General features: G+C 43.8%; 1 protein-coding gene across 1 annotated transcript; it reads left to right on the top strand.

Moving 5' to 3' along the window:
• Window positions 1-32,151: 32,151 nt before the first annotated feature.
• On the top strand, window positions 32,152-71,716 carry LOC119651866 (dopamine receptor 2). The gene is given in 3 exon segments (XM_038055674.1): window positions 32,152-33,683; window positions 47,707-47,788; window positions 70,873-71,716. Coding segments are annotated over 3 exon segments (1,854 nt in total). The 5' UTR covers window positions 32,152-32,472; the 3' UTR covers window positions 71,434-71,716.
• Window positions 71,717-72,089: the final 373 nt, after the last annotated feature.

The raw sequence follows: 72,089 nt of genomic DNA, 5'->3' as shown, positions 1-72,089 counted from the left end.
TCTATCCATGAATTAGTCATTTCGAAAAGCAATGGACTGAAACACCTAAATTTTTTGTACGATGCTATGAAAGACAGAGGTGTCAAAATATTTCCCATATTCTGCTGGGTTGATTGGCGGATTTGAATTTCTTCAACAGATCTTAACTGAAATACAAGCGGATCTACAAGGTCACTATTATCTGATTTCCAAGTTCTTTGCTGGTGTTTCCGCTTCGGAGGTACAGTTCTGACTTCTGGTTCGTTATGGATATTCGATCTTCTTTTTGGAATGTAGCTTTATATGCCATTATTTTGTATGCTGTAAATTTCGGAAATTATATTTATATTTTTAATTTCATATCATTATTCTAGCGAAATTTTGTATTTTTAATCAATATATTTTTCTAGCTAAACTGAAATCCACGTATTTTTTTCGAATTTTAAAAAGCATAGCTGTGCAGTGAGCCAGTTTTATGATACCCCTTCCGAATGTGTCTGGCGACCTGTATAGCACTCGAAAAAAACGTATTTTGATGGTGGCCTAATACTCATCGATATTCTCAGGCAGGTTATTCAGTACATCTGCCGTTCGATCATCAAGATAGCTTTGTGTGTTAGTCAGTTGAAACCGAACTGACCTTATGGTAGGCTCTGTTCTGGAACAATGTGCGGTTTAAATTGCAGAAATTCACGAACCTTCTACCACACACCATCCTTCAGAAAGGCTGTCCTGAACTGCGTTTTGTTGCTCCTAGAAATCACCCTTCGTTACTACATTAGAAGTTTTCGTTAGTGCGTAGCAATTTACAATGGTGATGCCCCTTAACCTGGACCGGAATCTTGCAGTTAAAAGTTAGTCAGGTCAAAAGAACGCAACTTGCGGTTGCCGTCAGAAACGACCCGACACCAGATTTGCTTCTGCTTCCACTTGGCTTTCCCGAGTACAAAAGTACACTGTCGCAAGCAAGAGAGAGTAGCACTCTCCAGAATTCCACTACCTTACTACACTTAGGCCCAAAATGTCTAGTTTATATCGTTGAAATTCCCGGTCAAGTTGCAAAAAACCAGCATTCTGAGAACTCTCATTACCGTTGTCGAGGAGCGTGGGCACATTGCAGAAACCAATCATAGTTCATTTTCGGTAGCCAAAGGTCGCTGCCGTGAAGCGAGTCCCTATCCGAGGCATTGTTAACGTTTCGGTAGCATTAAAGTTTCTTACAAGTGGAGATGATGAGTTCGCAGATGCTTCAGTCCCAAGAAGTATGGGTTGCGATTAGGGACACCGTGAGCTATAATCAGTAGGATCTTCGAACGTTAAAGTGCTTACGAAAAAATAAGTAGTAGGGACCAACTGTCAAGGTGTAAGAGGACAGAGCTCTAACCCGTCTCGCAGTGTAGTGTCTAAAGATAGTTCCGTCGAGCACAGGAGATGAGATAAAGCAGTCAAAGTCCTAAAAAGTGATTTTCGATGCTTGTCATCTTTTAAAAAATCAGATGGACGAACAGACGAACTCCACAAACCAGACAAATACCTGCGAAATCTCTAAATGCTCATTTAGTTTGAACCAGTAAGTTTTCCTCAGCATAGAAACCGTAGAAGTCCTTCCCTGTCAATTTTTGGCCTGTCAGCTCGACTTCCAAGGAATTTAGAACGTTCTTTTTGCTTGCGATGAAATCCGAGAATTCATACCTTGTATGCTAGTTTGTTTCCTACAGGTATTATTATCCTTTTCCATAGTCGACTGCTATTCCCAGTAAGCCGTACTGGATACTTTAGATGTATCCACTCCATCTATTTTCGTAGCTGAAATGCAATCCGCTCACCTTACTTGAATTTCCAATTATTGCTTGGAAAGAGCTTGAATGCGTGGAATTCCAACATCGTCGTCACTTGAGATCAAAGGCACATAGACAGATTCTTCTTTTTCCGGAAAGTATGGCTTATGAGCCGCCTAGGTTAGTAAAATAGAAAGAAGTCTTTTAGAGACGTTTCTCCATGTGCAATTCCAAAACCATTTTACAGCCTTTCCTCTCAGGGGCAGAGGATGTGAACATGCAACATATCTTAACAAAACCACATGACTGTCTGGAAATTGGCACTCTTATGAAGACTATTTGGGCAATCGTAAGTGTTGTGAATGTCCAAAACATCATACTCAAGTCCAAGTCATAAGGTAGTATGCTTCCAACGCGGATTTCACCGTTGACGGAACAATATACATGCCATTTTCGAAAATGATATTATGGAAAAGATTTGATTTATTACTCATAACCCCAACGGACCCATGTTCATAACAACCCCTTTTTATTCTCACCAGAAACTGTTTCGCTATTTCCTGTATGGTTATCAACGTATTGAAGGAATAAATCCCTAAGCTTCCTTTTTCAATATCAATTTTTAATGATTTATTGACGGTACGATATCCGAGGTGATTGAGTGTCAGCCCCCCGATCAACTTCCCCGGGTTCGAATCCCGGTTCATTGTGGATGTATGTTCGTCCTTGTGCTAGTTTAGCTTTATCACTTGCACAACATTACATGTGATGATAATATGATTGAAGCATATCCTTATTGAAAAATCAAATAAAACAAGAAGAAAATGTAAATCAATAATATGAAAAGGAAATTGTGGGCACCCTACTCTCCTGGATTTCACAAGGATGCAAAGATAATGAGCGATTTGCCGTTGTTAATTTGGATAATTGGCTGAATTGGAATTTCTAGGATCAGCAGAGATTTTTTTTTTCTCATTTCAAAAAAAATATTTTCTTCCAGTTTCGTCCTGACCTAGACGTGATGAGCCGATTATTATTCCGCACATGCTACTTCCTTCAATATGCTTCATGTTTTCAAAGCATATCAGTCTCTTAGTTTGCACTATAAAACGGAAGGCGACCACCTGAAATACCTCGGAACCGATGAAAGAATTCGTTGTTCGGATTTATTGATTGGAGAAATAGAGGTGAGGGGTCCAGGAGGTTACAATGGACATCGGACTATAGCTCCATAGAAGAAGGAAGACCTCCAGCTACAATCAAGGCAAATGACCTTTGTACCTACCGAACTTTACTCGTTGTCTGTCTGTTGTCTCTCTGTGAGTTGACTTGATCCCTTGGATCCAGCATTCCTTCGATAGGTTTTCCATATTTTCTGATATATATTGATATTGATGATGATATTAATATATTTGTTCATGTTTTCTTTGCTAACATATCTTTTTTTTTCTGTTAACATATTTTCGGAACTTCCTCAAGGATGCAGACATTTTGATTGATATATCTTTCACTTAACTTGTTTGTTCTGTGCGTTCACTGACAGCTGAAAGATGTATTTTAATAACTTTCCAAAGTAAAGCATAATTCGAACCGTAATGAATGGACATTTGGATACTTTCCCAGCAGGACTAGAAGATACATGTATCTAATCATAGGTCCTATACCTCAATCAAGAGCACTAATCAAGACAAATTCGGTCTCAAGTTCAAATGGTGAAGGAAACATTGCAATCATTGATGCAGAGATCCAGAGTAAACAAAAGCTGGTTCAAGGATACAAAACCTAAAATATTCAGATAAACAGGAATTATGATTCTACCGATTGGGAAACGTATAATCTGCAAATTCATCAGTTCTCACCCTTGGAAAATAATTTTAAATCTTTTCACCATAAATTTTCCAGCATCCTAGGCAACCTTTCAGACTTCTCCCTAATTAAAACTTTTTGATCCTTTCTTCCATTCAGCCTACAATGAAATTCACACTACTCTAATTTGCATATTAATCAGTGATTAAATAATATATGATCCTGGACGCCCATCGACCCATTTTCACCTTCCCGTGATAATTTTTGTTTGAATTACATTTTAAAAGGGACACCCTATTTGCAATGCAGTTCGGAACATGGGCGCTGAAAAAGTAAGAGACCAGGAAGGGGCTGAAAATGTCTTCAGCTATGAGACAAAATTTCACCGAAAGAGTCCTTTTGTATTGTCAGATCATTAATTATCAATCCACAAAGTGCTGATTCAACCTGTGCCGAACAAATCGGCCAGGCCAGCAGCTTTATAACAGCTAACTAAAGGATGATTACCTCTGAGGTGACAGCTCAGTCCTAGCGCCTTACGGCCAGGTGCGAGGATAATGAATAATTAAATGATGACTTAATGAGATAGGGTTGAATCACTTTGTCACTCCCGGTCCCACTGAATTCGTTTAGGTAGGTAAGTGCCGCAAAATCCAATCTCTAACGTCACACTCTGACACACGCAACACAGGTGGAGATGATGACATCCAAATCTTCAGCGTAGAGATTGCCAGGAAAAGTTACGTGGGTGGTAGATTTATGGAAGAGATTTCGCTTTGTTCCGCATTATTTACTTGAGAAGCTCGAGGTGAAGTAGGCTTTTGGGAATTTAAGGAATGGAGATATATTGCTTTTCAAGTGCTCGTTTTCTGATAAATTTTTGAATATTAACCGTGAGTGAAACGGCTGATTTTAATAATGTGAGTTGGCTGCTACGGTGCGGAGTTGTTACGTATGTAGATTCTATATTTAAATCCTTACTGAGAATTTTTAGAAAAGGCTCAGGTACTTCTTCTCATGCTTCCTGGAAAGTTAAATTAGTTCCTTCTTTGGTAGCATTCTGTGCTAAGCCATTTTCGAATACACCATTTATTGGTCATAATGGCAAAGTTGGTTTCAGTAGTGAAAATGTCTCGCTTTCTCATGTGAAACCCCGAGAACACTATATTCGATCTGATTTATCCTTCCTTCAAACAGATATTCACCTCTGTGAGCCACAGAAAAGTCGGAACTGCTGGTTCGATAACGGAACGGAAGAATGCTGCAAACTGGGAAATGCATTCTCAAAGAACTCGGCGCGCGCAGTGGTCAATCACGAAGCCTGGAAGAACTCACAAGTTTGGAGCAACAGCAACAGGAGTCGACGGAAATAAAAACGAATTGGTTAAATATGAAGGCAACCAATTACACCAAGCGTTTCATCAAATAATACTCAAGGTGTGGAACAGCGAATCAATGCCTGGCGATTGGCAACGAGGTATTATCTGACCAATACATAAAAAGGGGCATGCCACGCAGTGCAGCACGTTGCTGAGTACCATCTATAAGATATTCTCCGCTATCTTTCTAAGTCGGATAGAGCCATACGCCCCGAACTTTATGGGCCCATACTATACAATCTACCTTCATCCAGATCAAACAGGTGGCGCGACATCTAGGGCTGCACATCAATGAAGGCAAGACGAAGTAAATGGTGGCAATGTCAGCGCTAAAGAACAAAGAACGAGCAACATCGAAATGCACTGGTCAAACGAAAACAAGAAAGATGGGAGGCTACAATTTTGAGACCTTTGATAATTTCTCCTATCTATGGTCGAAAATCACAATCGATAACAGCTCTGATGATGAAATCTGCGCACAGCTATTAGCTATTAGTAAAGCCTATTTCAGTTTAAAAAAAAACTGTTTTGCTCGAAACGTCTCACTGTAGGGTCCAAGGACTCACTGTTCAAGACATTGATCTTGCCAATCCTCATGTACTCCTCGGAGACCTGGGTCCTTAGCAAGAAAAATTGTTAACTTTTAGCCGCATTCCAGAGAAGAATTATCCCTAAAATTGTTGGCCCCCTACATGATATTGAACGTTTCTATAGCTTACATAACGATTAAATTTATGAGTAATACCATGACCTTGTTGTAAATGAAATGCGGCTGAACAGGATGCGGTGGGCGGGTTATTTAATCCGTATGGATGAGGATGATCCAGCCTGGAAAGTCTATAAAGGCAATATCTAGGTAGAAAAAGAGACAAGGCAGACTCAGTCTGAGATGGAGCAATGGTGTAGGTCAGGATGCTAGACAGCTTTTAGGGATATCGAATTAGTGGACCTCGACGCACAACCGGGATGTCTGGGTTACCTTACTACGGCAGGCTTACACCGGATATCGGTTACTGCGCCGTTGATTATGATTATGGAAGTTTAGTGTGAAAAATCCATTGGGGATAGCCATTTTATCAAGTGCAGGACCTATTTCAGTGTCAATTGCGTCTTTCACTGGATTATCCCACTAATTTTGGAGCCTGACATAAATTGGAAATTCTTGTCCGAATACATACCGTTGCTAGGAGTCTTCAAATGATATGTAAAGAGCGAACGAAATTGCGATGGCCAAAAAACCATCCTGAATAGTCGGAGACGACCAATAGGGGAGAGTTAACCCAAAAACCTAAAACCAAAAACCAGTCATTTTCACAAAATTCTCCTGTCCTTGTCGAGGCATGGGTCCGCAACATATCCTGGAAACATGGGGATTCGCGTGAACCTAACTAAATGAGCACACGCAAATTAAACTTCAAAATAAAAAAAAAAACAAGTCGGGAAACCGGAAGGTGGACGCTTCAGGTATAAAAGTTTTGTTGTTTCCCTATGTGAGGAGCGTAAACAAGTTCTCCATTGGCTGATACCATTGACTCGAGATGTTTAAATTGCTTAGTTCTCTCAGCGGCAGTGACCTGCCCAGAACTGAGCGATTTAAATATATCGGGTCAATGCTATCAGCCAACCAAGACGATTTTCCAAAAGACGCACTCTTTCTTTGAAGAAGCCACTTAACTCTGCGAGACTCATTGATAGAATTACGACTTGGTTCGGTTCTTCAGCTGCTCCTCCAATGAGCCGGTCCCTGGTTCCGCTAGTCTTTGCAACGAAATTGCATCTTCACTCGCCCCAACCAGACCAAGCGTTAGGTTTGCATTCCCAAATATATGTACCGGTCAAGTTTAAATATAAGGCCGATGTTCCCTTTTTACCGGTCATGCAACATTCAACATTGTTATTATATTCAAATTGACGGTTTATATATAAATATATAAATGAATTTTAGAATTTTTAAAGAGTGTCACCCGTGGGATTTGAACTGCGACCTTTCGTACGACAGCCTTGTGCTCTAATCACTCAACTACCGTCTTCTAGAGGCGCGGATTAATTCTGTGATTTGAACCACAGCCCGCCATGACAAGCAACAATGATACCAGTCTCTACTGAGTGCATGGCCCAGCATTCTTATTAGTAGATGCAAGACTTTATGTTTCACTGAATTGAGGAGTAAGGCATCCAAGTTAAGCCTCCGCATTTAATGCTTGAAAGTTGTTGTCCCCTTGGACGTAACCAACAACTCCCATGAAACTCCCACTAGAGCTCCAACCGCAAATAGCCGGGCTAAAAGCACATACCCCAGTAATTCTCCTGAGACATATGAACTCAGAGGGTTACCCCGGTTCTCATAGTACCAGTATACCCTTGGTGAAGCCACTTCAAATGAGTCACTTGGAGCATTCAGCTACTGCATCACGACCAACAAGTCAAAGTGAGTATAATGTTTCCCGGTGCCACCACGTTTTGGTTTGGTTCGTGGTTTCTGTTCAACCCACATGGTTACTGCTCCATCTTCCTCTTATAGGCGTTGTTGACCAGGGGAGTACTGAAGGGAAAAGGTTGAAGAGGGTTTAAGGGAGTAATACATACTGTGTCATTTTTTGACATTTAGTATCAGTTTATTTACCAACCACCAACAGATCAGAGCATCTAGTGGAGACAAAAGCGAGGCAAAAGATTTAAGGAGAGAGAAGAAAGGCCTTTTACAATGGGAGGTTAGAGCTTTCGGGATTCCAGAGGAAGGAGAGAAAGAACCTGATTAGTAACCATAACAGAAAATTTGGTAGGAAAGGTTTCATAGTTCCGAGAGACGCGATGGAGGAGAAAAAGGTGAGCAGAGAGAGTTTGGAACCCTAAGAAAAAAAGTACATAGTGTGTACCTCCTGCCAAGAATTAAAGGATTCACTACCAAAACTGGTAAAGTTGAAGCAGTAGATCGATGTTTCACAAAATCACGCTGCTCTTTCCTTATAAATTGACCAATTTGCATAGTCAAGGGGGAGAGGCGGATAGATTACGACCCTAAGTTTTCTAGAGGGTCCCTTATCCAGCTTTTCCTTCTTCCTGTTCTTCGTTGTCCTCTTTCGCCAATATAACAAATGCATTTCTTTTGTTCGCTTCTTTCTGAATTTCTTCATTATCTCCGTCTCCCTTGTGTTGTTGGCATTCTTGGTCTTACCAATGTTATTTTCTTTGATGATGATCTTTGTTGTAGTCGTGGTTTCTCTGTTAATAGGGCAAGAAAGATATCATATGGTTTAGCAAATTTGTATCTATGGAATATCCATTTTACTGTCTCGGCTGATACTATTTTACATGCCAAAGTCTAGTTCTTTCATTTGCTTCACTCGTCCTCTTCAAGGTCTTTACGGTCCTCTTTTACAACACGGTACGATACAGTATTCCATCTGATGAGCCGCACTATTGAGAATAATCTGTCTTATCATTTGCGAGGCTCAGTAAGACTCTGTCCATGGTACATAGGAGACCATCCTACTGGTGAAATCACGGAGCCGGTAGCTGAGACGCACTTTCCCGCCAGCGAGGAGGACTGTGAGTCAGAGCCTTGCTAGGAACCTATCCATCCGCCCTAACCATACGAGACTATCATACTAGGTAATTACCTAGGATAAAATCGGCTGAGCTATAAACAGCTTCTCCGAGCCCATATGAGATAATGCTAGCCATGCAACAGAAGCAGCAAGAAAGGGTTGTTCTGTTGCTTCACCCGAACAGTATCACTTTGCAATACGTACCACATTCTTGGAGTCGAGTATGAGTGGTTTTCATACCGAAAGAGGGCACGTGCGACCATGAGTCTTTGAAGGACCTTTTACTATTCAGTCTCACCACTTTTGTGTTGAAGATCCTAGAATGCATCCTTGACATACACTTTGGAACGATTATGGAGAGAACGCCTTTCTCTATCGGTGTCGAGGCCTACTTCAAAGGCAAATTCACAGAAATCGTTCTTCACGAGATAATTTACACGGTTGAGCGGTAACTGCACTTCAAACAGTATACTCTGGCTGCTTTCCTGGATATACAGGGAGAATTCAACAACGTTAGTACCAACAACATCAAAGAAGCCGTGACAACTATTGGATTGGGGGGATATGTTACGCATTGGATAATATCCATGTTAAGAACCAGAACAATCCAGTTGGATCTGGGAGGTAGCCACTCGACCTGAGCTGCGAGCAGAGGCATGCCTCAAGGGAACTCCATCTCCCTTCTGCTGTGGTTGATAGTGATGGACGAAATTTTACGGATATTGGACGAGAACGGGGTGAAGGTGGTGGCATATTGCGACGATTTGGGGATATTGGGATCAGAAATATTAGCCTCCATTATGAATTACAACATGGAAGGAACATGGGGAATGTGTGCATGTGGGTCACGACATGCGGACTCAGCATAAAATGAACCAAAACGGAACTAATGCTATTCGTCACCAAGCCAAGGGTATCAGAATTCCACCTCCCGCGGTTGAATGTAAAGTATCCTGGATCCGAAGCTAAATTGTAGATTGAGCATAAAATTGAGGGTTATGAATTTTGCAAAGAAATGGTGTTTCGGGCGGAGGATGGTTCTCTGCATGTGCACAGGTGTTACACGTCCGATAGTAGTGTACGGCTCTATTGTATGGTGGCAAGCCCTAAGCAGAAAATACTGTAGAACGAAGCTTAATAAGATTCGAAGAACTGCGTCTGCAGGTGCAACTGCGACTCTGCAGTCCTGCCCCGCAGATGATCTTAGTGTACTTCCACACCTTGTACCCCTAGAGCTATATATTAAGTTGCATTTAGTGTTGTCAGATTACGTGAGTTCGGATGTTAGATAGTGAAGACCTACGGACATAGTAACATCCTAGACGAAGTACCTCACCTACTCTGCAGTCCTGCCCCGCAGATGATCTTAGTGTACTTCCACACCTTGTACCCCTAGAGCTATATATTAAGTTGCATTTAGTGTTGTCAGATTACGTGAGTTCGGATGTTAGATAGTGAAGACCTACGGACATAGTAACATCCTAGACGAAGTACCTCACCTACTCTGCAGTCCTGCCCCGCAGATGATCTTAGTGTACTTCCACACCTTGTACCCCTAGAGCTATATATTAAGTTGCATTTAGTGTTGTCAGATTATGTGAGTTCGGATGTTAGATAGTGAAGACCTACGGACATAGTAACATCCTAGACGAAGTACCTCAGGAACTCTGGGTATTTCCCATGGACTACACCACACTCAAACTGCACTTCACAACATTGTTGTGGACCTTCCAAGCAAGGAAGAGTGGAAGACCGGCGACGTGTCACTATTCTTCAACATCAATTTCTCCCATCCATCCACGCATACTCAACTTCATTTTCAAATTTCGGGTTACATGTATTATTCTATGAAGTACGTGCCTCATTCTCATTCCAACTTGCAGTAAAAGATTTTCCTTCTCCTTCGTTCGTTAGAATATCCCAAGAGTTCGCCACTTTTGTGTTCCTTTTATTACTCTCTATATATTACCCTCTAGAAATGTCAAAAAATAAGGCCCATCGTGACTATTTTAGTTATTGCCAGCCTGGAAACTCGTCACCCCCATCTGTCCGTGAAATGACCGTGAAAATCTTCAATCAATTATGGACTGACAGAAATACGTCTAACAGCACTCCAGCTACCTCCCCCATTGTGCATTAAATGTCAGACCTGAGACCAGTTTTGAATAATCCAAATCGGGACCTTTCATGTGATACCCTCAGATGACTGTATATCCGTGAAAAAAAATTTACACCATTCTTTTGCATTTATGGAGACCACCCTGTAATTCCACGTAGAACGATGTAACATTGCAAGCGTTGGTGTTCACAGTTCCTATCTTTCCACCAAACTTAGTGTCAATCGATACAACCATTTCTGAGAAAAGTGCATGTGACAAACAAACATATGCACCAACAGATAGGTGGACAACCAGGCAGACCCGGAACCACCGTAGAAGACAAGAGGAGGAGTAACATTATAGTACAGGGGCTTGGAATCCCAGTACGTCTTCTGGGAGGGAGCCAACTGTCTTGCGGTCTTCAATATCCCTCGACTCGATGGTGGACAACTTGGCAACCGTGGTATCTAATGCTACAACAGAGAGAAAGAAGTGTTCAGGCATAGTGAGTTAAAAAAGATCACCGGACTATAAAACTGGTAACAACACTCACCCCGATTGTTTAAAAGGGGCGACAACAAGAGGTGCTCCAGGATCAGGAAAAGGACCCATTCCGAAGAAGCTCGTCAACTCTCAGATTTTCGCCAATGCCGTCGACTCTCAGATTTTCGCCAATGCCAATGCGAACTATACTATACAGGTCAAAGGTGAAGGAGCTTATAAAAGGAGCATTACATCGGGACTGAGAGTGCATAACCCTGATCCAGAGGAATTACCCTTTACTCAGGAAAAAATAGTTGAGCTGTCCGAATTTACCCAGGACAAGCACAACGTACACCAAGCCATGAAGAATATGGTGACGGCCATCTGATTCCTCTATACCAGATTGCAGAATAAGGAAAGAAATCCCAGGCCACTCAAGTGATGCGTAACTAAAATGCTCTCGAATAACGTCCAAGGAAGTGGGTATGGGAAAAGTAAGGGACCACCTAGGGAACAACTCTCTTAGCAAAAGAAAGAAATAGGAGCAATCCTGAAAACGCAATTAAAAGTTCAGAGATACCTCACACATGAGCAAAGTACGGAGGTCGGCTAGGGTAGGGAAACGCAAGAGGAATAAAAGCGCTGAATGGATCAAGGTTACTAATAAAAAGCCGAAAAGGAAAGCAAAAGCGCTATGCGGAGATACCCAACAAGGTCAAAGTTGAACTCAAGTTACAAGACCTTATGGAGCCAGCTATTATCAGCTTGAGAAAATCCTACGGTAGCGCAAAAGTCTGCCATTTGAGAGAACAGATTTCATATAACTGGTGTTGTAAGTGCCTGATGTTTGGGCACCACGCAAGGGCATGCGCCAGCGCCATTATTCGATCCGATCAATGCAGAAGATTTGCGGGAAAGGCCATATTACCAGGGAGTGCAATAGGGATGCCTATTGTGTGAAGGAAAGAAAGGCCCGGATAGCCCACACATTGCCGGTATTTGCCCGGGAATCAAGAAAGCGGTGACTACCATGAGAAAATGAGGTTAGTTCAAATAAATCAATCATTGCAGAATTGCTCAAGATTTGCTTGAGCAGACCATGTTCGAATCGGAGATGGAAATTTCCATTATAACTGAGCCCTATAGAAATCGTTGTATGGCTTATAGATTTGACCGATGGAGCGGCGATATGCGCATGCGGTTGACAAGCCATACAATGTACTATCAATCAGGTAAACAGGTAGTCTATGGGCTTACACCTGCTACGCCCCACCAAACCTCTGTCTGAATTCGCGTCCAAGCCTAGGAAATTTACATCCCCCTCCCCAGAATGAATGGTGGAATAATGAATTGTTCAACCTTCGCTCAGTCTGTTACCGAGCCAGACCAAAAGTTCAGAGGGCAGTAGGCAGGATTAATCTCAGGCGAAAAGAGCATGACTGAAAGAAATTTCAAGCTGGCCATTCAGCGGAGCATGGGGGAATGCTGTAACGGATGAACGTCGGTCTGTGGAGTCGGTGCGTCGTACGATCTCCCAAGTGTTGCCAGTGTATTCCAAGTGGAACTACTAGCAATACTGGAAGCCTGGCGATGGTCAGGGCATGCTCCGAACCCCAATCGAAACATAGTCATTCTGACTATGCGCGGCAACATCCTCCAGTCTGGTTGGACAATGCTGGAACATGCTGAACGGGCGTCTGGGCGGGACCTTCCACTGAGTTACTGGTTATAGGAACATAGGAGGGAATGAGCGGACTGTTGGCCTGGCCAGGTGGGTACCTGTCCATAATAGTCCCTCGGGGATACAATCTGTATCTTGCGGGTGACTGTCAAGGGTAGAACCTATTCGCACTACTTAACATCCGCGGACCTCAGATGGCAAAAGCTTACCACCTGTGCCAAGTGAGGAAGAACTTGATCTACCTATAACAAAAATCGATCGAACTTGTGTCAGACGCTCGTAAATGGATACAGGATTATAATGATCTGCATGGGGTACTGGCCATGCTGCCAGACTCGGCCTTACCTTAAAATTCGTATCGCTGAATCGGCAGAGAAGGGAGGAAACCCTTCGTTTGCGAATGCCTATCTCAAGCTAGAGCCACGGGCACTAGGTAAACCATTCTTTGAGGACCTTAAAGTGATCTCTAGCTGTAGGATAGGAGAGCTGCTTTCCTTCCTGCATACTTCCGACTGGTTTTGAAGATCTGAACCAACTGAACTCCGCTTCCTTGCTCTTATAATAGCAGTGATTGTCTTAGGAGTTTGTAGCATCAAAACGGCTTACCACATCGCTTCTCGGAGCGGCCGCTGATACCTCTACCTAGCTATCCTTTTCCGTTTGAATATATTTTACGACACTGATAACTTTTCATATTCTTGGTCAGAACTTGATACTACCTTCTAGACATCTTGCCTTAAAGTAGGTTGATGGATAACAAATTCAAAGAATATCTCTTAAGTGAAATTAGGTAAACAACCAATCCTACTGCTGCATCTAAACCAGGAAGTAATTTAATCGTGGCTGAGAATATTCAACGAAGAAAATTAGTTGCCCCCCCTCCTCACGTTTCGCCCCCATGGTGCACTTCACCTGCTATATTGCGTGCAGGACCTAAAACTTCCAAGCCAGGAGCATGTTCAACCAACCATGTTATGATCGATACAAACTTATTCTTCATTTTTGACGGCGATATGCTTCCGAAATTCAACTTCTACAACAACTTTTACAGAAACAAACAATCTTTCAGTTCGAACAAGACCTTTCCCAACCTGGAGAGCAACTACAAAACTTTTTGAAATAAGGAGAACTAGCCAAAGAACTTTTCAACTCCGTCGACCAGAGAATGGAGATTTTTGTCGGGAAATAAACTAAAATGGTTTGCTTGTGAAATAAACAAGTATAAATTATCGGAACAAATGTAGATTCACAACCGGCACACCTGGTAGGTGTAGAATTGGTTCGAAACTTTCCAGATGAGGTAACGTGGCTTCCGGAAATGTTTTAGGTTAAACCAACAGTGAAAGTTAGCCATTTGCAGCTACTGTTTGTAGTCTGTTTGGATAAGGCAACAATAAGGTAAACATATTTAAATTGGATTTATCTTTCAAATGAAACATTCCACTTCGAGATAAGGAGGCAATCTATTTACCCATTCTATTATATTTTCTGGGAAAACAAATTACTTAAGTGCGCGACTAACCGCCGTTCTAGTCCAGTAAATCCTTCATAAACCATCAAATAAACCAACTTCCCACTTTAAGATCCTTTCGCTACATAATGGCCATGAAAGGCGTCAGTTGTTAATTATAACTCAGGCGCAGGTAAATTTACTTTATCCTAGTCACTGTCATCCTGAAAACATTGTCCCTGGGAATACATAGCACTAAGTCCTGCACCTTCTCGCTAAGGAATACCGTCGATTTGAAGGCCGAAGCTAACGCTTTCTGCGGAAATCCCCTAAGCGGATAAGGACATGGACAGCACAGAAATAGACAAGAGGTAAACTCACAAAAGGACAGACCCGTCTTTAAAGGGGTTAATTACTATTCCCATCGATTCAATGGGGGAGTTTTAACGGAGAAAAACTGTGAACACAACACAGTACAACACCGACGACATTAGCACAACAATGGCCAGTGCATAAATGGGAGAAAAAGGACCCAGGGCAGTGGTTGTAGGAATGATGATATAGAATCGGTGAATGAACGTTAATGGGAGCTGTTTTATTTTCTTGTCCTTGTAACTGAAAAGTACTGAGCGAAACTATTATACGGCTTCTGTCTTTAGGGGCTTACTAGCTCCATTTCACAGCCCCTAAAGACTTGGAGTGAATTAATATTTTCAATCCTTAGCTTCCCCTGTTGGATTCTGGGAATTTTTCTTTCACCTCAATGATATGAGATATGAATCACAAAATGAAAAGGATTTAAGAAAAACTTAAAAGGCAACCCACAATCAAATCGCTGCCAGCATTACGAACAGCGATTTCACATATCTTTCCACAAAATCACTGGCACTACCGGCAAACAGGACTACGGGAAGGAACCCTTGTGCCTGACTGAAGGTGAATTCATTCAGAAGAGTTTCAACTCCTTTCTGATGGTCGCTTATAGAGCATCCTATCTGTTCGGAGCAACCTTTTGATGAAACATTTTTTCTACCCCATCGTTTCCGTGAACAAAGCGGACAACGCTCTTGTCAGACCTCCGTATTACCTTCGCAATTCGCCAATGCTTGCTCTATTAAAACCCGAACCTGATGATTGATCATGGCCTTATTCAGTCTATTTTTATGGCCTATGCAGCCAATACTACCAGCCAGTTGTGGGGATTGTAGTCCTCGGCGTGGATACAGCTTGTCCGAACTTCAGGCAACAGAAAAGGATGTAAGGCAGAAAAAAAGATTCATTCTTTGTGAAGTTCAATGATATGAGAAATACGAGATAAGTTGGGATGCACAAGGAATGCTGCCGGTACAAGGGTAGATATGCTTTCTAACAAAAGGTTATTTGAGCTAGTTTTAAGGATATTCCGGCGTTTCCTCGCGTTTCCTCTGGTTTTCATGAGAAATGTATTTGAGAAGCTGGAATGAGAGAAACGATGAATCGTATTCAAATGCGGCTCGAAATGTTTTCCGTTCGATGTTTTTCCCATTCCGGTATGTTGGACCTTTTCTAGCATGGACCTGCCGAACTCAGTTTTGATTGATTAGGTGGCAATATTAGAGGAATTTATTGTGATAACAAATCGGTTCTGCTTCAGGCAGACGCAATTGCCTGGAATATGAATTTTTATGCCCCTTTCACGATTGTCTGTTTGACGTCTTCTTATTTCTTATGATAAATTCTATCATATGCCAAGATGGATGGCTGCCTCGATAAAAATAAGTTACTTTATGACAGATGCTCATCGGCTATTTATCTCGGAAATCATTATGCAAACCATACCACAAAATATGTTTCCACTGTACGATATGCCAAGGGACTTTGTTTATTCAAGAAATGTTTCAATTTTCTGCTGCTGAAATGCGAACTGATGGTGCCGACTCTTATTCCGAAAAGGAAGAGGCAAATCAATATGGTCACCATAATCGGAAGACCTCAAAATGTGTCAGAAATGAAGTAAATTTTCAATTACAGGACAGAAGTTACCAGACAAAAATAGAGGCTTCAAGAGTTCGAGGGTAGAATATAGATTTGGGAAAGGAAATTCTGGTTTCATCAAGCTGCCATTTTTGACAGTCGCTGGAAATGTGCTACAGTTCCTCCCTTCCAACCTTGCCTAAGCAACGATCCATTCGTTGTTTATCTGGGGACACCCTTGCATTGCGTCGTCAACTAAAAAGCTGGACAAAACAGCAGTGATATTCATGGGTCGAATGACATCAATCTCAGCTGCCAGGAGTGAAAAGCCTTCAGCTTCCTTCTTCAGAGTCCGATAACAAACCCATGTTTTTATTGGAATTCCCTGCTCGGTCTTTCCAATTTTATAGTCATTTCGCCATTGCCTGAGACTCGACAACGGAGTATGTAATTATCATCAGCGTAGTAGAGGTATTTGATGAAAGGGTTCTTGATTCGTTAAAACCTTCTGTCTGTTTCCGCTGACAGATTGCGGTTTGTAGTCAAGAACGCACAAACGTAGGGACTTGGTCGCCAAAGAACTGCAGGAAATGATGACCGATAGTGACAAGCACCTACACAAGCAGACCGTGACTAGGGTAGTGTAGGTAAACCTGCAGCACTCGAAAGACACTTCGGCTAAACTACTGGTCGTCCTTCCGGAGTAGAGATTGACGTCGCATTAACAAAGGAGCTGGAGCTATTGGATCAAAGGCGGCTGAATCGCCAAAGGCTCCCAAGCGGATATTAAAATTTATCTATCCTCGCCAGTAAGAGCCTGCCTACCTTCTTGTATCTGTCCCGAACTTCCAACCAGCTAACCGCCGTGAAACTGGAGTAGGCAAGAACGCAAAACTTGTATATTGCGTCGGGTTAGCTGGCTCACGTCCGTTTAGCTCTACCAGGAGAATTACAATATCCGACTTTTGTCATTGCAGCTTAAAAAGCCAACCTAATGATAGGCTGGGATGCAGTACGAAACACACGTTTTAAAGCAGTTCGGTAGTCCATACATGGACTACCTGGAAAGGTATAAGTCCGCCAGTAGGACTACCAGGAAGCTTTCCTTGCTGTATTACTGTCAAAACATCGAAAGCGGTAGCGATTCACCTATCCTTTTTTGAAAATGGGAAGAAACTTGAACGGAGTCGTCAGGAGTGAGGAGGAAATCAGGTCGAAACCTTCGAGGTTATGCAGTCCCAGTCGTTTGGTATTATTGAATCAATAAAATCAGCTGAGCTATAAAGAACTTCGCCACATGTAAACTTCCCGGCCCAAATGGCATAATGCCAATCATGCGTTACAAACAAAAACAAAAAAAAAATAGTTTTTAGATTGCTTGTAGATATTTATCTGAGCTTTATTTCGTTCCGGTGGTTTACATACCGCGCAATTATTAATTCACTAAGGCCTTTCGACAAATGGGTTTTACCTATTTCGTATTGAAGACCCTCCTCACCTCGTTTTGGGCATCTGCTGATGGACGACCATGGGAAAGTTACTTTTTTCGAAATCTTAGCACATCTATCTCAAAAGCAAATTCGATGAAATGACTCTTTATACTGTTAATAACATGCTTCCTTTTTGGACAAGGAGACAGCATTCTATAAATTGCATACCAAACTCAGCAAGGAGGCTCTAACTAGAATAGAACTGGTGGAATGTCTACCTGAAGCCATCTTATCTGGGAGGAAGTAACTTGAGCAGACTTCTATATAGAGCGACGCCCCAATACTATAGTTGATAGTGGCAGATGAAATTGTTTGACTCCTGGACAGGAGCAGAGTGAAAGGAGTGGTAATATTGATGTCAAGAATGTCGTTATTTACCACAAAGGCAAGAGTGCCCAAATTCCATCTTCCGCATCGAAATGTTTTAATCCTAACTCAAATTGGACCTAAACAAGCCCTCCTCAAGGAAATGGGGCCTCCGGATGAGGTAACCGGCGCTCAGCGGGAAATGCAGTAGCACCAAGCTTAATACAAGTAGGACTCAAAGAACCACATGTGCAAATGCCACTGGGGCTCTGCAGTCCTGGCCGGCAGATGCCCTCAATGTACTCCTACAACTCCTTTGCCTTCCATATCAAATACCCTGCATAGTGCAACGCTCTCAAACTCCGCAAGCCTGAATATTAAACAGGGGAACCATAGTATCATAGTAACATTCTAGACCAAGTACCACGGTCTTCTCGAGAAAATCGGTGAAATGTTCCAAGGTTATGACAAAGTATATTCCGGTGTGGAAGTATTTTTATATATCTAATAGAATTTTACAGTAATCCAGGATACACCAGTGTATTCCAAGCAGGGGTACTGCAGGCTTCTCGATGTCCAGGGTATTTTTCAAGCCCCAACCGTAACATAGTTATTTTGACCACAGCTGCGTCGTCATTAAGGATTTGCGCTAAGTGGCGACGTTTTCTGACAGTCTGGGTGGCACGCTCTATATCATAATTTTCCTTTGGGTTCCCGGTCATAGCAACATAAAAAAGAAGGAGCAAGTTGAAATCTGACCTTTATATCCGTTAGAGCTCCCTACGGCGCTTGAAGGACTTGAAATGATCAGTCGCGCTAATGACTGCGAGGAAGACGTCTATACCATGTGTGACCTGACCAATTGATAGCTGGAGGAACTTAACATGTTTCTCATGAAGTACTCGTAACTCTCTGGTGATAAGTTTCCTCCGACCAAATCCACCATATGGACCTGGGAATAGGTTGGTAGTAATCATGATGCTTAAATAAACGCCCTGGTATGGGCTTCGTCGGATGCCAGCAACAAACGATTTAACTCTATAGCAGCTGGAGACATACAAGACGAGCAAGCTCTAATTCAGACATCTCACACCCTTTTCGCTTTTCCACTCACGGCTGCTCCTCAGCCGACAGCTCCGTCTACTGCCCAGACCGCTGGTCCACCTGCGGTCTAGCCTACAACTCAGTATATGACTTGCAGTTTCGACCAGGACGGGGACAACTGGTTCACCTCTGCCCTGGAAACAGCGTGACCGAAATGATTACAAGGTGGCGTTTGCTCCCTTGGAGTGGAGCATGGACCAAACCGCGAAAGTATGTTGGTTGCCAACTGGTCCGATTGGCCATCAATTGGATGGCGAACTTAGGAATCCCTGCGATCTGCTATGCCTTTCCAGAAACTGTGGTTACATAGAGCAAGGTCAAGCTTGCTACCCTAGTTATAAGCAACTTATAAGTATGCCTTCACCCTCCCACGTTCGACATCATCCTTGCCAAGGCCGCACTTGCCGCGGATGCTTTGTCGCAAACATACTGTACGTGTTGCCTATAATTGAGCTTACCGTCTATCATCACTCCCAAGTATTTGATGGCCGGCTTAGAAGTGATGATATAATCCCCGATTTGAATACGGGTATAATTTCTTTTACGGGGCTTGGTAATGTGAACCACTTTCATTTTTCCTACACAAGTGCCAGACCAAAACTTTCTAGCCAAACCTGAGTGTAATTCTGCATCTTCGAGTTGCTTTGCGACCATAACCAGGGCTATGTTGTCGGCATAACCCATCACTAGCGAACCACCACTCAGGAAGATTAAACACATCGTTGTACATGATGTTTCACAGCAACGGGCCTAGTACGGAGCCCTGTGGGACACCCACAGAGACAACGTACTCCTGGTGTCTATCATTGCTGTAATACCAGAGCCTGAATTCTTGTAAATAGCTGTTAACAATAGCACGGAGATGAGTGGAAATATCAATCTTTGAATGACATTTTCGTATTAGGTTCCAATTGGCCCAATTGAATTTATCACGCACTATCCTTTCCATGAATTGCTTTTTCGGCCAAGTCAGTAACCAATTTGATCGTGTCAATGGTTGATCTGACTCTCGATAACCGGTACCGGTCTATTGTATAATCAATCCGTGTTCGTGGTTATTCTGGCAAAAGTAATTGTACATAACCTGCTCCAGCATTTTCCCCAGTGTCCAGAAGGGATATAGGTCTGTAGGAGGATGGTTCATCTGGCGGTTTTCCAACCTTATGCATCAGTATCAATCCTATTCAGTACCTTGTCCAGGCCGGGGCTTTTCCGTCAACTATTGTACCGAAAATCTCCATTAGTTCCTCTCTGGTGACTACTGACATTGTCGTCACATTCAGAGATCGCTGGAAGTTGTGGGTGCCCCTCTATTGCTGGGGGAACAACCCCTAAATGATTTTCAACAAGAGAATAGAGCACGTGATCTGCATAGTTGAACGACCTCTGAACCGAACCATCACGACAATATAGACGCTACTCCCGGGGTTTACATTCACCTCTGAGGAAAGCTCTTGAAACCATTCCCTCTTGCTCCGCTAAATGGTGAGATTGAGGTCTTTGGGGGCTTCTTTAGTCATGCTCTTTCCGCCTCTGATCGATTTCGTCTACTGCCCTCTAAACCATTCATTTGGCTCGTTGGCCAATTCTTCATTCTACCAGCAGCTCAGTCTTTTACCGGGAAATTTGCATCTCCTTGGCATAGGCGCGTGACATGCTTTGGCGATGCATTGTGTCAGATGGAAAGCTCTTTCTCTAGAGGCGCCTACTTTGCTAGGTTAGTCTAACCACACCATTATGAAGGTCTGTTGATCCAAAGCTTTCGCGGACCAGGTTGACATCTTTCTCGGTGTCGGGCATGATTGTTTCCTGGCCCGTGGCTACCCCCCCTCCCATAGTTCAAGAAGGAATCTCTGGTGTTCGCTGGGGATGTAGTCCTCTCTGACGCACCAGGTCAGACCTACTACTGAGGCAGATCCTCCCTTCCTAAACGTGTTCACATTTGCACAAAAGAATCTAATAGACTGCGCCCCTTGCATGTGTTTTTTCATTATCCCACTCAAGTGCGCAAGCATTGAAGTCGACAATCATCTTGCGTCGAGAACAAAGAGAGAATTCAGACAGTGTCAGGCATGGTGGGGCGTAGCACGTGTAAAGTACCACAGTTCCAATATGGAAAAAGAAAGTGAATCCAGCAGAATATTCAAATTACCGTCCGATCCGGTTACTTTCCCATACCATGAAGATTTTTGAACGGATTCTTCACAACTGCATTCGCGAAATCGTTGAAATAACCGTGGATTAAGCCGGATTTGTCAAAAACTGCGGAACTACTGACCCAATACATGCTGCGCGGTTGCTCATGGAGAAACACCGTGAGAACCATCGCCCTCTTTACATTGCATTCCAGGATTTAGAGCAAGCGCTTGACCGTGTGCCACACGAACTCATCTGGTATGCTTTACGACAACACTTCGTGCCAGAAGAACTCGTGCGCTGGGTTCAATAGCCCTACCACGATCCGAAAAGTAAAGTTCGATGTATGGCGGGTATATCAAAACTGCTTCGTGTCTCTGTTGGTGCTCATCAAGGAAGCGCCCTCTCACCACTGCTCTTTGTTCTCATGCAACACGGTATCAGATTGAATCTAAAGAAAACTGAATTTTTAACGAGCTATCTCCATGAAACATGCACAATCACTGCAACCGGCAGTGATTTCGCCTAAAACTGGGCGATTTAAATCCTCGGGTCAACGCTATCAGCCAATGGAAAACTGGGTTATGAAATTGTATCACGCATTGACGCAACCTGGATGAAGTGGCGTTCCACAACTGGTGTTCTTTGTGATCGACATATCAACGAACGTCTCAAATCGAAAGTTTACCGCAATGTCGTCCATCCTGTCGCCCTCTATGGTTCTGAGTGTTGGCCGACTATAAAAGACAATGAACGGCGTCTTGCGGTAATGGAGACGAAAATGTTGCGTTGAACTAGTGAATGAGTCCGAAATGAGGATATCTGCGATCGTTATGGGGTTGCACCGATCGTGAAAAGTTTGCCAGAGAGGAGTCTTCGATGGTATGGTCACGTAATTCGTGCTAATGAAAATTCAGCTGCCAAGATTGGTCTGAACATCGAAGTCGGTAAACGACTAAAAGGCAGGCCGGAACAACGGCGGTTTGATGCGCTGGGTGGGGATTTAAAAGCCTCGAGATTGCATCCAGGTCAGACATTTGATGGGACAAAATGGCGAATCCGATCACGATGAGCCGACCCTGCTTATGAACAGAACAAAGGCTAAAGGAAAAAAAGAAGAAGTTCTTGATGTTGCCTTATCCAGAGGACGTGGGGGGTTGAATGGACTATATCACATCGTTTTGCCCTCTTAGCGGGTCATGGGCCTTAACCAAATAGCTTTAAATTTGGATAGAGAAGCAAGTACAGATGGATCGAAAATAAACATCAACAAAGCCAATGTCCTCAGTCGGTCGGACAACTACACTCTCTCTATCTGCATTAATGGACAGACCATAGAAGATCAATTTGTAGTTTCTGCATACGGTGGCTCCGAACAGGCTAAATCGGCTTTCGCTGCCTTGTCTAAAATCTGGAAATGCAGTTATCTCAACGCAATGATTAAGTTGAGACTATTCTCTGCTAATGTTTTTTCTGTGTTCTATATAAGAATAGCACATGGAAGGTGACGACCACTATCACTTGAAAGTTCCAAGTTTTAGCCAACCCGTCTCTGCATTGTATCATCGGAGTATCCTGGCCTGACACTACCTCAAACAAAGAACGGAGTTGGTAGTGGATAGGTCACACATTAAGGAGGGGCGACAACTGCATTGCGGGTAATGTCAAAAAGTAAAGTCCACTCTCCCAGGATGACTGACGAGCGGTTTGCCTCAAGGACACTTGGCACAGAACAGCAGAGGAGGAGTGCGAGCGTCTCGGGAAGTGGTGGGGGGACTGTAGGTGGGGTTGACGCGTTATATTCCACTAAGGGGTGAATGGCAACCATATAATTATCAAAGATTTTGATCTGTTCTGGCACAGCGTTACCGCTGATGTAGCGAGTTTGATATACACATTTCACAATTTGGTATGCTATAAATTTGTTAGCAGTACTAGGGTTTGCCCTGAATTGTCTGAATTGCTGCAAAGCTACTAATATTTGTGCCCCTAGGATGAAGTTGCTGGGATTCTCTAATAAATTTTACAATATACTTATATTATATATGATGTACAATACTTGGGTGGGTCACCATCATGATTTTGTATTTGTTCCGATGAGTAGTCTCTGACAGTTTGTCCAGCCTCACTTTTGGCCTAAATCTTTTGACCTGTCCTTCACCTCTTTCGTCAAATCAAAGCCAGCTTCAAACAGTAATAATTCAATACCCAAATTAGCGTACCTAGAGACCAGCCACACATTCAATTATATTTCATAGTGGTATCCCGGGGTGTAAAGAGGAATAACGGGGGGGGGGGGGGATGATACCAGTTAGATGAAAATCTGTCCGTTCCAGGAACCAAGGATCAAAAATCAAATTGAATAATTTCGGGAAATTCTGAATTCATTCAGTAGCTTGGCTCTCACTGAACTGAAAAGTCCAGAAATTATGTACATAAAAGTATTTGAAAGGTCCTGGAGGGTACAGGCTCTCTGATTAATATCATCCCATAGGTTGAATTGATTATTCTATCCATGGCAAATAAATTGAAAATAATCCTGTATGTAACTTAGAACTACTGAACAATTCTGGAAAATACTATGGATATATTCATGTATTCCTTTTTTTTAATTCCCAACCCAACCCCAGAAATGGTCCCTCAATCTATCATATTATATACACCATGTCCCCCGCGAGGCTACATTGTATGTGCCTCTTCCAGGATATTCCAAATCACTATCCAATAACTTCCGATTCCGAAACGATTGAGCGATCTCTGGTCAAATTGTTCTGCTTTGGTAATGTACCCTGTCATCCCCATTCCTAAATAGAATTGCCATTCGGACCCGGAATGTTATTTATGTTTCTATTTATAGTTGATGTGGGGAATGCAGGAAAGGGATTATGTTTTCACTTATGGCTTGCGATATATAATAATAGCCGACATTTGTGTAATTCAACATGAAAACATGCTTTAGTGGGGCCGAATATTGTGATTCTGTGTATAGTGAATTTATGGAAAGTGCCGGAGGCTTGTAGTGATCTGTGTAATTGCCTGGACAGTCCTGACCTAACCGAGAACACTATTCGGCAAATATGAGCCATGTGTGTGCATTTTTATGTGCATTTATGGGGTACATCGCTTTTTGCATGATTTCAAACCGTGACTACTAAAAGATGCAGGTCGACAATATACCCCCATTCAGCAGGATAATAGTAATCCAGGCACGAAGGAAACTGCTAGTAGTCACGTTACCAGATTTTTAGATAGTTGTTCACGTAGCTCATAATTTTTATTTTCTTCCATACCGTGGAGTGCCTTCATATGCAACCATTCTCGTGCTCAACTTTGTATTGTTCTTGTGATTCAGCGATAAATGATTCAATACGTTTTGAAACTCTACGGTGTCATGTTTTTGCTTATCACCAAGTTCCACATTATGGAAAAGAACATGAAAGCTGTTAGATGAATAAGGTCGCAGTAATTAACTAATGTTCTCAGCTTGATGGCATGTAGCTGGTCCTGCCTTCTTTTCCCCAACGAACGAGGACAATAGTGAGAGCTTTCCATATAAATAGCAATGAACCATTTTAACATTTTTAAAATTGGTGTAAAGAGAGCCTTCTTAAAGTTGGTTATCTTTCTGTCTCCTCGAATACGGCTACGTAGGTTTCCAGAATTCTATCACAAGCAACTTTATGGTACTACCCTCCTTTCTTGTCGGGGGGCAAAAGGAGGCTTACCAGTTCCTTCTTTGTAGCGATTTCTTCTAAACCCTTTTCGTTGATTACCGCAAATAGTCTGACTCTAACTGTATATGATTGCCATTCACTATTTGGTGGGGTGTAGCGCATCCACCACGCCACACCAGCGTACACGGTCCACTCAAATGCGCTTCAACTATCTCCAGGATTTTCCGAGACGCTGGCGCTGCTCCTACACTGTTCTGTGCCAAGTCTTGCTTGGGGAACCCACTCATGGAAGAATGGATTCCAATGCAATGGCCGCCCTCCTCAATGTGCCACCTTTCCATTGCCATTTCCGCCTTCTGATCAACTCTTCCACGGTAAACTGGCCTACGTGCGGATCATGTTCTTTGTTCGAAATATTGTTGATTGATTCAATGAAATGCATTTGAGCTCTCCTCAGTACTTCCTGAGAAGCTTGCACTCTTCCTTAATGGTTCTACTTTACTTGCTTCTCGGCAGTCCCTCTCGAATGTCTCCCTTTCATAAAGTGTGAGCTATCCACTGCGGTTTCATTCTTGTCAAAACGTCTGTTGTTAGGCCGGGGTATCTCGATAACAGGGCAGGTAAATGTAAATATTCACTTGAAACTATCTGGTAACAGTGGCTATTTCTTTCAATGTACAGATCCCATATAATGAACGACGGGAATATTTGTGCAGAACTACCTCGACTTTGTGTTGATATTTAGGTATTTGCATTTCTAGGCTTTGACCAAACAAAGGAAGCCAGATTAAGCACCATTAAAATGTCAAGCAAATGCGGTCGCTATCGTCATCGGAGGACACAAAATCTTCCCGTTATTGTAAGTAGGAACGGTGCGATGCTCTTTCATCTCAACCTTATATATTACTCTGATAATTTCTGACTTACATCCAGATGAAGCTTCCCTGAAATTGATGAGTGGCAGGTGAGGCGAGGATGGGGATTCCACACAATCTTTTAAATGCATCCGTAAGGTCTTGATGTCATCAGCGCAAGAGGTACCACAACAGGAACTAACCTGTTTTTTGGCAACCAAGCTTTCGGCAGGGATCTCGCGAATACATAGCTCACCATCTCTCTCATCTCAATATGGGTACAATATTTGTGAATCATAACAATCATGCCCTTATTCCATCCCTTGAAAAAGTTATTAAAATCACATTCATCGCATTCATCCTCAAATGGGGGAACCTCCATGTTCCCGAATGCATGCTGAGCAGGCTTGATACTGTCACAAAGGAGCTTTGTTGCTTCTTTCCAGATTCTAATTTTGATGCCTTCTTAAAATCAAAAGCTGGAGATGAAAAATCAGTCCACTTCGGTCACCATAAGTTTGAAAGTTATACTCTCCTTTTTTGAATCCTCGGTTTAGTATATATTACTTTTTCCTGTACAGCATTATTATATATATACATATAAATTCACACACGAACTTGACAGCCTGGGAGATAATGTCAGCCGCATTAAACGGTCCCGGATTGGAGATCTCATGTTGGAGCTCAAAAAATTCAACGATGTAACTGCGGACAAATTCTTTAGCAAAATCGGAAAGTCGTTAGGACAGGAAGCTGACAAAAGGGCTAGCAACTTGGAGATCACTATAATCTACAAGGATGTAGACGAGATCACCGCGCAGGAGGAGGTTGACGAAGCGATGGAGAAGCGATTCGATCTTGTTAGACCACAGGAGTCAGCGATGAAAACGCTTACGGGGGAGCACAAACCAGAAGAGGCAGCACTCGCACTGTGAGAATAAGTGAGTGAGAATAGCATGGGTTATGTGTTGGCTTAGGGAGCCGTTGGCATTGAAGCGATGCTTTAGATGCCTTGGATTCGGTCATATTGCGAAGGTGTGCACTAGTCCAAATGACAGGTGAAAGTCATGCAGGAGATGCGAAGTGGAGAGCCATATCAGCACGGACTGCAGACTTGACCCAAATTACCTACTGTGCAAAGGGTAGCACAGTGTGGATCAATGGCATATTGCAGGCAGCACAAAAGAACCCTTAACACAAATCGAAGATGAGCTTGATACAAATCAACCTCAACCACTGCGAGACGGCGCACCTACTCTCGCAAACCACCCGAGACGAAAACATCGATGTGGCCATAATTAATGAGCCATATCGAAATTTGGGTCAAAGATCAAACGGGCCAAGCAGCACTTTGGGCTTATGGATAACAAGCCTTCCAGGAAATAATGAAGTACCCGGGAGGGGAAGGAGCCTGGGATCTATAATGGACCTGATATACGTGAGTGCCGCTTTACCCAGTAGAGTCGTTTGGCATGTCTCAGCGACCACTTGGCAATCTGTAGGGAAATCAAGGACAAATTGAGTTCGAAAAAGAGTTCTAGCAAAATGCCGAATTATATGCTCGGCTGAACAGCGATAGCTTTTGAGGGGGACACGTTTTTCGCGGCGCTGAAACCCGTCATATCCCTGAAGGGTGCGGCTAGAGAAAAAGCCGTTCAAATCTCTCGATGGGTGACGGGAGCATGCGACGGTGCTATGTCAGAAGGCGGAACAAAGAAATCGCAAGTTTTTAGATAAGGAAACTTAGTCAGAGGCTCAGGGGAAAGGCCGGTGGTAATGGTCGAGAACAGACACATTAGCAACTGCGCCTAAAAGAAGCTGTTCGTTGAGCAAAAGGAACTGCTTTAAACTGCTCTGTGACCGTGCCGGTATAAACCCTTAGGGCGAGGCCTACAGGGTGGTAGTGAAAAAGCTGCGGAGATCACCCCAGGTCCGCGCCTCCTTTGTTCCTTCGCCATAAAAAAAGGGGAAGGCAAACGGTTGTCAAGCTAAATGAAGTCATAATACCTCCAGCACCTGTTAAGGAGTTGCGTGAAATATGTGGTAGGATCGGTGACAACAAGACTCCAGGTTTGAATGGTATCCGCAACTGAAATTTGAAACTTGCAGTGAAGTCTAGGTTAGACCTTTTCTCCGACACTTTCGAGGCGTGCTTAAAAGAAGGAATATTCCCTGTGCAGTGGGAAAAGCAAAAGTTTGTTTTGCTTTCGAAACCAGGCAGGCCATCTGGCAGCTTCGTATCGTTCTATTTGCTTGCGAGATACAATGGGGAGATTATGTGATTCATCTACAACAGACTTCTACCTATCGTCGAAGCCAGCAATGTCGGAACGTCAGTTCGGTTTCCGACATGCCCACTTTACGGTGGACTCAATTCACATGGTGGTAAACCTGGCAAAAGGCGCACTAATTTCTGACGACTGCTGTGCTGTGTTGGCACTGGATGTCAAAAACACATTCAACTCAGCCAATTGGAACAGAATTGAAGCAGCGTTGGCAGACGTTAGCGTCCCCGGAAAAAATACCTCTCAGAGAGAGCACTCTAGTACGGAATGGATGAGGGCACCAAAGAGTGCATTGTCACAGCTCGAGTACCACAGGGATCGGTACTTGGTCCTCTGTTGTGGAGTATCATGTGCTTGCATCTCGGAGAGGACTATGGGTACCCTCTCTGTTACTGGACGGATGAAGGTCCCGAAGAGTTCCTCGTCACATTCGGGTTACCACAGGGTTTCCTACTTAGTCCCCTGTTGTGGAATATCATATATAATGGGGTGCTTGCTTTCCCGTCGCAGAGCGGAGTAACTAAGTGGAGACACCAAGTACCAAATTATCCAGTTCCTCACGGGACACAGCGATTGTTACAGGTAGTATCTTCACCGCTTTAGGTTTTATGACTCTAGGAATGGTACTTGTTGGAGAGCATGTGTTGTTTCACTGCCCAAGATCCGGAATAGGGAAAACAAACCTAAACCAAGTATTGGGCGGAAGCGTAAGCCTGGACAACTTAGTTGCTGAGGTCCGAGGAGAACTGCCTTATGGCTTACGCATCGTTCAAATACAGGAGGAGTTGTTGAAGGAGCAAAGAAAGAGGAAAGTCGAAGCTCATGAAAGACATTATGAATTTTTGGCATATAAACAGAGCAGGCAGGTCAATTTACATAATTGTGTAAATATTCCCTAAATAGGGTTTAGAACTACCTATTAAAGATCAATACGATATATTCTTGTAGACAAACAGTATGTTGAGTATGTATCTAGCCATGCCTAATGTGTGATTGAATTCGCTACTTGAGAAAACTTTTTTTCCAGAACTTCCTCCATCATCAGATAGTTCCTATTTGGTCCGCATTCACCTGCTAGATCCGCCTTAGGAGAAGCATATGCCTCTACTCCACGATTTGACTTATCACAGCATCTGTTTCTTCCATTTAGTCGCGAAACAGGTCTTAAAAGTGGAAATGGACCACTCCGGTTTTGCCTTTATCGCTGCTTTCAAAGCCACTTTCGGTATTCCGTCCAATCCAGATGCTTATTTAGCCCCTAGCTTGTTGTAGACAATGGTAAGATCATAGTTTAAATGTCCTTTGGGAGATATTCTCTTACGGCCGCAATAGTGCATTTGATTTGGTGTGGAAACAGAGTGGTTACTATTCTTTGCAATAAAACTGGACATATGGTTCGCAGAACGTTGCTTCCTTTCAGCTTAGCCATTATTGCTCTATAGGGTCCTTCCCACAGGTTGATGTCGGCCTCCTCGCATATAGCTCTCTCCGGCAAGCAGACGAGATCACTTATCGGGATCTATATCTACGCTGCATTGAAAGAGTAATCCGAGATAAAGGACAGAGTGCCATAAAAAAGATTAGGAAAATATGTGGAGGTATGTGAACTGCCATTCTTAGTTCGTCCGGGGTAGGAGTAGCGGTTAGATTGATTCCAGTGGGCGAAGTAGGGATCACCTGTTTCATGTGCTGACTCAGTTAGCGGATACGTCAAAATATATGCTTCAGGTGTCTTGTGTTTGGCCACTTAGCAGCAATATGCACCAGTCCACATGAGAGGCTAAAAAGGGGGAAAGAGTGTCATCTCATCAAGGATTGCTCTGAGGATCCAGGATGCATGTTGCGCAGGGAGGAAGGAGGCGTGAGTGGCTGGTACATTGCAGGCGGAAGAAAGTTTTTGTCATTTAGGAAAGAGTTGAACCACGCCGGCAAATGAAGTTAATAAAAATCAACCTCAACCATCGCCTGGCAACAAAACAAAACAATTGTCCCGTTTTACTATATTTTATACTGAACATAGTAAAATATTAATCGTCTATATTTTCGTAAGACGCCAGCTATTTTCCCACTATCTCTGACAGTGAAGCCGTTCCTGATGGATCACCGCATACTGAGCGCACTGGAACTGGCAACTGGTGTTCTTTATGATCGACATAAAAACAACCCTGCTATCCCCTACGGTTCTGAGTGTTGACTGACTATAAAAGACAATGGTAGGCGCCTGGCGGTAATTGAGGCAAAGATGTTCCGTTAGGTCAATGACATAAGCTGTTATGATTATATGAGAAATTAAGGTATCCGCGAATGATAAGGGGTTGCGTCCATTGTGAAAGGTCGGGAGAGGGAAGTCTTCGATGATGGGTATATGTAGTTCTCACTGTCACTAGTTTACACTGGTTTGAGGACCGAAGCTGAGGGGAAGCAATCGAAGGCTCACTGAAACAGTGATGAACGACCTCAGTTGAATTCTATCTTGGTGGATATGATTATATGTCTACAGTTTTATATCAAAGAAGGACAAAACTTTTCATATCTCAAACACCCTGTTCCCAGCTTTAAACCTCTTTGAATCCTTTTGTCAATGAGAGAATTTTGAACCCCATTGTTCCGATAAAGGTAGATGGTTCAATTGAGCAGTTCCAGGGACATTTAACGATACACAAAACAACGAACAATGTTTTTGTTACAATTTAAAGAATCTCAGTAAATTGGAAAAGAACTCGGAATCAAGTCGACTCCCATTAAATGTTATCCATTCTGTTACGTAAATTACCTTCCATTCAATACCCACAAACACCACCCACTCACATGTTTGAATAGCATCGAGCAGATCCTTTCCATTCATGATATCCTCCTCATCCGTAACCTCAAGAGTTTCTAATTCTATTCTAAAATAAAACTCAGTCATTGACTTGCACAGTCACCACTCGCATCAGTAACCCAAGTCTGTGAATGATAACAACAATATCCTACGATACCCTCGGATCCTTGCTTCCCTCCTGAGCTGCTCAGCAAAAAGTCAAATGTGCATTGCATGTGTAATGCTGAATAATAATGAGGTAATGGAATTGATGCTTCACCTCCAACCATCACCTCACCACGGGAGGACACCCATGCTGGCACTGAAGCAGTCAAGTCACGAGCACAGGAATTATCTCACGATTTTGTTATCCTGCGTACATTACAAGGCCAAGCGGGTACGTGAATGGCGTGGCTTCAACGGTGCCATGTCGCGCGACAGCCTCACTCATCAACTCAGTGGGCGAAAAAATTGCGAAGTAGACGGGGCAGATTTGCTGCTGAAAGGACGAATTTCCTGACAGATGACAACTCATGTTGGGAAATTTTTAATTAAATGTATTGACTCCGTGGGAAGCAGATAGCGCCCGGAGATATGGAACCGAATGTAAAAGTTGGCATGGGGTTTTTCGCTTCACGAATCGTAACACTAGATAAATCACAATTTCAGCGTTATCTAAACTTTGATGCAACTCGTTCATCAGCGAAAGCTTTAAATTAATCAAGAGGAAGCGCGTTTCCATTGGAAGGGATGCACTGATAAATCTATTTTGATGAAAACAGCCCGTGTGGGAAGCGGATAACTGCGATTTTCGTCGAAAAGTTGCCTTTCACAGGCAGAAAGGTCTTGTAGAAGCCATAATCCTGCAGTTCAAGGCCGATTAGCAAACAATGCAAGCTGGGACTATCTAGGCCGAGGCAAAACTTTGTAGGTTAGACCAGACAAAGTTGAACCTACCAAACTACACGAAATACCTCCTCATATTCAGTGAAAGATATTTAACTTTTCTCGTAGATATTCATAAGCCACAGGACCGTTTATGGTTGTCTGCATCTCATAATTGCAGACCCTTTTCAGTCAGGACTTACCAGCTGCTGCTCCAATGCGATATTCAGCTTTGAGCCCAAATTTGAAAAGAATATTCGTCCTTACAGAGGATAAAATGTGCGCTTGGATAATTAGCGTAGGACGTGTTCGTAAAGGATATCATTTGTGTGGTTTCTATACTTTTTAGAGATTTCGTTTCAAAAACATTTCATTCAAGCCAAGGATCAGACTCTAATAGTTTTTTTTCATCTACCTCGTTTCAGGCTTTCATCATGACAAGTGGGAAGCTGTCCCAAAATTTTACTTGGAAATTCAACTTCAGCATAAACATGAAAACGGATGCACCTATTGCAAGTTACTGACTTCTGAAGGATTCTTTAGTAAATTTAATCCGAAACAGAAAAATGTTCTCAAGGACAACCAGATTCTGCAGAACCAACCGTACCCAGACGGTTTGGTTCAAATGTACGATTCGAAGTAGAACATTGACAACACACCAGGTGCTAGCCTGAACAGGACTACATGAAAAGAATCAATATTATGACCGCCCAGTTGATCGCCTTCCGGAAATAAGTGGTTTCAGGATACAATCTCGCTGATCCTTAAAACGATCCCAAGATATGATAATGAATAATGCAAGTTTGGAGTATGTTTGGATCAACACAACAACCGATAATAGAACTTTCGACTTCGACCTCTACGATCTCAATGGGAACTGCTGTCTGCCTACCGGTCAGCCTGATTTTCAGGAGTATCTCGAGTCGATGTCCAATGATCGTGTCAGTCTGCTAACGTTCCTGTTCCTATTCTCGTTTGCCACCGTTTTCGGTAACTCACTCGTTATTTTGGCTGTTGTCCGTGAGCGATATTTGCATACGGCGACGAATTACTTCATAACAAGCCTGGCTGTGGCTGATTGTCTAGTGGGGCTCGTGGTGATGCCATTTTCCGCCCTCTACGAGGTTCTACAGAAGACTTGGTTTTTCGGGACGGATTGGTGTGATATCTGGCGGTCGTTGGATGTCCTTTTCAGTACGGCGTCTATACTGAATCTGTGCGTGATTTCGCTGGACCGGTACTGGGCGATAACAGATCCTTTTTCGTATCCGATGCGTATGACGCGAAACAGAGCGGTAATGCTCATCTGTGCAGTGTGGATATGTTCGGGTGCAATAAGTTTTCCCGCGATAGTGTGGTGGAGGGCTGCACGTGAGGGCGACATGCCCCCATACAAATGTACATTCACAGAACATTTAGGCTATTTAGTGTTTTCGTCGACAATATCTTTTTATCTACCGCTTTTAGTAATGGTTTTCACTTATTGTCGTATTTATCGTGCTGCCGTCGTACAAACCCGATCTCTTAAGATCGGTACAAAACAAGTACTGATGGCTTCGGGGGAATTGCAACTAACGCTTCGTATTCATCGCGGCGGGACTACCCGTGAGCCGCATCATCACTCTCATCAACATCATCATCACCACTCTTCCGCGACTACCACGTCAACGCCCGAGGAGCCAGAGGAGGAACCTTTGTCCGCCCTGCATAACAACGGCTTGGCACGTCATCGTCATCTGGGAAAGAATTTTTCACTTTCCCGGAAACTGGCGAAATTCGCGAAGGAGAAGAAAGCGGCCAAAACGTTAGGAATCGTGATGGGCGTGTTTATTGTTTGTTGGCTGCCATTCTTTGTAGTTAATTTATTATCGGGTTTTTGTATTCAATGTATAGCACATGAAGAAATTGTCTCGGCCGTGGTCACGTGGCTAGGCTGGATCAATTCAAGTATGAATCCTGTAATATATGCGTGTTGGAGTCGTGATTTTAGAAGGTGAGTATCCTTTCGTTTTTGTTTTTTTGTTTGAAATTTCTGAAATATTTTGTATTTTGCAATCTCCAAAATGGTCCAATGATGATCGTCCAAATTGCACAACACTAGATGACACTTTGGGGATGCTTCTTGGGAAGCGCATGAAAAACTATAATATTATCGGTCACAGCTTGCATCTGGGGTCAAGTTTTTATAAGAGGCAAGCTTTTCTTCTTCTTACTGACATGCACTCAAGGCCATGATCAGGACGACCAGCCCTGGCTAAAAACAATCTCCGTAGGTCGCTGATCATGTTCCATGAACTAACATCACGTGCTCTAGTGATCTGAATCCTTAAAAGTATATTGGCGGTTGGGAAACCCAGTGTGGTGGAACGAGCAACTTGAGTGTCAGATGCGGGCAAGTGTCAATCGTAGTGGCCATAAGAGACAACGCAGGATCTTTTTCTTCCCCTTGGCTCTTTCGCTTCTTTAATTCTCGAACTCCGCTCGTTCCACTTGCCCGTTTTCCCTCTTGAGTTGTTCGTTTTCGCAACGATATCCTCAGTAACTACCGCAACCGTGCTCGGCAGCATGGTTCCTTAAACTCGAGTCCCAATTCACTTTGGCCCAATCATAGCGGATACCGTTCGTTTTGGTCGGGCTGGACGAGAAGGCAGTTGATCTTGCCTCCGACGTCCTCGAGACCTGCTCTTCTAAGCAATTAAAAGAATAGCTCGTAAAACGCCTGCCAGTAAGTAAGATGGCTAAATTTAAACGCTTACTTACAGTGCTAATGCTAGGTAACCGTGCACCAACCCAACTGTTGCGTGAAATGAAGCAGTTGAGTAGCGACAAGGTGTGGCTGCAAAGGCTTTCAGAGAGCACTTAGGCCATCCTGACTTGCGTGGATTCGAGGTCTCTGGATAAGTTGGTCGTCAGCACGGATAAAATTCGTGAGGGCCGCCTAAGACCCGTGGTTGGTGAGATATCCCGCGACAACTCAAGCCAGGTGGCTCAGCTGCAACAGATGGTGCAGCGTTAGCGAAGAACGTCTCTGAGTTGACAGAGGCCGTCGGCGCTCTGTGTTCGGGGAGTAGGATTAGATCAAGGGCTAGATCCGCCTCTCGAAATACGCGATCTGTTCGTAGGTCGTCGGTACGTTTGGCAAGCTCTGGGACATGGTGGTACCATCGCACGTTCGCTGAAAAGACTTCAAAATGTACCAGCCCTGAAATTTCTCTGCAAACAAATCAGATTTGCCCGGAGTTCTAGCGATTGCTATCCGAAATGCAGTACCACGTCGCCTCTCAATGTACGAGCCCTTGAGCTGGTATAACTACCTGGTTAATACAGGCGCTTAAGTTTCGGTTCTTCCCATATCCCGACATCATTAATTAACACCGCAATGACTGAAACTCGCGGCAGCAAATTCTTCGTCAATCCGCACGTATGGCTACAGGAAAGTAGACTTGAGTTCAGGACTTCGGCGAAAGTTTTTTTAACGTTTCATAATCGCGGACATCATCATTCTCATCTTAGGGGCGGATCTCCTGTGCCACGGTGGTTTGCTATTTCCCACAATTTTCCTTTAGCCATTAGAGAAAATCTCATCCTTCTCACCCAGCACTCTTCCCATTGTTTTTGAAGACTTTACCGATGCACGTCTTTGCGCACTTCACACAAAAATACCGCAACATTACTACCGAGCGTAGTCTCTTTGAGTCCGTTAAGTATGATTTTCAGCACCACATCAACACTACTGGCTCCCTATTTTTCTCTAAGTGGCGTCCATTATCACCGCAGGAGCTCACAGTTGCGCGAAAAGAGTTTGAAGAACTTCTTGACCAGGGTTTTTGCAGACCTTCAGACAGTCGTTAGTCTTCCCCACTTCACATGGCCCCTAAATCCAATGGCGAATGGAGACTTTGTAGCGACTACAAATGTCTGAATGCTCAAACCATTCCTGACCGCTACCCCATCCCACTCATCAACGACTTTGAACTCAACATCGTTAACTGCCATGTTCTCTCAACCTTGGACTTACTCAAGGCATACCATCAGATCCATGTAGCTGCCGAAGGCACTCCGAAAACGCCAACATGGACAACTTTCGGACTCTTCGAGTACACTAGGATGACTTTTGGACTATGCAATGCGGCGCAAACCTTTCAAAGATTCATCAACTCTTCTGTTTCCTATATTTGATGTGATGTGATGATGATGTTCAGGTCGAGTCTTCCTCTAGGTCCGAACATTTAGAACACCTCGAGTGTAACGTCTCCTTGAGTCCGGTCTAGTACTCAACGTTGTAAAGTGCAAATGTCTACAATCGGAGGTGCAGCACTATTCCAATGTTCTCCTTGGAACTTGCCCTTGCAATTACTACAGATGCAGTTTTCGCTTGGTGAAGTTTTATCTGTGCTATCTTAGTGCTGGTCATTGGCTCCATTATAGTTTGGAGCTCTTCTCCACTGTCAGAATATCGCCCTCCTCCTCCGACATGGTGCTTTTCTGCGCGTCGCTGTCCACCCTGAGCCCTAGAAATCCTATGTCTAGGTCGTCCAGCTTCTGCTCTTCACCGGGCAGCAGATCTACTTCTCTCGCTGTTCCAGTCTTTCCGCCATGGCTTTCGAGAGTTCCTCGGGGACCTCGGTATGCTTTTCACCCGGTGTCTCCTCTGAGGTGCCTTTCCTCGGCGTTTTCCTGTGCACATGCACAAGTATGTTCCCAAATCGACAGCTGGTATGGCAACTCCAACCTTTGATTGCCTCCAGGGATTGGTCATCCACCCCCATCGTGAGGAGTCTACCCTTGCTCTCCACCTTGCTTCTGAGCGATTAGGAGGTCCATGAGACCTTTTGACTCAATTTTTGTAGTTTTCGTGAGAAAAACTGTGTGCTCCTGATATATCATGTTGACAGTTCTGCTCTTTCGCAGCCTAGCAATTTAGGGACTATGGTCTTAAACCACTCTGTAGTGTCTTTCGCCGTGCAGTCCGCCAGTATATGACCTGGTCGAAATCGTATCCCGGGAAACAAAAGTTTCATAATTCATTCCTTCCACATTTGCCTGACGACAAGGTCTTCGATTGTTTCCTGCTTTTCACGAGTGAGTATTAGCTCGTAAACATTTTTGACAGTATGGCCAGTCGAACGCCCTTGACCGCACTAACAATGGCTAATGGTGGGCTTCTTGATTCCTGCCTTCACCCCTTACCTGTCCGGCTTTTCTCCCCCCTTGCGTTCAGGTTTGAATTTTTTGGTGCCGTTGCACCACTGAGACCAGTCCCCTTCCTGACATCTGATGTATTTATCTCCGACGTGCTTTTGCTAGTGCCTGCTTTTTCATCAGGAGTGTTTGTTGGTTGTTGTCCTCGCAGTATAGCAATGTTGACCTTGGATAAACTGCTTGACATCCTAACTTCTGCTTTCTTGGGTGTAATTACCTGGCTCTCAGTATTTCGGAGATGCGCCTCCACCTGGTTAAGCAGTTAATAATTAATAATAGTAATGAAAATTCTTCCCTAATATTTGAAGAGAACTTTCACCCCCTTGGTCCTGTGGTTGTTGTTCGCGCTTCCGGTCACAGCTTTCGCTCTCTCTTTCTGCTCCCTTATTTATCAGTCTGTTTATATGATATTTATTTGAAGCTTATCATATTCTGCTTGGTTTTATCATTGTTTATTGTATAATTGATAAACTATTGAGTTCAAAAAGAATCATTGAATATTTCTAAAATTGGCGTATTCCATGCACCTACTCGTCTGTCATCTTGGGAGGGTGGATTCTACTGTATGGCGTAGCCCGCAATACAATTGTTGCCCCCCTTTAAAGTGTGAACTGTCCACTGCCACTTCCTTCATCCGATCACAGTACTTTCGAGTAATAGTGGAGTTCACTTTCCATGTGCTTCTTCCATATAGCAAGACAGAAAGGATACTAGCACAGAATAATTTCGGACTAGATAGCATAAAGAACGTCACCGATAACAAGAAAAAATATGAACCTTGGCAAAATGCAACCTTAGCGGACCTCGATTTTGACCTCAAAATTCTCTGAGATTTTACCCCAGTGCAGCACGTGACATTTTGCGCCATCATATGTCGCTCTTCTTCTTCTTTTTCTTCAGCCTTTACCCCGTTCACAAGCGGAGTCGGCTCGTTGTGATCGGCTTCGCCATTTGGCTCTATCGAATGCCTGATCTGGGTGCAATCTCGAGGCTTTCAAATCCCCATCTAGCGTATCAAGCCACCGTTGTTTAGGTCTGCCTTTTGGTCGTTTCCCATCGACCTCGATGACGTCATATGTCGCTCTGATTATAGCTATTATCATAGTTTCCTTGGAATGTCCCTCCTGCGTAGAGCACTCAAGATACACTCCCTGTTCACGCTATCGAAAGCTTTCTTGCAATCGATGAAAAACAGGTGAAGAGAAGATATAAAATCGGCGCACTGTTCCAAAATGATCTGTAGGGTTTTGATATGTCCAATGCAGGAGGGTCTGGAGCGGAAATCAACCTACTCTCTGCCGATCAAGCTTTCGAGTTGTTTGTTGATACATTCCAGGATAATTTTAGCCATTATTTTACCCATTTTCTTTGCAACGACAGGGAGCTCCCAAGATTTCACTAGTTAATGCATCATATCTGCTATAATTGCAGGTGAAGCGATAAACAATTCAGCGGGAAGATGGTCTAGTCCAGTGGCTTTACTTCGTTTGAATTCGTTGATAGCCAAAATCATTTCTCTCCTGCTTGGAAGATCAATCCGTATACGCATCCACGAGAGGGGGATCCCCTAAATCCCTATAGGTACCGAATATTTCGGGCCAAAATAAAAGTCCCAAGCACTCCTCTCCGTAACGATACTTTGTGTCATCTACCAGGAGTAAAATGATCAATCAAAAATTACAAAGGATGGAATGTCGACCACAATTTTGAAAATTTTGCGATTGCGATAAAATATTTACATACGAAAGTATTTTAAATCCAAAATGTCAAAAAACAGGCAATATAAAATAATTTGTCAAATCCAATGATTTAAAAAATGGGAAGTTTTTCAAGTCACCCCACTGGCGACATCCTAAGCATTCCACTCAAGCCAATGATCATTATAATATCTTTTTATCGCTTTGCATTTCCCCGCCTGCTACCTTACATAACCTTCCAACCCACTTTGGTATCCATAGTATATCGTCTGCTCGTGCAGTTTTGGATTTTTTTCATGCGTACTTTCGTAGCATAGGTGACAAACCTATTGGTTTGGATCCTGAAGGGTCCTCAGTGCAACTAAAACTTACTGAAATGATTCTATTGACTATGCAAGTGCAGATATTCTCAAATTGATGTAAAACAATACTATGCCTTAGTCTGGAGTTCACATGTTCACTATTTATAAAAATAAGTGAACCAAAAGATACAATCAAATATTCTTGAATTCTGGATCGCCTTATCTAGACCATATTGCTCCTTTTTGCTTCCTTTCTCTAAAAACTCAAGCGGTGTTTGAACAAAAGCTGATAGCTCATGGTTGAGTAATTTCTTCCTCCTTTGCAGTGTATTCCAATTTTTCCAAAAGTATCTAACAGGCCATAATGAACTATCTATACGAACCAGCAAATATGGTTATCTATGGATCAGATTCTACAACTTCTACTGGAGTTATGCCAGTTACTATTGACTTTATTCATGAAGATGGTCCGCAATTGCTGATGAAAACTGTCAATGCCTGCACAAAAAGGATAAACCTGAATCCTCACAGAAATGATTGAAGGGTACTTTGTCACTCGAGGAGTGTTCATTTAAGCATTTCCAATATCAACTTTTCGATGCACCCCACTCCGACACCATCCTCAAAACAAGAGCCCAACGAGATTGAAAACCCGATAAGTGAGCGACTACGTGAAACTCAAATCTGTATTTATGCTCTTCACTTGATTCCTACTCAAATCCTTTCTGTATCTGATACTCTAAAAAAGATACAACTGATGTGAAATGTGTCAGTGCTTTTTGTGGCAATTCGTTATGTACACCTACACGGTCGTATGTGCGGACTTCTAATAGTATGAGGGAGTGAATCCGAGTTGGATGAATAGGCGATGAAAGACTCGAAAAGGATTATGGGCTGGAAAAAGTGAGGCTTCCACTTCGACAGGGTTCTCCGATGCTGCTAGTGTAACATTTTTTTTTAATTTGAATGAAAATATGAGACCGATGTTCAGCAGGGGTAGTATTCTGTGAATACAGTTTCCATTGATGATGGATTGTATAGTTCCAGGCCACTGGAGCGGACCAGCTTTCAGGCAGTTTTGATATGGCAATCAGTACTCGCTTTTTTGAGTACAGGAATTATGCAGTGTTTTGTTTCTGCGATGAGTGAATAAATTATCGCGTGACGCGAACAGGATGCTCTAGAAAGTATCTCTTTTGCATTTTCAATATTAGGTAAATCGCCTGTAGGCGTTTTCGTACCGAATGTAGGCAGAAATTTCCCAGGAATATGTATTTGCTACGAGAACTTTGTACAATACAAATTGCATTTTAAATGCCGATATATATACGCGTTTGTTTAAGCCGAAGCTCCTGGAAAAGACTTAATTTTGAAAATGAATTCATTTTCGTCAGCCAGATTTAATATGGTTGATATATTGCATGTAGGTCTGGTTGTGTTGACGTCCTTTCAAAAATGTAATCAAGGCAAACTTTTTTGGTATCCCCCAGATATTCGCCAGATATTCGTTTCATTAGAAATGACAGGCACTCCTGCCCTGCCTAACGTGCACTCTCTAAAACAATCATCAGTCCTCTTGAACGTACCCCCCCCCCCCCCCCGCTCATTTTCTTAATATTGAGGTTTACATTTAGAGCAAGGTCCCGCGGAAAACAAAACCTTGTTGAATCGTTTTACTGTCCATCTGCTTTTTTTTTGGCGGGGAATGGATACGCATCTGTAATTGGGGATGTTAGACTCCAATTGGTCAACATTTTCCATATTACTTCCACACTCTGCCCGCAAGACCATCATTCTGGTGTGACTCCAAGGGGCTCTTATGTTGTTAACTGCTTCTCCTAGTTGGGTTAGTTACTGCTGCTTGACACTATGTTATTTGCGGTGATTCTCTTTCCAGGTCCGCTAACTGTTTCTACCATTTTTAGCCACTGATGTATCCTGTTACTGGTTCCAATTACCGCGGCCCACACTGCATTCGATCGCACCATGTAATATAGCGCGTTCCACCTTCGTCTTTTCTTTCTTCCCTTTAATAGAGCCCTACCTCAGTCTCAAGTACCTCCTTGAGCTCCTAAATCTTGGAAATTTGAAGAGAATGTGTTCTGTACTTTTGGGCTGTACTTCCACACGTGCGTCAATTAGGGGACTGATTCAACGCGAATCTGTAAAATCACTCCCTGTCCCCACGGTGAGCACTTAAAAACTTACTTAAACCATAGCTCGCCTTGTTTAGTTTGTTCACCATTATTGGGTTAATCCTATGTTGTCACTAAGCCAATGACCTTATTCACTCAGTTTGGAGGGCGTTAACTTGATGAAGTTCGCTGGTGTCGCCTACAGATAGAATTGAGCTGACAACTCGTAATAGAAGTAATTATCGACAATATTTCGGGCCATCTATATTTAGTACCATCCTCGCTATTACTGAGTGGTCATAGCTCTTTTTTCTTAATTTATTTTCTCTGTGTTCGATGGACGTTGACGGTAGATCTCTCATCCACAATGATAAGTAATTAAGAGCGTGGAAAGAGCACATCATAACCGATTCTGAACCGCATTACAGCCGATGAAGTTCTACCTGTTGTCGATAACATGGACCCCTTCTCTAAAAAGAAACGAATATATCACCACCACCAACTCCCTTAAAGGAATAAAGTCGCCACACTTGACGGTCTCTTTGAGGAACTCAGAATTGTAATTTTCATTTATTTGGAAATACTGGACCCTGGCAATGGAGATTGGGGTTGACAGCTAAAATCCCGAATTAAGGTCCCCGTCTCCCAAAGATATTACCTACTTAAAATCATCTTGGAATACATGAAAGAACACCTTGGAAGCTTGATTGAAAGACTGGAGGCTGGGTTCCGCCCTGAGTCCTCTTGTGTTGACCACACTAACATTCTGCAGGTCAATACTCATGCTCCAGTTGGCCTACGTTGATTTCGAGGAAGCTGTCGATTGTGTACCTTAAATATGCCACGCATGAGAACCATTCTGGAGAAATTAATAGTTGTAATCAGAGCAACATATGACGAAAAAAAACACAAATGTTGCATCACGGTGAAATCTCAGAGAAAGTTCGAAATGGAGTCTACCAGGGTTGCATCACGTGATGGATACTTTTTCTCTTCGTTAGCGGTGATGCTGCCTTCGCTGGAAGATGTGGAAGGGTTCAATGGATTCTACCATCTTTCGCCAAACAGCTTAAGCAACTATTTACTTTCTAGGTGAGTCACGGACTTTGGACAAATGGCTCTAAATTAGGAAAAGGAGGCCAACGGAGTTAGGTTGAAGATAAACACAAAAAAACCAAGGTTCTTAGTGTGGTGGGTCGTCGGACTCTTCCTATTTACTTTAATGAGTAAAGCATTGAGGTCCCTTCAATTCAATTTGTCAGTCTAGGGTACGTTCTGCGGAAGACGACATGATGTTGCACAACGCATTGACATTTCTCAATCTACCTTGTCCTGATATGTCCGAACTTTGGAAATCCAATTATTTCAACACTAATATTAACTTGAGGTTGTTCCGCGCCGTGTGCTCTCCTTTGTGCGATTATATCTACGTCCCGTCATGAGTGTTTTTCTGGTTAAAGACAATAATTAACGGTTTGTACTCGCGGAAGTTGTACCTGAGTGCCTCATATATTAAAAGGAGAGGGACATGGGGGTTATGCCATACAATAGAACTCACAACCCCAATATGGTTGACAAATTGGCCCATAGAGAGTTAGATCAATGACTTACCCGGCTTCAAAATCAATACAAGCTTCTACCATTTCCTCTCTTTGGAAGCAGCGTTCTAATTGTCAACCTCTTCCCCAGAATGCACGCCTTTGTTTACTTTAGAGATGGCTTGGCCACCTACTGGTATTGTTGCGAACAGGTGTTGTAGCAGGTGGAAAGGAGACATTTCAATGAAAAAAGGGATAATATGGGGCTCGGCATGATTTCTACACCAGACCCGTATAATTTTTTACCTCGGCCCCGGGTTTTCTCTTTGCGGCCCTGGTTAGGAAGCTAGCTGATGTTGGGGAAGCTATCGCGTAATTATCTCCCACAGAAATCTGTGAAACGAGGGCACCTTTTGAACACAACCCCGCACTGGTCAAAACTTGTTTCTTCATGAATTCACTTGAAGCAATCTTTACTTAAATTGGAAACTGATTGATTACAATATTTCACGCGCATGCTCATAATTGAGAAGTGGTTGTTCATAATCTGGCATATTTCGCCACGCCCTTCTGCAGTACCTGAGGCTGCTTTTCTGAAAGTATCACTGGCTCCATGTTTTTTGGGCCATCTGCGATGCCTTATTTACAGCCATTCCTGCAATCTCAGTACTTCACAATGTGTGTCAACCCCAGAAACGTATCTTCATCAATCGCGACTTATGTGTATACTCTTCACTATAATGCTTGATCAGCAAGTCACTTACGAAAGTATGATCGAATAAATTATTCTTCATTATTAAACGCGATTACATTTCCGACATTCACCAGGTCATATTTGAATAGGAGAAGGTTTTCACTAAGATCTTCCCTTTCGTTTGTTTCCCGGCTCCTTCACTCCACTGTTAAATGGTTCAAGCCATCGTCAATAATCTCACGATTATTGTTTGTGTGTTGTCTTTCTATCATTGACAACGGCGCAACAATCGGTCTCGGCCTGTCTTAATAAAGAACTCCAGTAATTCCGGTTTTGCGCCGGGGTTCACAAATTCGATATCCCCAAAAGCTGTCTGGCGCCCTGGCCTAGGCCATCGTTTCAACTCAGGCAGGGTCTGCCTCGTCTTCTTTTCTACCATAGATATTGTCCTTATAGACTACCCAAGCTGGATCATTTTCATCCATACGGATTGGGTTATCCGCCCACCGAAATCTGTTGAGCCGGATTTTATTCACAACCAGACGGTTATGGTATCGCTCATAGATTTCGTCACTATGTCTTCTTCTTTTTCTTCAGCCATTGTACCGTTCACAAGCGAGGTCGGCTCCTCGTGATCGGTTTCGCCATTTGGCTCTATCGAATGCCTGATCTGGGTGCAATCTCGAGGCTTTTAAATCCCCATCTAGCTTATCAAGCCGCCGTTGTTTAGACTTGCCTTTTGGTCATTTACCATCGACTGTGCACGAATTACGCGATCATACCATCGAAGGCGCCCCTCTCGTAGTTTTTCCACGATTGATGCAACGCCATAACGTTCGCGGATATCCTCATTTCGGATGTGATCAAAACGTGTCACGGCACTAGTCCAAGGCAACATCTTTGTCTCCATTACCGCAAGACGCCATTCATTGTCTTTTATAGGTGGTCAACACTCAGAACAATAAAGGGCACAGGACGGGCGACATGGGGGGAAATTTTAGATTCGAGACGTTCATAGATACATCGATCACAAAGAACACCAGTTGTGGAACGTTACTTCATCCAGGTTGTGTTAATGCGTGAAGCAATTTCATAACGCAATTCTTCATGGGCTGATAGCGTTGATCCGAGGTATTTAACGCTCGTCATCGTGCAATGATGATATAGTCAACAGTAGGCACGTTGCAGGTCTTTGCATCGAGAAGTTGCCAGAAGGCATTTCACCAAGAGAGATCAGGTAGGATTTAGTATAGTGGAATAACTCCAACTATACTTTCTTCTATTTCTCTCCCTGATTTCAGCATTTTATTTTTGTTCCATTGAGGATAGTACAAAATACGTTCCCTCAAACTCTGCTCCTTTACCTGGGCTTGGGATCAGAATGCTACTTTAATAGCATTGCAGATTTAATTGTGCTTCAACTGGACGTTATCCATTAAGACTCCCTTGCGCCGTTGTTTCAGGAAAGCCGATATTTGGTGTGGATCCTCATGTACTAAGTACATAAAAACCCTGTGGATTATTGTGAAAAAATACAGCTAGTTTCCATACCACCTTACCTTCGATGCCAAAAATGCTTTACATTTAGTAGGAACGGGTTCCTGGAGAAGATGCTATTATTAGTATAGTAGCAAATCACGGAGCTAGTTTGGTTTAGTTCAGGGGGAGCCACAGCTCCAAGTGCACAGACCATTCGTTATGCCCATTGTATGCATATCCCCGCAGATCGCCTTGTTAATGGTCATTTTCATGAGATAGAGAGTTTCTTCAGACTATTCACTGAAGAAAACTTTATCTTTGTTTGAGATCTGAGGAAGCCCGCCGGCTGTATATGAAATCATTCTCCTCTTAGTGGCTGAGACCGAGACCACCACCTCAATTTTTTCCAACCACGGCGCTAAATGCCACGTACTACATCGAAAGAATTTGGACGGTGCTGTTACCTCTTTATCATGTTATTGTCCTCCATACCTCGATGTAGAGGTAGAGATGCAGCAAATGACTTCTTTCCTTAATCTCCTTGACTAAGCAGATAACATCTGCTTGCCCATTCACTGAGGAGGCAAGGATTACCGCTCTGCTCTTATTTCCATCAATGGGCAGATCATTAAAAATAAACAAGTCGGGAAACCGGAAGCTGGACGCTTCAGGTATGAAAGGTTTTGTGTATTTCTTATATAAAGACATTTGAGTGTGCTTTTGCCCCATTAGTACTTAGCAGGTAATATACACATATGTTATGTGAGAGCATTCAATTTTGGGTGATATTGACATATAGTTTTGAATTTGCAAGGAACCTATTATAACTTTGTTAGTAATGGTGCGATTTCCACCAAACTTGATAGAATCATGCTCTATGTTATAACCTATATTACTGCAATTTCGTGGTAAAGGGATGAACTTGAGGGGGTTTAAATTAATTATTATAATATACTATTATTACCTTTATTTGAAAGGATATCGGAATGAAAGGTATTTCGGAGCTTAAGCACCATATAGCGGCAGCCTTCTGATTTTTTTTTCAGATTTTTCGGCTGGGAAGTTTTTGAGAATGGGCCCGTTAAAGAAATTATCACTTTCAACCCGCTGCACTCCCCACCTTTCCAATAAATGTGAAAACTACGATAGTTTCGAAAAGTACTAATCAAGACCTTTCATTTGATATCTCACACGACTATATTTGCGGAAAAAAAATTTACACCCACCTTTTGCATGCATGGGGACCCCTCCGCCGGGCTATCTTCTTTGTGAAATGTGTCCGTAGATCACGTGTCCTACCCTCTTGCTGAAAATCATCCAGTGGTTATTCCCCCTGCAAGAGGAGGGCACCAACACATTCCAACCACCTCCATATGTGACGGCAATTCCTCCAATCACCTGAGGCGAGCTGCTGCAAATCTGCGGTAGAATAGAAGACATTAAAGCGCCAGACCGGAGGAACCGAATAAGCTCTAGCTTGCCGTGAAATCCAGGCCGGACATGTTCGCTGAGTTGTTCGAAGCTTGCCTGCCCGAGGGAATATTTCCAGCGGCATGGGTGCAGCAGAAGTTGGTACTTCTGCCTAAGCTTGATAAACCTCCAAGTGAACCATTCTCATACCGACCCATATGTTTTTTGGACACTGTGGGGCAAATGTTAGAGCGGGTAATCTATAATAGATTATTCTCGGTTGTTGACAGCCAAGGTGGCCTTTCAGATCGGCAGTATGGGTTCCGTAAAGCCAGATCAACCATTAGTGCCATCAAAGTGGTTACTGGATTGGCCGAAGATGCAATCCACGGAAAGGGTAGTACCAGCAAACATTGCGTGGTAGTGAAAAATGCATTCAATTCGGCCAATTGGAATCTACTACGGAAATCCCTAGCGAAGGTTGGTATTCCCACCTATCTCGGTGCTATCGTCGATAGTTATTTAACTGAAAGGAGGCTCTGGTATGACACTGATGATGGACTCCCGGAGTACTTTGTTTTCGCGGGTGTCCCGCAGGGCTCCGTATTGGGCCCACTAATGCGGAACATCGTTACAACAATGTACTTAATCTTCTCCTTCCGAGGGAGACCACAGTGATGGATTACGCCGACGACATAGCGCTGGTTGTTCTCGCAAAGCATCTCGAAGATGCTGAGTTATTCTCAAGCGAGGCAATCAGTGCTATTAAAATTTGGCTAGAGAGCTCTTGTCTGACACTTGCGGAGGAAAAAACAGAAGCGATCCTCGTCACTAAACGCCGAAAGAGAAATTACACCTGCATTATCATATCATCACTTCCAAACCGACCATCAAATACTTGGGGGTGGTGATACATCCACTGCTAGTATGGCCGTGGCGAGGATGATGCCGAACGTGGTAGAACCACGGCATACCTCTAAGTAAGCTCAATCATGCTCTATGCCACCCAAGTTTGGACGGAGGCGTTGCGAATGTCAGATGACACTAACAAACTAAGTGCAGTCTACAGGAGGACGGCCCTGAGGGTATGCTCTGCCTTCAGGACTGTTTCTGATGATGCAGCACTCGTCATCTCTCGAATTATCCCGGTTGACATCTTGGCAGACGAGATGGCTAATATATACAATGCGAAGCCAATCTCTCCCTTATCGCAGACGAAAACACTGAGAGGGATCCATAAATAGATGGCAAGAGCGATGGGAACGCTCGGCTTAAATCCACTTTTTCTGAATGGAAATATTCTTTTGAACCGTCAAAGAATCAATTATTGAGTGAAGCCATTTTTTGGAAATAAATCGAAAAATTTAAATTTCCGTTGCAACTGCTTGCCTGGAGGTCGATGATTACAAATCCTTTCTGTGAAGATTGATAATATTTCAGTAAATAACAAGAATTACTGTAGTAACATAATATCCTGAAATATAAGCGAAACCCTAAATTGAAATCAAACGGCACACCAAATCATTTATTTTAAATTGTTCTCTTTCCTTTTCTTCCAGAGCTTTCGTTAGAATACTGTGTGTATGCTGTCCTAGGAAGATAAGAAGAAAATATCAGCCGACGATGCGCTCGAAATCACAGGTAAGGATAATCTGTCGTACGTGACCTTTAACCTCAGCAACTCAAACGCTCCCGTGCCCATCATGAATGAGCTCGGGTCTCTCCATTCATGTCATATTCAATTTCGTGTTGCGTGCCTGTCCCCCCATTGTAACAAGTCACATATTTATCCTTCGGTCCACTGAACATACCAAGCAAAGAGTCAGCACACATAAAGTACAATTGGTGAATTCCATTTTGCAGAGATTCGCATCGAGACGTTGCTACTCGTCGTGCTCCTTACATGGTATCCAACAGCTGCGTCACAACTCCTGCGAGCAGACGTACATATAGTCGACGGCCAGTCTGACCATTGGCCAGATTTGTAAAAAATGCAAATGCGAAACCAGCGTTCCGTTGCTGATGCGCAAGGACCCGGTCATCACCATACGCTGGAACAAGTGCTCAGCGTAATCCCTAGCCGTGACCAAAATCGAATTTCAACTGAACTGAGATAGATACAAACATTTGCACACACACACACACATGAGTCCTTTTCAGTTAACACCGTACCAACACATACACATATCGAATCGAGTCCTGGTGACAATGTTCTCTCAACATAAGATCCTCAAAACGCATGGGATTGCGGAAGTGTCCTGGGCTTTCTTTCAAGAACGTTACGCCTTCCACGCACGTGATGAATTCCATTCGAAAGGTACGTAAAGGACTCCCCACGCTGGCCAATTGCCCGAATCAAATCCGCATGAAATTTGTTGGCGTTCGAGTTTGTTTGTTTGTTGCGAAATTCTCCAACCACTGCAGCCGCCAATGCATTGCGCTATGTTTGCTCCGTGTTGCTTTTTTGGAAATGCATTTTTGTCGAAGGCTTTAATCGAGTCCTGAATGTGATATTTGTACCAGAAAATGCTTGCACTGGAAACGTGATTTGGAAACTCAACGTCTTCTTCCTTGACCATCTTGTAAATAAAAATCGATAGAAAGCTGAGTCCTGTCCAAGGAGTTTTGTACTATTTCCTAAACACACTCGTTTATAAGATTTCGGATTTAGGATGCATGTCGTTTGTGTTCTGATGGAATGTTTATTTGAATTGATGCCAATATCGTTTTTGTCACATTCATCCTTTTTGTACAGCATTCAAAGTTTCGTCCAAATATACTCAAAATTGCCTTCCTTTGATGCACTTACATACATTCACACACGAAAAGGTCACTTCCTTCAAATTGTAAATACAAATTTGTACATTCTGACCCACAAAAACAAGTTTGGTAAAATTCGTTATAATTGTTTTTATGCATATATGTACGTACATGTCCTTCTTAATCTTTTATAGTTACTTCTTTGACTAACTTTTAATAAATTATTATTGCGAAGCTTAAAAATGGATTTCTTTCTCCAAAGAAGGCTCCAAGGAGGAGTCCCATTATGTCTTCAAATTTCCATAATAAGAACAGAAAACGCTAGAAATCACAGCAAAGTTGTCACATGAAGATGGAGAGCAAACCACGATTATTCGTTTTTTAGCTCCGTTGGTCACTGGTTTATATACAAAAAATGGAAATCCTATTAGTACACCTGCATTTTTTTTTCATCATCATCATCAACCGCGCAACAACCAGTATCCGGTTGTGGCGATTCATCCTGCCGGATGTCAGCTTCCCCATAGTAGGCGCAGACTTTTTGTGCCACTATGAACAAGTCTCTTATAGATCCCACGACCAGTCTTAATTCGTCGGGCCAAACCGCATCTCACCCAAACAACAATCTTTCCGTACTTTCAAAGGACATAGCCGACTCTCGTCTTCGGGCACCCCTCCAAAATTTCAGCCAGATTACTACCGAATGTAGTCTCTCAAAACCAGTGAAGCACAATGTGCAGCACCACATCAACACTACCGGTTCCCCGATCTTCACGAAGGTGCGTCCTCTAACACCCCAGGAGCTGGCTATTGCGCAGAAAGAATTTGAGCAACTTGTTCAACAGAGTATCTGCGGACCTTCAAACAGCTGTTGATCTTCCCCACTACATACGGTCCCTAAGCCAAACGGCGAATGGCGCCCCTGTGGGGATTACAGAAGGCTAAATGCACAGACTGTTCCAGACCGATATCCAATTCCGCTCATCCACGACTTTGCGCATCATCTCACAAACTGTCGCATCTTTTCCACCTTGGATTTAGCCAAGACATATCACCAAATCCCTGTGGGATCAGAAGACATTCCAAAGACGACAATATGCCGAGTTAACCCAGATAACTTTCGGGTTGTGCAATGCGGCGCAAACCTTTCAAAGGTTCATTCACTCGGTCCTAAGGTGCAAGCAATTACAAGCTTCTTGCGTCCGAAAACCGTGAAGAAGTTGAGGCGGTTTTTGGGCATGCTAAACTTCTCTCATCGTTTCCTGCCCAAGGCCGTTTTGAACGCGTACTTGTCTGGCCCGAAAGCGAAAGACACACGAGAGATTGTGTGGTTTGAAGAGGCTATCCGCGCTTGGTAAATCCCGACAACAACTGGCCGACGCTACACTCTTGGCATTTCCTCGACAAGATGCACCCCTAGCCGTTTTTGTTGATGCCCTTGACATCGCAATAGGTGCTGCCCTTCACCAAAAGTTGAATCAGGTCTGGCAGCCGTTGAGCTTCTTCTCTAAGCAGTTGAATCCCGCTCAACGGAACTTCAGTACCTACGATCGAGAACTGCTCGCCGCGTATTTGAGCATTAAGTACTTCCGCTTCTTCCTAGAAGGCAGGCCGTTCATAGTGTTTACGGACCATAAGCCTCTCACGTATGCTTTGAAACAAGAGCCCGACAAAGCGTCCCCTCGTCAGCTCCAACACCTGAGCTTTATAAGCCAGTTCACATCCGACATACAGCACGTGTCTGGCAAGGACAACATAGTTGCTGACGCTTTGTCACGTGTCTCCGAGGTAAACATCCCCGCCTCACTCGATTTCTCGGCTATTGCCAAGGCGCAGGAGGATGACGCAGAGCCTCAAATCCAACCCCAAATGCAAATTTCGGGAGTTGCCCATCTTCGGCTCGAACCTTTCTCTCTCGGAAAAAGGACCCCGGCCATACATTCCGGCTACCTTTCGCAAGGAAGTGTCCCACGCGGTTCACGACGTAGCCCATCCAGGACAACAAATCGGCTAGTCCCCGAAAAATACTTCTGGTCCTCCATGAATAAGGATGTCAACTCCTGGCTCAGAGAGTGCATCGCATGCCAGACGTGTAAAATCACCAGCATGTAAGAAAAGAAGTGGGCTCATTCCTCCGCACTACCACGCGGGTCCACACAATACACCTCGGCATCGTTGGCCCTTTGCGAGACTCGCACGGTTTCAAGTATTGCCTTACAATCATTGACAGGTTTACGCGGTGGACTGAGGCAATACCTCTGAAGGACTTTACGGCGCAATCTTGTGCCGAAGCTCTCTGTCGAGAGTGGATCCCTCGCTTTGGAGTCCCTACAGTAGTCATCTCTGACCAAGGAATGCAATTTGTGTCCACCCTTTTCTCGGAGTTAGGCAAACTCCTGGCGTTTGACGCCAGCGGACTACGGCATTCCACCCGCAATCCAATGGGATGCTGGAACGTTGGCACCGGATGCTGAAAGCCGCCATTATGGCTCCCGACGATCTGTCCTGGACTCAGGGCTTGCCTCTCGTCTTACTCAGCCTACGAACAACCCGCCGAGAGGAATTTGCTGCCAGCCCCACAGAGCTGGTATACGGGGAGAACCCAAGGCTCCCAAGTGATCCGGTCTTCGACAAGAGATCGGGTCTCACAGAGTCAGGATTGCTGCGCCTGCTGAGGGACAATTTTCGTCGCATCAAAGCGACACCTCCCATATATATATTCGTCCGCACCTGCCTGCGCGCCCAAGGAACTGGACACATGCACGCATGTTCTGGTCAGGACGGATGCCGTCCGGAAGCCGCTGCAGCCTCCATATGAAGGCCCGTACCGCGTTCTCGAACGGGGAAAGCAATTCTTCCAGCTCGAGATCGAGGGACACAAAAAGATGGTCTCCTTATCTAGGCTGAAGCCCGTTTGCGCCCCAAAATAACGTCGCATTTGCTTTGCAGAATGATTGGCAAAGCAGTTCCGGGTTCAGTCGTTGAAACCCCTAGGTTTCATCAGGGGGGCGGAGTAATGTGGCGCAGCAGGGTTAACATGTTGCGTGCGAACAGATAGAGGACGTCGCAGGCGCTCTCCGATTCGAACTCGCCACGAGGGCAGAGAACCAACGGTGAAAATTCCATTGGTCCGCGACCGATCAAGGAAATCACCTTCTTCCTCGACCTCTGGTAGCGACCACATGTTTTGTGCGGTCGGCCACACTGAACTAGTGCAATTAAGTTGTTAAATAAAGTTCCTTGTTGAAATCGTAATTTATTGTTTGGTGCTGGGTGTAACGACATCGAGAGTGGAATATTTCGAGTGAAGTGTACTGAATTCGACACGGTCTAGGCCTGTCTTAGTAAGAAACTTCAGAGATCCGGGTTCTGCGCGAGGTCCACTAAAAGCTGTTTTGCGTCCTGCCTTACCTCATCGATGCATCTGAAGCAGGGTCTACCACGTCTTCTTTTTCTACCATGGATATTGCCCTTTCAGATTTTCCTAGCAAAATCATCCGTCCCCAGTGCCCATCCACCGCAACCTGTTGAGCCGGGTTCCATCCACAATCAGCCGGTCGTGGTATCGCCCATAGGTTTCGTCATATAATGATATAATCTCAAGATTCTGCGTAGGGTGGGCTTGATGAGGATGGTGCCTCTTACATTGCGTTACACTGCGTCGCGGATCACTTTTTTGAAATTTGGTGACACGTATAATAACCACCATTTAGGATTGGGGAAATGAATTGTTTTTACGCACGGCTCAAACATCCTTTTTAAGGTTTTGTATGTCTGTCTTTTGCTTCTTTTAAGGGGGTGGATATTTTCGAAAGACTCTGGCCTGGACACGCCAGCCCGTGGCATTTTTAATCACTAAAACCACCCCGACGCCCCCCTGCACCATGGAACCAACATAAGGTATTACATCACGGGGTGGAGTTAGCTAACTTTAACTGTTTTTTACTCTTCAAGTCGCGAGGTTTGTGATCGCGCCTTCCTCATCTCTTCCGCTTTTCGCAGTTTGCTCTGGATTGATGCGATCATTGAGTTAAATACACCCAATCCTTCCGCGATGTTAGCATTCTCCTCACCACACCTAAAGTTTCTCTAGGTTTCTCCTCTGGTCTCTGAATCTTGGATAGTGGAAGAATATGTGCTCTGGGACCGCGGGGACTTCCTCGAAGTTTGGACAATTAGGCGAACTGTCCAATTCGAACCTGCAGAAATACTGGCGATGTCTCCCATACCCCGTCAGAAACTTAGTGAGATTATAATTAATCTCCCCATGTTGTCTCCCCAGCCACTCCTTGATTCTAACGATCAACCTGTGGGTCCCTGGTCCTTTCCCGAGTGGTCCCAATGCTGCTACCATCTATTTGCAGATCTCTTTCTTTCGGCATTCTTCGTTTCGACAAAAGAGAGACTGATTTCAGATAGTATATACTCGTTATCTCATCTGCCAAGGAATCCCAGGAGAACGGATTGGGAATTCTATGCAACGCACCTGAGCAACATCATGGCCCACCTTCAAAGGGGCGGTGACATCAAGAGCGAACTGGAACTAGAAACAGTGGTGGAAAATCTGAACAGAGTCATCATTGACGCATATAAGGCCAACTGTCCGGTTAAGACAGTTAAGTCATCAAAGGATGTACCACGGTGGAACAGGAACCTGGCCAGAATGAGAACAGAGGTACGAAAAATCTTCAACCTGGCAAAACAAACCGCGGACTGGCAGAGGTACAAAAATGCGCTGACTGCGTACTGGTAATTCTATGAAGGAATCGCACAGATTACAGAAGCAACCAGGCTTTACAAGGCTGTAGCCAAAGACGGGGCAATATCCTCTGTCTGTTTGAAGAGGAATATGGGACATTTACCGAGAATGAGGAGGGCAGAGTACACTTGCTTTTCAGAACTCATTTTCGGGGGTTCTACCCCACGGTTGCAGGCGACAACATTCTACCTGTCACTCCAACAATGAATAAAAGGGGAAGAAAGAAGGTGGGCAGTGGGAACTTTTAAACAGTTGAAATTACCCGGAGTAGATGGCATCTTTCCGGCACTAATCCAGAGGGGTCTAGGAATCATCTTAGAGTCTCTTCAGAGGGTGCTAAGTAAGGCAAAAGTGGTCTTTATTCCGAAGGCGGGTAAAAAGAATCCTTTTCACCCTAAATCTTTCAGACCAATTTGTCGAACATCGTTCGTACTCAAAACGGTGGAGAAGGTCATAGAGAACTATATTTGAACTAACGTGTCAACGCGCTTACCGGACAGGGCAGTCAACTGAAATTACTCTGTATCAGTTGATGGATGTACTTTGGGATGGAATAAAAACAAAAGACATAGCACTGTGTGTCTGTTTGGATATCCAGATATACAAGATGCCCTGAGCCACAAGGAAGTAGGAAATACCTTGGCTTTCTGGATGGGCAAAATGCTAGAAAGTAGGGAAGTAGAAGTTCCGACAGGCACAATTCTATTGTCATGAATACTACTCAAAATTGTCCACAGGGCAGGGTACAATCACCGCTTGTATGAAGTATGGTAGCGGACGAACTCCTGTACCAGCGAAACGTTATTCAGGTCGTCGGTCATGCCTCCAAGGGGCGTCACAAGATCTGGTTGATTATAGCATCGAAAAAGCCGTGACCAGCTCAAACTCCAATGCCGTTAGAAATCTCGGAAAATTTATCATTGTATACTCCATGGCAAAAGGGAATCCATTATTGCGTTAGTCAGGGAAGCAGAAGTTGCAGATATACTTACGATTCCGCTACCATATACCGCACCACGAAAGAATCTGCAGGTGGTCACAAGAGTCTTAATGGTTCTGAAAAGAATATTAATATTCGATCCCTGGTCATTGTCAACGAGCAGCTTACGAGGTGGCAGGAACATCTCCTCATGGTTCCCAACCGTATGACACATGAAGAAGTCCCTCCTCTTGTGGATAAAAAGGCTACTCTTCGTACGGGATACAGGTCCACAAAATCGAACTAAAATCCTATCGGCCAAAATGACTTAAGTAAAGTAAAGCCGCTGGACTTGACCGTCATCCACCGAAATTGTTCATCGCAGTTTCTGGATTTTGTACAGACATTTTACTATTCTGTGAATACTGGCAACCCGATGGAAGAAGTGGAACATCGTGAAGATTTCCAAAAACGGTACTCGTCTTAAGGGCGACAATTGGAGGGGTTCCTCTTTTGGCAAAGGCCTCGTCGATGCTAATGACATTCCAAGTTGCAGACTCATAATTTAAAAAAGGAGGGAAGTATAGGGGATCTGAAGATGAATACCAACAAAGCTTCAGTCTAACTGGTCATCGTCCTGTTCATATTTGCATTAATGGGCAGAACTTCGAAGGTGACGAACAATTTGTATATCTATGTAGCGGACGACGCCACCAAACTTGATATCACCCGGCGCATTACAGCACTAGTTTCCCTGTTTTGTTCAGAATCCAAGGGCCAAGTTCTTTTTGTGACTCATTATGGGAGTAAAACGTGGAAAGCGACCGCTACTGTTACTCAACAGCGTCAAGCTTTCGTCTTCATTGTATCATCGGGCTTTTCTAATTTGATATCATTTCAAATTAGCGACTTTACCGACGCACCAGCTGAATACCCGTGAACATGTTGAAGAGAAAGTGAAGATGCCAGTGGATAAGTCACATATGATAGTGACAGCGGCACCACCAAGTTTACTCTGGAATGGAATCCACTATCCTATGATCGCCGATGAGTGGTGGCGCAGAACATTGAAGCCGAAGTGCGAGTTTCTCGGGAAGTCCTGGAAGAAACTTAAACGCATTCCATTAAATCAACAATCACGTTGATGTAGTTATGCCCTGCTCGGGATAAATGACAATCAAATATGTCCAATTGAAACTTCGATCGAAGGCCAACTACTTTTGACTGAGGTCCGTAGCAGAGAGAAAATACTAGCCGCTGGTGAGAATATCATGCTTCAAATAGCCTACATTTCCAACTATGGTCACTATAGCATTAACCTCGAAAAAGTTTCAGTTAAAGATTACAACTTTGATGTAAATTTTTTTGTGGGGATGGTATGCGTTTACGCACAAAGTATTGGAACCCCGCAAGGTTACGCCGTCGAGCTACCAACTAAATACCTCCCCATTATCACATAACTAGGCTGCAACCATTTTTGATAGTACTTCTTGCTAGCCATTTCGCTCTTGAGACTTAAGGAATCACCAAGTCAAGAAACTGCTTTCACCAACGGGAGGGAACAGGAAGAAGGGAGTTGTTAGTTGAATGAATCTCTTGCCATTCAGTCCCTCTATCGGTCGAGCTAATTTTTTTTCGCAACGAATGGAACCCCACCCATCTGCTCCACTCTGACAAGGTTGTCAGGAGAGAACTTCTCAGTGTATGTTGCTGCCGAATCCCATCCTACCATCCACAAGAAAAAGCAATGTGAGTGGCTTCGTCCACTACACCATTCCAGAACACATAGTAGGCAAGTAAGACTGAAAATCTCCAAGCTCACGTAGAAGTTGGGTAGGAAAATAATCAATCTTACCATGCTTTCGACTCAACCACGGATTTGAATTGCCGATGAGCAGCGCAGCCCATCTGCCTCTTGACTCATTTTGCCAAGAAAGTAGCCAGTCAGTGACGTTGCCAGTCTCTCGAGCAAACGCTTCTCTTGATTCTTCTTCTTTGCACACGAAGATAGTTTTACGTTCCTTATCAAGGAGGGCAACCGGAATCACTCCCTCAATCACCATTAAAGCCAATTTCTAAGACAGTGCGTTAGGTAGACGTCATCCGCAAAGTGCGCCGTCTCTGCACTTGCGCAAGGCCCATACGATACACCTCCTTGCCAAAGTCGTCAGTTCATACCTCCGCGCCATAGAGCAGAGCGGACAACGCTGATTTTTTTAAAAGGACTTCTCCTGATAGTTATGGGACATCCAACATTCGCAGCTAACCGACTTACAGCTAGAACTCCAACTTCAGCCTTGTCCGCCTACTTTGCTTTGCTTGAAGGAGCACTTCTGTGATTGAAGGATCAGGCCAAGATACCTTTTGTTATTGATTATGACTCTATAGTCAATCCGCTGATTTATATGGGACATTTCGGTTTTTCCAGCGCAAGGCTGAAATTATGAACTTTAAACATCCTCTTACCTGTCGTTCTCAGATAATCCCTTAATACTCACAAGGGATAGCTCGGCATGTAGAATGAATTTTCTAATGTACCTAGCATATTTGTCCATCTTACGAACTTGAAGGCATTTTTGATATCAAGCGTTAAGGGGAGCACTTCCCGTCAGGACCGGCGGATGTATGCCTCAGTTCGATAAACCGCATTAATAACTTGCATAACATCGTTCACATTGGATATCCCAGCTATAAAACCTAACTTCCTTGAGGATAACTCTACTTCTGATAAGATTTTCAAGCACGTTCCCGCGAAGCATACAAAACGGTCGGTATACCAACGGCAGTTTGAATGTCTCCTTTCCCTTTGTTAATAAGCGCGAGCTTTGCCGCTATCCATCCGTGACAAGGAAATATGCCTCCAGGACCTTGTACCGTCTTCATAGTGAGGGCTGCCTCTTCCAGTTCTTTCATGGTGAAAACTGTTCGAATCCTTCCCTGCTGTTACCATCAACCTGTATGCTACGTCTTGGAATTAACGCTCGTACAATGCGGTCCATCTGACTTGAATTAAAATTCAGGGTTTTCGCAAAGCCCCGACTTTCCAATTGGCAATTTTATAACTAAGTCCCCACCTATTGATCTTGTCGACTAGGTTCTGCCAGCAACGGACTTTGCTTCGCAACCCGTTGTTATCAGGATCATCACCGAATTTACGACAGTTTCAACTGAAATGCTACTATCCCCTGAAAAACCTTGCCACGTAACTCTACCTATTCTAAGGGTCAACTACTTCGAACGCGATATATTGGTGGTCACTTACCAAGAAGTCCTTCAGAACTCGTTACATGTGCACAGAAAGCGAAGCAACTCCGTCGGAAGGGTTACGCCAGAGATGCGTCCTTCATAGTCTGGGTGCCGAACGTTGACGTGGATCCGATTTTTAAAACTACAAGTCGCATTTTCGGCACCATATCCAAGATCCGTTCCACTCTGCAGACTGGGTGAGGCATGCCATATTTAAGTGTTCCAACATTGAAAGCTCATCAGGAAATTCGCAGAAGTGGTGAAGCGTATGCGGTTCGCAACGTTCCGCAAGAGGAACGTCAGCAAAGGCATCAAAACGGGCTGATGGAACTGGAGGAACTATTGGACCGCATGTATAGGACGTGGAGAACAGCGGAAGACGATTGGAGAGCAGAAACAGCCGCACTCCCCGTTGAGAACGCTGCTTACGTCAAATGGACCGCAAATAGCCCACTGAGAACTGACTCTGACTCCGCCGCCAGAGACACATCTGTCCAAAGACAAGGAGGCTGCCAACCAAAAACCAGGAGCAGAAAAGACGAGGAAATGAGGTTGTCTAACAGCTGACACCCTCATAAATTCAGTGATGAACCCGATAACGGTGAGGTTGCTATGCCGCGGAGATCCACAACCAGCCTTCTATGTACTGGTGGACGCAGAAATTGCCAACCTACGGACGGAGTGTCATGAACAACGAGGAGGCATGCAACATACGGACACAGTATAGACCAGCAAAAAGGAGACTCCGCAGTGCTTTAAATAATAGCAAAAATCGCGGCTGGCAAAACCCTGTTAACGAGGTGAATGAGGACCCATGGGGAGTTGGCTATAACCTTATCACCCGGAAAATCGGGGCTCTGCGGAGACCCTGCATACTTAGTACCGACTAGATGGACCGCATTTTACGGGCATTATTCCCCAGACACCCTGTACGGGTTAATGTAAATAACGCAGAAAGATCGAGGATTGCCTCCTTTTCGCAATGAGAGAGCTCAAAGAAGCGGTGCTCACTATGAAAAACAAGAAGGCGCCAAGCCCTGATGGCACCCCGGCCGAAGTTTACAAACTGGTATTCCGCCAACCGCCAGGATTGCTGTTTGAAGCGTTCAACGCTTGCTTGAAGGAGGGCACTTTTCCTTGTCGCTTGAAAGTGACCAGAATCGCGTTGATCAGCAAGGGTAAAGGAGACTCACAGCTCCCGTCTGCATACCGACCGCTGTGTATGCTTTACACGGCCGAGAAAGTGCTCAAGAAGCTCATCAGGAGTAGACTCACTGAAGCGATCCGCGTTGCCGGGGACTTATCCCCAAGGCAGTTCGGGTTGAGAACAGGGAGATCCACAATGGATGCTATTATGGAGGTCTTAGATGCGGTTCATCGAGCCGAGGCGCACAGCCGTCAATCTCGACGGATAGTGCCCATCATAACGCTTGATGTCAGAAATGCCTTCAATTCCGTAATATGAAATGATGATATGCTAGGCACACTAGAAAACTCATTTCACGTGCCAAGCTATCTCTTGTGGATATTGAAGGATTATCTGAAATATCGCTATCCCTGCTATATGAGATGCTAGAGGACCAAAGGAGGATGGAAATCACGTCGGGAGTAGCATAGGGATCCATCCTAGAGCCGGACCTCTGGAGAGCTTCTTATAATAGTCTGCTGAGACTCAATATGCCCGAAGAGTCGCGCCTGGTTATGCAGACGACATTGCGGTACTTGTTGCCGGACGCACTGTTGAACAGGCGCAAAGCAGGCTTTGCATATTGATGCGACAGGTAAGCGGATGGGTAACTGCTCACGGTTTCAGCCTGGAAAAAACCGAAGTAGTCATCTTGATCAGAAGGAGAATCTCGACCCTGCGTCCCATATCGATCAGCGAGTTATCTATAGAGTCAAAACCAGCGGTTGAATACCATGGCTTAAAGTTCGACTCGAAGATGAGCTTCTTCGAGCAAATCAAAGCAGCAGTGGAAAGGCTTGCAACTGGAGTCTCGACCTTGAGTTGGCTAATGGCGTATATCGGGGGCCCTATATCTACTAGGAGACGTCTCCTTATGGGAGCAACGAAGTCGGTTCTCCTCTATGCCGCGGAGGTATAGCCTGATACCCTTAACAAGGAGGTGCTTCGTAAACCTTTTGTTCAAGTGCAGAGACGTGGAGCTTGCGAGTGACGTCTGCTTATCGCAGGGCGAGAACTTAAGAGAGGTGGTTGCCCGTGAAGAACGTCAACGCATCCTTACCGAGTGGCAACTTTCTTGGCAAAATGAGCCAAGGGGCAGATGGGCTGCGCGGCTCATCGACAAATTAGACCGAACCGAATGCACGGTGACATTGATTACTTCCTTACCCAACTTCTAAGTGGGCATGAAGGTTTCCAGTCTTACCTGCACAGGACCGGGAAGGCGCGATCTCCTGATTGTATGTTCTGCAATGGAGTGGCGGACGACGCTGAACACACCTTTTTCTCTTGCGATAGGTGGGACGGTTTTCGTCAGCAGCTTTATGTAGACACAAAGGAGTTCTCACCAGACAACATTGTCAGAGAAATGCTGAAGAGCGCTGGCAGCTGGAATCGTATTGCGCATAATGTTCAAGCTCTTTTTATTGCCTAGAATATTAAACTCGACCACCGGAGGGATCGGATGGTAAGGGGTTCCCTTAACTGACAACTCACTTCCTCCCCTCCCCTCCCGTTGGTGAAAGGAATTTTCTGACTTGAAGGCTCCCAAAGCCGGCAGAGCGGGAGGGGTAGCCCGAAGTAATGTGTTTCAAACTAGTTCTCTGATGACAGGGAAGTGTTTAGTTGGTAGTCCGACAGCATGATATTGCAGGAGTCCACACTCGGTGCATAAACAAATGAAGTCACTTCATGTATAATAGTAAGGGGGCTACGGCTGGCACCCCCCATTTTCATAGTTTCTGTTTGTGAATCAATATCAGGTCAGGTTGCTATCACCGCTGGCTTACTTATGACTTACTAACTTGGAGATCATAATTTGCCTTGAACACGGACCAGGATTGCTTCGAATCAGTGGGTTTACCATGTGCGTTGCAAGCATTTGGTTTGGAGTCTTCCACAGAAACAAAATATCACTAAATATCAATCAGGACGTGCCATGGTCATTTCATTAGAAACAAATCTTTAATAAAACCCATAAAAATATTTCATAAATTTCCTGAAGCCATAAAACTATCCAAACCTATCAAATTCAATTTTCCAAATTTCCATACCATCATTTCCCAAGGCAAGCATTTTCCGGCACTAACATAACATTACGTCTGCACCTCCATACTCGTGTACCCACTATTCCTTCATTTATTATACACATACCACCTGCCACTTTACATCAACCAAGATTTATCCTGGAAAAAGTGATTTTTCCGATCCTTTGCCAACACTATTGCAAAAACGTTCACGACTATGATGTTTCACTTTACCGCACCAATGCCACGGCTCGGCTAGCCTTACCTCCACCTTTCACCTGCATTGTATCCTTTTGCCAGCATGTTGTTTCTGCATGGCTAGCCGACAGCTTCGAAACTTGCTTTTTGCATCCACAGGCTGCACTTGGGCTCAATGTTGGTACCTAAATATGGAAGGCTACTGCTGGACGTGTATGTGTAACTTTAAGCTTTAATCCTACCTGAAAAGGATATTGAATTTTTTTTCAGCGGAACTTGCTCGTACTAGTTTCATTGAAGTGGTTTGGCTTCGGAATTCTGGGAGATGTTTTCTGGTAATGGAGAGCTTACGTTAACATCTAGAACAAACGTAGCATGTCTGCAACAGTACAATGCATGGTCCGAAGCAATTGGAGCTTGCACTTCTCATTATGCAGCCCTGCTTGAATGACGCTCCATTTCTTGTTAATTATATTATCGCTTGCAAATCAGCCTTCATGGTAGCCTGAAAATCGCAGTTTTTAAACATCAATCCTGACATTAATATGCGATAAATATGGAAATTAATTCGCGGTACAGTTACAAATCGTCAATTAATAAAATTCGATTACCTTCATATAGCACGTCCTCGGAAGGGATGCAGGATAATGGAACATTATGAAATTTATTCTCTCTTCATTATTTGCATATACGGACATACTTTTTCATGCGAACCGTGACGCACGGGAAGTGGCCTTGGGGGAGTTCCTTCCCACGATGGGATTGTGGATGCTGTGCCATTTAACATTTCCCTTATTTTCTTTTTTTTTTCCATGAATGGAAATTAATGGCCACATTTAATTTTATCGCCGGAAGTAAATTTCTGGCCTCACACCAGGGTTGGAGTGACAAGCCATATCTTCATTACATGGAAAGCCAAGTGGTAGGGGTTGGAAGGTGGCTCCTTGCTGTTAATTTCTAACCATGAAATTCTCTTTGGTATTTATGAAGCTACTTCAGTAAAATAAAAATATTTGCTTAGTCATCTAAAATTTCCTAGAATAATTGAATCGCAATGATATCTTTGCATGTTTTCAAGTTTGCCAAGAAATATTCTGTTTGTATGAACCAAAACTTGGACTCCTCCATTTCAAGCCCCATAAACTGGACCCCATTCCATCCTAGGGTGAGTATTCCACCCAACTCAGCGTATGATGGCAATTATAATGAAAAGAGCCAAACATAAAAAGAAAACTCGATGGAAATATAGTACTAAGCGGCCAAATATACATTTTTATATGTGAACCCTAGGATCGGAGGTCCAGTTGTTTTATTACGCGCTATAAACGTTTTTATTAAGCATACAAAAAAAAATGGCGGGGACAGTGGCAACAGTCCCCCCACAGCTCAATGAAAACATGCAAAGGGTGTCACCGCAATTTTCGCGTAATTAATTTACTGTGAACAAGGGCAGTGTTTTTATTATTTCGTAGGCATCTGAAAGATACTCGCATTAAATGAACGCTCATTGTTTTTTATAGACCGATTGGTGCGACTTTGATTGTTTATTGCTTCCGCAATATGTCTATAGTTTAGAGGGTTTTCCAAGGATTGTGTCCTTTTTTAATGGCCGTTGAGTTGTTGTAATCGCATTGGGAAACATTTCGACATATTTCAAAATAGGGTAGCAATTTAGCGTGAAGTCACTTGGCTTGACTTTTAGATACCAATGACATGCTTGAAGAATCCAGTCTGTAGAACGAAAGGATGCTGGAAGATTTGGTCTCGATCGGCATCATCGATGAGATGTATATGCTGATGTGGACTGAAGGAAATGGTAAAGGATAATTTTTGAAACTGTATTAGCTCCGTCTTCGTTGGCCCTCAGCTGTCCTGTACTACATGCGAATTCAAGGCGGTGTTCCTTTATTATCTTGAGACGTTTCAACGTAGTCCCATCTTCAATTTCCTGAATATAATGATTTTAAAGGCTGATCATCTGAACTTCCCTTCATAAATTTCTTCTAAAAAACCATCAATCTTGAAGCCATTCACAACCCAAACATTCATCCACTAATTGACAACCAACTGAAATGATCGTTGATCATTTCTTTTTGTGTAACCAACATTGCCATGCTATGCACCTGCCCATATTAACGTGCGATTACGTGCTTTTTACCCAAGCATTTCTCTCAAACAATAAAGAAAGTTTTATGTGAACGATGTTCTGAAATTGTGGATGCACACTGCACTTGCTGATATATAACCGTCGGCGGCCGTCGCTCTGATGAACCAAGTGGAGCATGCCAGGTCGACAAACTAGATGGGTGTCCATGAATTTCGGAACACGGTTTAATCGAGAGTGGCAAAAAAAGAAAAATTGCAAGCTGAGATTTTAATTCCTCTTCTCCGAATTGCAAATTTGAATGAGTGTCCTGGAAAGTGGAAGAAAATCTGAAAAACAACGTCGAATTTTGCAAATCTTGTAGGAAAGTGTGGGTGATGAACAATTTGAATATTCGTCAAATCGTGAGTACTTTCAATTCGCATGTGTGTACCTAAGCACCGTTGTCAAATTTGATTGAGGTTACTTTTCCCAGGCAGTCCATTGTTGCGTATTGCCCTGCAACATTAACGGGAGAGGTTGCCCTTGTCAGTATCTCCTAGAACTTCTGGAACGCTTTGCTCGCTCGTCCTGAAGCACTCAGATTTCCCATCTCCGTACATGAACAAGAATAAAAGAAAGACATTGAATCAATTCTGAAAAAGTTTTGTTTCAAACAACACCTGAATAACGTCAGTGTCTCTTATGCATAGTTCGGAAGCGTCTGGGGACCCCTATTATTAAAAATTTCCGAAATATAAAAGTCATAACTGCACGTCAATCATATTTGACAGTGTACCTGGGTTTTTCTTTTCTGTTTTGGTTCTCCTTTAAATCATTGAAACGTTTGTCTTACAGTTTTGACGAGGGGTGTCCAATCAATTTAGCCTTCAAAGCCACTTTATTTGAAAAATTTCAGGGATGAAAATGGTAAACTTTATCCTTAAGAAAATTGTTCAAGGGCCCGTCCGCCATACGTGATTTGGAGTTGTCCACCACTCAATTGCAGAACACACAATCTAGAGATCGAGTCCTAACAAATTTGTGCGGGAAGACTGAAAAAAGTTGGGTAAAGAAATAGTCAATCTCAGAATGTATTCGGTTCAGCCACGGATCTAAATTGCCGATGAGCCGCAAAAACTCTTCTGCCTCTTGAGTCGCGTTGCAATAAATTTGGCACCTTTGACGTTCTTCACTGGCAACCATCCTTCTCGGCTGTAGATGGCTTTACGTTCCTTATCAAGGAGGGCAACCGGGATCACTCCCGCGATCACCATCCCACTCAGTTGTGAAACAGTGTGATAAACAGACGCAGTTAGCCGCTTCAAGGCCGAAACTCTAGCTGCCGTCCTGCCTGCTGCTTTCTTGATTTGTTTAAAGAAGCTCATCTTCGAATCAAGGATTCAACCAAGATATTTAACCACTGGTCGGAATTCTCTTTTTTGTTATGATAACCACTTCGGTTTTTTTTCCGGAGCAAGGTTAGAACCATGAGCAGTTATCTCCGCCTAACCGTCGCATCAATATGTTAAGCCTGCTTTACGTCTGCTCGACAGTGCGCCTAGGATCCCCTTTCCTTTTGCTGATCAATACAACCTCGGCATTTTCCATCAAGAAGGAAAAATGCCTCATTTTGTTAAGCATGAAATCTGACAGAATAGCATCGAGTGCTGACACCTCCTTGTTTTTCATAGAGAAGATTGACTCTGCCGATTTTTCCGGTTACCTGTTTGTCCCCAATCACTACATCGACCATTAGCGAATTTTGCCTTTGCTTCTTGCGATACCGGGTCTCCCTTTAATTCATCTGTATTCTGTCATGGTGGTGCATGTCTCCTCCCGGCGACTTGAAGGTTGTGTCAAGCAGCGGAGTTTGCAATGCTCCTTTGGGAGCTAGGCAAATTCCCCCGTCGACCAATACATAGAAGGTTTACTACGTTTCGATGCCCTCCCGGGCATGAAAACTACGCAGGCTCTCATTAGCAATTTCGTAATTGAATTTATAATAGTATCAGTGCAGCGCTATCACTTCTAGGAGTGTCCTCCGATGAGGCCCCACCTGTTCCAAGAGCTTCGACACGTCTCCCGGGGTTCACCTTCCCGACGATCTATGCATAGTATCTGAGTGGCGCATGCCGAGAGATTGCGTCTACTATTTCGGTTGGTTGCTTGTCTCTGGAGTATCAAGCCTGCGTCGAAAGTCCAGCATCGTCTCATTCGGTGTTGGATGAACACTGGAAAACTTATGCCTAAGCACTTTACCATAATCATCCTCTTTGAGAAAGAACTCTAAGGTGGGTGTTGTATCGAACCCAGACGAAAGCGGTACCTAATATGACGGTATGCCATGAAGCTGGGTCCTTGTTTTCGTACTGTTCACTGATGAGCACTAAATTAGCTTTTATTTCTGCAGCGAACTGCACTAGCACCTCATGAGCGGTTGCACTCCTGTGCATATTGATCTGTAGGATGCGGGTTTTGTCAACCGCATCCTGCTCTGGAAACACCCCGAGTCTACGTTGCGCGCAACGCTCCTATCAAACGCGCCACGATCCCCACATAGAACGCAACTCTACTTTTCGTTAGGGTTCGTTTTATGACCTACCATGGCACATCTGCGGCTAGCTTCCCCGCCTATTGCTCGGAAACTTCCTTCACAGCGGGCTTTTGATCTCGAGCATACGCAAAGGTGATAGCAATCTGGACATTAATTACCTGTGGACATTCGGGCTTGATGACCTCTTTTACATACGTCGCGTTTTCCTGCGAGGCAGTCAAAATCTCGGATTTCCAGAGATCATGCGGTTTGTAGGCTAGAAACCAAAGCTTTCTCTCGCAGTACTCCCTTTACCGCTTCATAAAAAGGACCTTTATTTGTTGTCTTCAGACCTAATTCGACTAAGATTCCACCACCCTTCGTTTTCCGAATGGAAGGCACTTCTGCTCCGCTATCTTCAAGCTTGATTCTATAACGGATGTCTGGCTTCCACCTCACATTTTCTTTTGGTGCTCCACCATTTTGTGTCCGCCTTAATTTAGGCGGAGGTTTATCTGACGATGCGGCACGTATTGCCTCTTGTGTCTGTACGCCTTTTTCTTAAAACCGCTGGGCACTAGGTGAAGTCTCCTTCCTCCTTTCATTTGTTCGCCAGTTCACTCTGCAACGGGCTGTCTGCGATCCGTTTGATACTTACGGTGCTCTCAGTAGTGAGCCTTATTACTTATGCTTTTCGTGCGTCTCTCTTTGTCTCCATGCCCGCCTGTAGTACGGAACATCAACCAGAGGTTCCTTCAGCCCGCTTTTCACGCTTTGTTGACTTTCTCTGGAGGAATCTTGCAGATCTCATGCACTTCACAACTGCCGCGGATTTCTTGATAATCCTCTTTAGCTTTTACAAAAACAGATGAATACGCTCCGACTCGGCTTATATTCGAAGCTATCTGCTCCTTTTCAGTGGTTTCCATTGTAGCTCTTTCAGGAGAAACAGTAGCTTGAGGTATTTCAGTCCTTGTTGCGCTTTCGCTGGACGTTGCTGAGAGTCGCGATTTTCCTCTACATTCGTGGGGCCAAGAAGAAGTGAAGTAATTGACCTGCACTTCAAAGTTGTTAAAGTTGATTAAAAACTGGCGAGTGCTAGACGAAGTCTAACTCCCAGATCCGCGTTACTTAGAATTTAGTCTGAATATTGCAGGCATACAGTTTGTAATACAGAGACAGAATCCTAGGAAAACGGATTGGACTAAGCTCAATGAACTTCTTGGTGAGAAAGTGGAGCTCCCTAGGCAAGTAAGAACTTGTAATGACAAAAATTGATTTTGCGGTGGTCAGAAGACCATCCTGAGTGGTCAGAGATGATCAAGAGGGAAAGCTATCCCAAACACCTAAAAAGTTGGCGAAATTGACCCTGAGGGTCCGCCCGCAAATATTAAAGCTGCATCGAAGTTCTCTGTCCACACGTGCTGCTCTGCTAGCCAGGCTCGCGAATGGGGGGTCCTTTGAGCGTTTCGATTGAGCTTTAATATTAGCAGGTGGACCTTCACATAAATTTCGCCAACTTTTTAGGTTTTGATATAGCTCTCCCCTCTTGCTCGTCTCCGGCGTCTTCTAAATCGTGAAGACTCGTTAAACATTCGGAACTCACAGCGCGAATATAAGAGGGTCGTAAAATGTTCGAAACGAGACTTCTATAGAGCATACTGCAAGAAACTGGAAGGTGAAAGGCTGTGCAGAGTCGTTAATAAGGATGACTCGGCCAACTTGGAGTCTCTAAGAAAACCGGATGCTACTTTTACGAACTCCAGAGTTAAGTCTATACAGACTCTCTTGAATGTACACCACGCGGGAGAACACGTGGGAGGAAAAGAGTTTGCCTTTTCAGCCAACCTTTCAACACGGAGGTATTGCAGAGGGAATTGGGGCACCATCGGAGCGGTTGTTACCAATGAAAAGGCAAGAGCTGTATGCTATTATTTGAATACTTCAAACAACCTGGCATGAATCGCTTCTACCCGTCGATGCTAAAGAAGGGTGAAGAGCACTTAGAGCAACTTAACATATAAGAAATATTTTTCGGGGATGTATTGCTCTAGACTACGTGCCTTCCTCTTGGCAGAAGTTGGAGGCTTATGTATGAAGGCTGGGAAAGATGACTATTCAAATCCATAGAATTTCAAGCAAATCAGCTTAACGTCACTTTGGCTGAAATGCTTGGAGAGACTGGCTGAGCGCCACATTCGCGAGAAGGCGCTAAGGTGGCCCCACTAAATGAAAACCAACATGCCTACCAACGTGGAAAGCTCTGTGAGTCTGCTCTTCACTTTTTGGTTTCACAGATAGGGGACGGATTTCCGAAAGGCGTGTATTGGATAGTCGTGTTTGTGGACATTGAAGAGGCTTTTGACTGTGCGCCGCTCCTGTGGTAGCGCCAGAGAGCATAGTGTTGATGAATCTTTAATTTCGTGGATCTACGGTAAGCTGTGTACAGAAGTGAATGTTTATCGTTGCCTAACAATGGTAGCGACGAAAGGCCGTCCTCAAGGAGGGGTGCTATCGCCACTTCTGTGGCAAAATCTGCCAATATCCGCTCAAACTTGACATAACTGACATAGCTGTGCTAGGTGTGGGTCGAGATCTCAGAATGGTGTGTGCCATAAGCATGCATTTTCGGTAAATCCAAATAAAACGGCAATGGTACTATTTACAAAAACGAGGAAACTGAATGGGCTTTGCCTTGCAGAGATGAGGAGTACGACCCTTCAACTCCACGAGAAAATGAAATATCTGGGAGTTATTCTAGACAAGAAGCTTCTTTGGAACAAATCTTGAGAGGTAAAAATGAGACGAGCTTATGGGCTGCATAGGCGAATCTTTGCATCGGGATGGGGACTTCGGCCACAGGATATATGTTGCTATCGTTAGGCCGATGTTGGCTTATGCATCTTTAGTGTGGTGGGTTTTGGTGAAACAAAAGAGTTTTCGATGTTAACTAGCCACACGACAAAGAAGTGTCTGGGTGTTACCGGTACCATGAATACGAGATCCTGCGTAGCTCTCGATGCATTACTCGATTCGCAGTCCTTGGATTTGTTTATTGAGAGTTTATTCGGAATGCCTTCTGATTCTCGAATCTTCCTACATGTGTTTGGTAGAAGATATTAAGTCGTTTTGAAACGAAGAGAAACTTGGGACGAACCAGAAGAATGCGTGTCAGGATATACTGACGTTTTCTACACCGATGGTTCAAAAACACAACGGGGTTCTGGAGCAGGAGTCTACGTTTTGAATAAAAACGAGAAGTGGAACATTCCATTGGGACAATATGCAACGGTCTTTCAGGCTGAAGTGTACAGGTATACGATCGTAAGGGCGGCAAGCTGTGCCTGTGCGTTAGGCAGTCCTTTGATTACTTCAAAAATCATTCAGGCATGTAGAAATCGATTTAACTCTGTCTGTAGATTCAATACTCTTGGTACCCGGAATTTGGTGTAGAGGGAAATGAAATCGTGGATGCTTTAGCAAAAGAGAGTTGAATTTCCACCATATCCGGTTCGGGATCAGCAATTGGAAGGACACGCAGGAAGTTTTCGTGTTACTTAACGAAAGGATGCGGAGTATACAAATTCACCAAAATCTTTGAAGAAAGTAATATTGAATTCCTGGTAAAGACAACACTCAATCAGGAGCTAGGAAAGTCCTAAGTCAGGAAGTGCGAATGAGTTGTAAAGGATATAGTGGGACAACCAACGATTCTTTGGTATTCAAAGAAACTATTGGGAGGTTAACACCTACAAGAAGGTCAAGCAAGTCATCCCATTCATCTAGGTTTCAATTCTGAATTCCTGTATGGAATACGCATTCCATTTGGGCCTAAGTACGAACATTTCTCTACAAGAACTACGAATTACAAGTATAAAGGCAAATCGGACATACCCTTGAAGCCTCAGAGGAATAATCACCCACCCAAGTGAAGCCAAATCTTAATTCAGATTTGGCTGCCACAATATGATTGTGTAACTTCCGCTTTTTAGGTGAAAAAAGTCGTACAAGAATAGATAATAATGACTGGATCTAGGGATTCAATTGAACGAGGAAGTAAGTTGTAACCTTGTCGATTTGCAGCAGAAAGCGCCTGCATGAAGCATAATAAGATCGAAGGAATTCATTGTTAGCGTTCTCCATAAATCAAGTTTTTATCCACCACAAAAAAATCCGAAACTTGGGGTCCTTTCCAGCAAACACATCCTGTGTGCATTTCGCTCCAACTACTTTGCCTAGACCTTGAGCGAAATGGTTACTCGTTTGTTGGAATTTCTGTCTGCATTTCCCCTTGGATAAATTCCAACTCCCACCCTCCTAGTAGGCGAGTTGCATTGAGGATTCACCTAAATTATCCTAAGTGAAAGTTATAGAGCTGACCACAAGCAGACACTGAAACAAGGGAGCGTCATCCATACCGACCAATGTATGCAGGCAACAAGGGCAAAAGTTATTTGTTGTGGCTCCGATTTATGGCTTCAATGCAAATTGCTTCAATGAAAATATTGATCTGCATTGTCGGGAATGAGGGTGGAATGGGAGCTGACATTGGTTTGTCCTTAGTAACAGACGCTCTATCAGCAGGAATTTCGGCGTAGTACTGATTGCATTTGTTATCCTTTTTCTCTGAAAATATATAAAATTGATGCAGTCATTTCTAGGAATGGTGGAGAATCGTGACACTAAGAGGATTTCAAACTAAATTCTTACTTTCGACCTCATTCATGATTACGTTTGTATCATTCACGCTTTTACGACTTCAACGAAGCACGAAAAACTCCATTTCGTTTTATTCAAAGAGTTAAAAATAAATTCCAGGCAATTCATTCATGCTTGCGAGCCTCATTTGCTTTTATTAACGCACGGACAAACAGGACATTGGAAGAAGGAATATATCCCGCGTTCCGTTGTAACATAAAATTTTATGCATGCTTCCAACACATTCTCTCAGCTTTGGCACTTACCCCTTGCAGCCCCCAATTGCAATTAACATTCCATTATTTTTTTATTACAGTGCCACGTTGCAGCCATGGTGGCGACGTCGACATCAGTCAGCTACTCGTCAGTTAACCAGTTCGATAGCAACCGGTCGATTATGTGACGACAGCTTAGCAGTTGCAGCTCCTGTAGCGGGAGCAGCAGCTGCGGCAGAAACGGTAGCCAAAGGGAGCGTGGGAATAGTTGTACCCGATGCCAGAGCTTCCATCGACATCACTTTCGAAGGGGTCGACGTCGAAACAGCCAACTGAAAATGTCCACACTACAGTCACCACCGTCATCGATAGCACAACCAACCATCGTTACAACAACGGGTAGTAGCCATCAATCGGCCGGAAAACATTGCACCTTTGCAACCACCACCACCACTATCCCGAACGTATCAGACCATCATAGCAGTCTGCTTCCACCACAGACTCTCCTGCGTACCGGCGGAATGCGTAAAAAATCGACAATTAGAGGGGAGCGGACATCCCTGGACGATCTCACGCAACATAAACCACTTCAAAAGTGCCCGAGCGCACAGAGCCAAAGTTCCAATAGCAGCAATTCATCCACCATTAGGATAATTGACTAGACAATTCGGGAAGAACTGGAGGCATCAATAACGCAGCAACAGCAGGAACCAACCTCGTCTACGTACTAATGAATTTCTTCTGGACAATAAACCTTGTTTGAGTGGTAAATAGTCAGGCAAAACATTCAATGTTTTAATAGTTTCGATCCTTTGAATGGTCTCCCGGTATTTGGCGAATTACTAATTGTTATTGTTTAAGTTAAATAGGAAGTATGCACGCATCTCAATTACGAAGGTCCTTAGAGAAGAATTACGGTTATTAGTGCTAGGAAAAAGAGTGAAATATAAAGCAAGGGGACATGAGTTTGTGAAGACCAGAATTTTGAAGGAGGGGGGGGGCTAATTTCAGACTAAAAGTTGTCCTGAAACACCACCACTTTAGGGACGAAAAACAAATCAATCTTCTAGTGGAACGTTGTCGACCGCATCCTTTCATTACTCTCAAGCTTTTTCTGATGAGCCTTTTCTCTTTGGCTGACTTCCTGTACTTCCACTGGGTTCATGTGCAAATCTACCTGCCCAGGACTAGAGCTTTTAGGGTAGGTAGGTATCAGTGGCTGCCCCGAGGAGCAAATAGACTGTGACTGATGTTATTAGAATAGAGAGGCAGAGTCCAGCCGGCTCGGATCTTCAGAGCCAGCCCGTAGCATTCAAGA

Source organism: Hermetia illucens, chromosome 3 (assembly GCF_905115235.1).
Source record: "Hermetia illucens chromosome 3, iHerIll2.2.curated.20191125, whole genome shotgun sequence".
NCBI lineage: Eukaryota > Metazoa > Arthropoda > Insecta > Diptera > Stratiomyidae > Hermetia > Hermetia illucens.
Note: the sequence above shows the minus strand (reverse complement) of the source record. Positions and strands in the feature narration are given on the sequence as shown.